At 37.4% G+C, this 60,948-nt stretch overlaps 1 protein-coding gene across 4 annotated transcripts; it reads right to left on the bottom strand.

Annotated features, from left to right (window-relative positions):
* Positions 1–1,636: 1,636 nt before the first annotated feature.
* On the bottom strand, positions 1,637–59,063 carry BLTP3B (bridge-like lipid transfer protein family member 3B). 4 transcript variants are annotated; one of them, XM_074902670.1, is made up of 22 exons: positions 58,860–59,063; positions 51,299–51,445; positions 40,540–40,702; positions 39,422–39,460; positions 37,379–37,470; positions 35,701–35,890; positions 33,676–33,816; positions 32,954–33,124; positions 31,460–31,640; positions 30,061–30,144; positions 23,354–23,536; positions 23,131–23,249; positions 21,185–21,326; positions 20,249–20,442; positions 16,820–18,315; positions 16,203–16,378; positions 14,629–14,765; positions 12,917–13,067; positions 8,320–8,576; positions 6,121–6,229; positions 3,379–3,548; positions 1,637–2,669 (listed from the first exon to the last, which is right to left on the bottom strand). In XM_074902670.1, exons 3-22 carry the CDS (start codon positions 40,600–40,602, stop codon positions 2,535–2,537), a joined length of 4,230 nt encoding a protein of 1,409 aa, XP_074758771.1. In that variant the 5' UTR covers positions 40,603–40,702; positions 51,299–51,445; positions 58,860–59,063; the 3' UTR covers positions 1,637–2,534. The 4 variants fall into 4 exon arrangements, with proteins under 4 accessions (XP_074758771.1, XP_074758772.1, XP_074758770.1 ...); XM_074902671.1 differs by lacking the exon at positions 58,860–59,063 and adding an exon at positions 58,156–58,176; XM_074902669.1 differs by lacking the exon at positions 51,299–51,445.
* Between the last annotated feature and the right edge of the window lie 1,885 nt (positions 59,064–60,948).

Below are 60,948 nucleotides of genomic sequence, written 5' to 3'. Positions count from 1 at the left end.
CTAATCTGTAGACTAGTCTAAATTTCCATAGAAAATGGAAAATAAAACTTGGTGACATTTTGCCTGCAAGACTTCTGGAGTAATTTTTCTGTGTACACTGAAGTTCTACAAACTGTACCATTTAGTTATTTGCAGAATAAAAGTGGTGATTCATTCAAGAGGCTCTACTGATGGTACACATCTTATAGGTGATTTAAGGAGGTTATGAAAACCAGCAGAACCCTGAGAATGAACTAAGCCTTTTTATTTAGTCTGAGGCCCTTAGCTGCTATTTTTAGTACAACCTATTAATGCTTAGAATAACTTTGTACTGTCGAACATTAACCTAACTCTCCCTCTGTATTTTTCCAGTAAAAAAAACCCTCATTGCAAAGTGACACAGTACTATCACTCTCAGTAATATCAAGTCCACAACCAAGCACATCCATCTCTTCTGAACTGTCCACAGATGATGCTCATTACTGCAAAGCTGCCAAGAAATAGAAATGTATTCCATTATAATGAAGTGCAAGAAAGTGATACCCTGAATTTCAACAGCTGTACTAAGAAAAGCTGGCTTCGGTGGTTGTTTTGGGTTTGGTTTGTGCTTGGTTTTTATCAAATGAACCAGGTACTAGCTTGTGCAGTAATAAGGACAGGCGTTTGATATTGCTGTTTATTTCTTTTTTAAAATTGGACAATTCTCAATGTATTATTCCAGCAACATGCTACTAAGCACTCTATACATTCCTTTCTTCAGAATAATTCTAACTAGGTCTTGGCAGGGATAAACCGAGTAGGAATTACTGACTTTAATAGTACCAATCAGAATTAAACCAGTTGAGGAGAACTCCCCTGAATGTGACATAATATTTTCGTGAAATTGGACTACTCATATTTTAATACTGTGTTGTCTTAAATACCATTTGAAATATATTTAGTTTCTCTATTAGAAACAGTTATGTGTCTATTTTTTCATCTTATTCAGAATAATAAGATAAAAATTTCCATGGGTATTAAAGGGAGTTTCAACGAGGGTTTCATAAGGCAGACTTTAGAATAGTGCCTAAACCAGTTCTTCCACAGAGTTCTTGATTGAAATCTACATACTTTCAATAACTATTTTCAGCAGTGTAAATTATGTGTCCTCCAAAAATTTTTAATGAAAACCATTTTAATTAAAACTAGTTTGACAGCCTGAATATGCAAAGTCAAACCACAGGATACTAAATACTTTGAGATTTGTCTGCAGATCTACAAACAAAATTTCCCTCAAACATCCCATGGAGCAGGAACAATTGTGGCAGCAATTGAAAGGTTTTCACTTGTCAGATTCAAGGTCACTATTTAATTATTCAGTCATTTTTACTTTTAGGAAAAACAATCTCTTACAGGCATGTATGGTTTTGTGTGTTGTTTCCTAAATTGTTTAGAAGCACACTCTTATATTCTGTATTTTACAGTGTTGTGCTTTTTTATTTATTCATCTGTACCGGTTTTTAGCTGAAAATTATTGTTCAATTTGTACAAATCACCCATGAATTAAACTGTATAATTACATTTCATGTAATCTCACAATTTCATTGGGTAATTAAATGACTCTCTACAGCTTTTTTTATCAAAAAAAGCAATATACAATTAATGAATCCCTGTAGGATTTCTCCTTCCCCCCCCCCCCCAGTATTGACATTACATATTTAAATACATTAGACCAAATCCTTGGGCATGTCTGATGAGCTGTGCAGAAATCAGACATGCATGCAAAATGGCTCAAAGCTCACCTTTCACAAAGGGGTGGATCCTTTTGCAGGGCTACATCCTCATTACAGAGAGAGGAAAAAAAAAAGCCTGAATGTCTAAATTACATCAGCTGTACAGATACAGCAGACCTTCACGCAGAAGGAAAGCCCAGTAGTATGCCCTCTAGAATTCTCCAGCATTTACTGTGGTATTTTAGGAGTGAATATGGAACAGGTATATGGAACAATATAGCACCAGAGGATTAATCTTAAAATCCTCTCTGGGCAAACTATACAGATTTGGGGCCAATTTAGGGCTGGTATTTTAATTTTCAGTAGCTATACTATTCTAGAGGATCTAGCCCATATCATCATAGTGCAAATGTAACCTCCTGTATAGATAACTTCTGGTAATAATAAAACAATATAACCTTAACAAACAGAGGTACAGTTTGTTAATGAGGCATGGTACATTTTACTCAATTATGCACCTAGGCACCTTCTTTCATTGCTGAGCCATCCACTTTTCAGAAAACATTTAAAAAACTCCTTTGATAATATTAAAAGTAGATGGTTTTTTCTTCAGTAAATTAATAAAGTATAAACTGATTTTTCCAAAGTCATTTCAGTTTAAAATGGGCTAAAAAAAGTTACAATGTTTAATGATCATTTCAGAATAGTAATTAGTTCATAAAGAGAAAACTGTCTGTGACAAAAAAACCCCACCACGTCTTCCAGCAATTTACACACAGTATTTTAGATACCACCATCACCTGAAGTTCTGCTGATGATGCCTTGCACCAACAGAACACTGTCCTACTGATGATCAATATTCATCTTCTTTATACGATGAAGCAGGGCATCTTTTTCCATTTGGACCTCAGCAAGAGCCATTTTAGCTTTGGCTAGTTCCTGTTTGAGACATTCATTTTCTTCAATAAGCTGAAATGACTAGGTTAGAAAAGAGCATTATTAGTATTCCTGCATACTGACAACTTTTTCCATTACAGTAACTTTTGAAACACCATATGCTCACATTCACTGCTGAGTGCAGGTTTGCTAGGGCTGAGTCAATTGTGACTGATTCCCAGTCAATGAGTATAGAAAATGGAAAGAGCTGATGCAGTTAGCTCAAAAAGCAAGATACCAGATGTTTCGGCTATGCTTCTTCCATTCTGGAGTGGAGCTGAAATGACACCAGGTTCTGAGCTTTATAGGAATGGATTTTTACCCAGTGGAAAAAAAACAGCCAAACTGATGTGTGGGTTCTGTCATCATCAGTTCAAAATCCAGGTATGATTTCTAGATTAGTAAGGGTCCAATTTAGCAGTCTAGTCCTTTGTCTTTGGTAGTTGTGTTGTTCAGGGATGAGGGAGATGGGGAAAAGAGACTTGCTCCCTTACAAAAATCCCTCTGATGTAAAGGAGAATTAGTCCTGCAGTGTATTAATACCCTATTTAGAAAGTAGTATTAAATTTATTTTGCATGCCTAAGTGCTGAACTACACTATAATATCCATAATTCATGTTTTCCATCTCAAACAGATTTCTAAGCAGAAGTAACCCCCAAGCCCACCCCCAGATAATATAACAATTATGATGATTAATGATTGTAACATAATTGAGGAGGGAGGGGAGGAGTCAAAAGGAATTCTTAATACCTCATTTTTAAGGAAGTCATCTGAATCCCCACTTGATTTAGAAGGTCTGGGAATTTCACAAGTGGTCTGCGTGGCTTGGTCCCGTGTTTTATGTCCAACAGGTCCTGCTGCTTGCTGCAGTGCACTAGCTGAATTCTTCATCTCTGACACATCATTTATTCTTTGATTGTCTATATCACAGAAAGGTACTTAAGAGTAGTGCTTAGGGGGTTTTGTTGATTTGGGTTTTTTTTAAAAGTTTGATTCTCATCAGCACAAAATTAAAACCACCTAAACAAAGATACTTGTAATATTAAGTACTTTTATATTTACCTCTCAAAATCAAGTTTAAGAATAAAAAAATTAGAAGTCATACCCTTTTGGAGGAAGACAGAAAGGAAAGGAAGGATAAGAACAAGCAGCTTGAAGAGAATTATCACATTTTTAGACTGACCAATATCATCACCACAGAATACACATTCTGAATAACTGGAAGTTTGAGAACTATTAATATTGCTATTAATACACTGTCTCCAGGTCCAAATCAGATCTGAAGACTGCAATTACATTTGAAGACAGTGAGATAAACCTTCAGGATCAGTTTTTTAAATAAGAAGATAGTTTAAACAACCTGGCATTAACAAAACTTTCTAGCATTTGTAACTGAAGTGCACGGTAACATCTATTAAAATACACTGCCATACACCAAGGGAAAAAATTAGGGTCGTGGTTCTTAGTAGTCTAAAAAATACTCTGGGTTGGGGTGTTTTTTCCTCTTTTAAACATCTCCTTCTAAACAAGAGTTTTCTGTTCATTACCCTCTCCTCCCACCATACAGACACATGAGGACTCAAAAATGTAGCACTGCAGATACATAAATCACTGCAGTATAGATAGCATTTGACCTGTGCCTTTGAAGTCACTATACTGGAGCAGTCCATTACAAGAATAAGGATCAAAACACTTCAGCAAAAAGGGGAAAAAATGAGCTGAAAGAAACCTTAGAACTATGTATTTTCTCACTAAATTACTATTTCTTCCAATATTTAGGAACATCTCTAAACACTCAAACAATGTATTAGATAATGTGGAGAAATTAATATACAAGCAAATCATGCCACAGCATACCCCTAAGAAGTGTGGTCCATCTTTGCTACACCTTCCCATTAGGTAGGCAAAGGGGGCATTAAGATCACCCTGCAGCCTCCTCTTCCTCAAGTTATACAATAGATTGCATATTGTTGGGTTAATATATTTAGGACCTGAAAGGGTGGTTGCACCCTCTGCAATGTCGTGAACAATAGCAAACTGAAGGGTGACTGACACACTGAGGGGCAAGGCTATTTTTCAGAGGAACCTGGACAGGATGGAGCCTCATGAAGTTCAGCTGGATCCAGTATGAAGTCCTGCAGCTGGGAGTAAATAACCTCTTGCTCCACTACAGTTTGGGACCAGCTGGACAGAAAGCAAGATTGCAGGAAATTACCTGTAGGCCCTGGTCAACAAGAAGATTTATCACAAGTCAGCAGTGAGCTCTGACAGCAGAGACCAGGCACAAACAGGATGTCCTAGCAAGGCCATAGCTAGCAAGATGAGGGAAATTATTATTCTCCTATATTTGGGACTAGTGAGACCACATCTGGAATATCAGATCCAGTTTTGGATTCCCAAGTGTGAGAAAGATAGCAACAGCAGAGAACCGCCAAGATAATCGTGGCCAGGAGCACATGATGTACAAATGAGGGGTTCAGAGAGATGCACTTGTCAAATCTGAAGATGAGAAGGCTATGGGGTGATCTTAATGCTGCCTTTGCCTACCTAGCAGAAGGGTATAGAGAAGATGGACCAGACTTCCCTGAGGTGCTCAAGCACCTCTGTCTTGAGATCAGGACAGGAGGCAACAGACACAAGCTGCAGCAAAGGAAATTCCTATTAACCATAAGGGTGGTCAAACACTGGGACAGATTATGGTATCGCCTTTTTAATGGTCAAAACTTGATTGGACAGGGAATTGAGCAACTTGACCTAATCTTCCCCTGCTTTGAGCAAGGAGTAGGACCAGATAACCTCTAGAGGCTTCTTCCAACCTAGATTACTCTAACATTCTTTGACGTATCCGTGAAAGACAACAGTAAAGTTCCAGCTCTAAATGTATTGCCTTGCTGTATTTAGTATTTGCCCATACATGTAGAAAAAAATTGTAAGTGTATACACGCTTCATGAAAAGTGTGAAGGTAAATCACTGTTCAAAACACAAGTCTTAGTGCAATCCCAGCCATGAGCTGCCAGGACACACCACTGTAATATATGGAATTGAAAACTGCTACTTGTACTTCTCAAACAGTCTTTTGTTTTACAATATTCTCTATTACTACCCATTACACAAAAACACAAAGACAACAGGTAACTACCTTGGTAATCTCTAAAGAAAGGCAATTTTTTTGTTTGGTTTGTAGTCAAAGGAACCTTAAGACTTATCATGATGAAGTGGTATGCACTGATGAAGCATAGCCTGATACAGTTATATGTGTATTTTTATTTCTCTCAGATTGATTCAGCTGTGATTTATCACAGCCAATACACTATTCAGAAGGGTAATTTTCCTCTGTGTGGCTACAGTTAAAGTATATAGCAATACAACTTACTCAAATTATCATTGGTTATCTTTTCATTATTAGCCACATCTCTGCATAAGGGAAAAAAACAGTATTAATAATAATTAGAGTATAATACTACACTATCAAGGTGCAGGAACATACAAACCTCTAATAAGAAAAGAGCCGTCATCATTTCTTTCTATCCAGAGTATGTCAATATGTAGTTTTATGGGTACCAGCTCAGATGCCTTGAGATTTTCACGTGGACTGTCATCCTAAAAAATGTAAGTATTAAAAAACGAGTTTACCCAGAACTCAAAGCAGTTAATTAAGATGTTCAATTAAACATAAGTGGATTTAATGAAACTTGAAAGGGAACATTTCAGAGTAGAATTTTCTAATGAGATCTCCACTACCGCTCCATTTTTTTCCAGGGGATCATATTAAAGGCCCAAATTTATCTCTGGAGCAAGTCTCCTGAACTCAATATATACAGTCTGACTAAAATACTTCAAAGTATTTTTACAGACATCTCAATAAGATTATATACTAACTCAAGACGTTCTTTAACTCAGGAGCTCTCAGAGCCAGAGATAAGAAGCCTGCACTATATACTATCTGATTTTCCCTTGAACTATTTAAAGATTGAATGGGTACAGCTATCGTTCTGGAGCAGATTTTATCTTTTAAGAATTTAGTTTGGGATGACACCAGCTGCAGTTCACTTATATTACTGTACTAGAGAAACTTCACAAATCAGTTCTTTTGGGGTCTCCCCAGGAAGTCTTCATAGTTCATTATCCCTGTCAAGCAGAATAATGCAGCCATATGATCAGAAACTATATGTATCAGCATTAAGCATGTAGCAAGAAAGTTGTTGAGATGTAAGTGCCAAAGTTTCTTGAAACAGCACTGAGACTGCAGTAGAAAATGCAAAAAATAAAATAGCCTTTCTTAAATTCTTCCCTGCCCAAAACACACTGCATCAGCATCAAGTCTCATGCAGAAAAATATAATATATTTCATTGAATAGGCAATGAAGCAAATTTGAACCATATCCTCTTGCTCTTTACTACCCAACAACTCTATAGAAATGAATCATTTGCATGTCAAATTTGCAGTTTGTCAACTACCAAAAGTAACTTCACTGTGACTTGTGTGCACTGCTGAGTTAGCACTTCAGTGTTTTCTCTCCCAAGCAGACTCTTATTTTAAGTTTATTAATGCATATTCCCCACTTCAAACAGCTGCTTTCTCAGTGACTACATGTTAAGACTTTCCTTTTTGCATTTGGGCATTCATGTTTGTGATACATTGAAATCTGAGGAAGATTCACAGTACTTACAGAAAGTGCTTGTGCTATCCCTGAAGTAGAAACAGCCCTAAAGGAGTGCCTAAGGATCCTCAGGGGATGGAAAAGCTGCATCACACACAAAGGAAGGGAATACTGATGCACTCTGAGATGAACACTGTAGAGATAATGCTTGCCCTTCCAGTCAAGAATGATCGTAACAGAATCAAGGCCTTACCCCAGATGCAGAACTGGAGCTGCTATTCCAGTCCTCACTCTGAATAAAGTTTATATGGGTGATTATTAATTTCCAAAGCAATGTTATAATAATTTTATCTCCACATTTATTTGCCTTTCTGTTGTTTCCGCCCCACCCCCCCCAAGAAAAGTGTCCTTATCTTTATATTCAATGGTTGTGCAGCACAGAACCCAGCATCTTCTTTAAATGTCTGAAAGACAATCCCTTAGGAGACTTGAGCAGGAGTGTCCTCTTATTGCTATTTTAAGCTATGGTGGTAAGAAAAGCTTGCACTATTTAATATCTGTTTCTAGGTAGGGCAGAACAGAAAATCTGGGTTCTAAGAAACAGTATTCAAGTGGTTTGAACTGGAATTCCCATTACCTTTTTCCTTCTTTTGTACTGAACTTTCATTGCAAGGACTATCCTCAAAGTAGGAGAGAGAATTAACCTCTAGAATCTGTGGTTTGTAATTAGAAAACAATTACTATGTTAAGCAAAAAAGTCTAACTAGAAAAACCCACATTGTGCCTCTAGGAACTTGATATACCTTACTTATAAAGCTCCCAGACACTGTCATTCTACAAAAGAGACTGTGAGAGGAGCAAAACTGTATAAAATTCATATAAATAGCTTGGCCATGCAGAGAATTCCCCTCTAGGCATACCACAAAGCTAACCAAATCTATAGATTTTTAAATTGTTTTAGTGTTATCTAAAGACCTTACAGAGTATGATAGCAGTTTCTTTGAAGTTAACTTTATCCAGATTAGTAGTTTATCATCAAAGAAACAAGAACACAATTTAGAGCAGCCAAATAGCTCACTGCCAACATACTTTTAAATTAATCCTTGAATTAGAAACTTTTATCTTCATAGGCATCACTTCTGCAACAGTTTCATCTTCTAGAAAATGCTGAATATTTGTGAGTGAAGATGTTAGAAAGTCAGCACTGAAGTTCTCTACATGACACTGAAGAAAACCATTTTTTACAGCCAGCAGAGAATGTATGACAGCACTAGGCCCACTTTCCCATCTCAAACTAATCTCAGGTGATGAATTAGCTGGTCCAGCCACAGATTTACAGTCAGAACCTGTTGCAAATGGAAAAAAAAATCAGCATTACAATTTTGCAATGTACAAAAAGGCAATTACAATGATATTACCTCTATTGTCCAAGTGATTTTCCAAAAGTACTTTAAATGTATTATTCACAAATTAGTGTTGCAAATACAGAACTTCAGAGCAAATTTCTAAGTATATCACTTCAAAGCACTAAAGAGAAATGAACAGTACATACAAGGACTAGTACCTCACTGTGACATGCAGAAAAAAAAAAATCTGTTTCTTCAATGTCTTGATAGAAAAACAATTTTGCATACTTTTCTGCTAACTCTTTCAATTTTAATTCAGAAAAACACTGAAGTCCATTAACTTGCTCGGGAGAGCGGGTACTGTCTTGGAGAGGCAGAATTTCCTGACTCGGGAACTTTACTCGCTAACATACAGGAACATAAACAGTAAGGCAGCAAGATGAAGAACATGACCATATGGTACTTCCACTATTTGGGTGGCAGTAGATTTGAACCTTGAAAAAAACCCCAGCAGTTTTTTGTTAGTGTCAGTATCTTTAACCAATAAGGACAACTGCAACATTCAACTAAACAGTTCTAAAAATAAAATAAAATAAAAGACTTAAGGTAAGGTGGGAGTGGAGTGGCAATGACCAGTATACATTTGTTGTACAAAAAAGAGGGTTCACCACCAGAAATAATTACTTCATGGTATTCTCAGGTCATTTCGTCACTATGATGGCTGACCTACAGAAATTATCTGTATGACAAAAAGCATACTCACAGTAATTATATTAAGAAGCAAACACTGAAACTTGAAAGATAGCTGAAATCAAAGTAACTCAAGAGAAATCAAACGCATTATGTCAATTTCTATTAGTAGAGCATCTAACTGAAACAAATTTGCGAGAATTAAAATTTTAAAAAATAATGCTTCTTTGTTTAAACTCTGGTTCCCTCAGTAAAGTCTAATGTTTACAAGCTCAGAAATTGGAAAAAAGAAGTGGATAAAGTTAAAGATGAAGAAAGACTTCATTTTTCTATTTTGTTTCTTTAATACTATTCCTTCTCCTCTCTCCATATTACTGACATGCGGTTTATTGTAATTTCCCCTTCCTGATTTCTGCTTCCGCATATATGAGCAATTACCAGAAAGCTGAAGAGAAGGTATATGGGAATTCTATCAGCAGCCTTCCAATACCTACAATGAGGTTACAAAGACAGAGTCAGGCTCTTCACACTGGTGCTCATCAGAAGGTTGAGAAACAACAGCTCAAATTGCAACAAGAGATGTTCAAACCGAATGTAAGGAATGAGGAAAATTAAGCAGTGGTGCAGGCTTCCCAGAGAGGTTGCGCAGTCTCTGCCCTTGGAGGTCCTTTCCAAGACCTGACGGGATAAAGTTCTAGATGAAGTACAGTCAGACATATAGCAAGAAGCAGTAACTTCATTCAAGTAATACTGCCCCAGCCTGAACATATTACAGCTCTGAAAACTGTAATTTCAAGTTTCAGTGCAGCATGCAACAGACACTGTCTGGAGCTACAGCAGCCTGGCAGAGTAATTATTTTGCTTTCCTATCTGTAGGTTCCTCTTTCTGTATGGTGCCCAGTTCTCACTGACAACCCGATGCAGCAGTAGAGTCAGGGCATATACGCACATATCTATTGGCACTAGAGTCAGGATAGATGAACATATCGTTGATCTGGGTTGACAAAGAGCAATGGGAAGACCTGTAAATGAACATAAGAACATTCAGCCTCTGCTGTGAACCAAACCTCTCCCTTTGCTACCTCTGTGCATAGAGGTTTCCACAGCAGCCATGACTCCAATCCTTCCAAGGTTTAACAAGCACAAGATCTCACATTTCTCTCAAAAAAAGAAAAAAAAAAAGGCAGCATACTGCAAGCGTCAGGTACCTTTTATGGCTCTAGTCCAGACAGAAGAGAATTAGCTACCAACAACCCATGAGAGGAATGGCAACTCTCCAGATGGGAGAATAATGACCACTCTGTCCAATGAGTCTGCAATTGGTTTAGGAAACTGTGTTTCCCTCAAGGATCTATATTATTCCAACAAATACAGAGAGAGAAATAAGTAGTATGTGCCATAAGTATTTCCAGACCAGAAAAGAGTGTCTGCATTATTGATGAAAGAATCCAAAGCAGAGCAAACTAGCAAAAGAAAAGACCACACATTCAGTCTCAGCCATGAAGTCAATCTTGGTTATCTTGCAGATATCGGAAAGGGGCACAGTCAAAAGAGGAAAATTGCATTAAACAATTCGGAAGCTGCTGTGAACTGCTGTTCCTGTCTCCTTCAAGCAGGACAAGGTCTCAGTAAAAGCACTTGTCCTTTCCAGAGTTACCTCTGCCATGCTCCATTCCCCCTTCTGTTATTTCTGCCAGACAAGATCTAGTAAAGACATCATCCTGCAGCCAGCCCAGCAGGCAAATGCACAGCTGCCACAGTGCCCTCAAACTTATTCTAGCTATTAGGCACACTTTTTCCTTTCTACACTTACTGCATAACAGTACAGTAGGTTTTAAATGGTTATTTTTACCTAGAACACCTTCATAGACTGTAATTATGACTGGATTATCCTTTGCTTTGCATGGTTCCTCAGTTTACTGGTTACAGTTGTTAATTCAGTGCTTGGGTAAGTTTTATTAAAGGTCTTGGAGGGTTTGCTTTTATTGGGATATTTTTATACACTTCTGTTCACTGGTTCTTTTAGTGGCATTTCATTACCATTAACTCATTTAAACTGCTTCTTTTGATTTAATTCCCAAGCTTTTTCCCAACCTTGATCCTCTGGAATTCTTTTTTTTTTTCCCCCCCCACTGTTTTCTCCCTTAGCTCTTATATTAGAATAATGGGAGATGGGGAGCAGCAGTGGCTGCAGAAGATTCCTGACTCAGTACAGAAAGCTCTACAGTGGAGAGAAAAGATCAGTGGAGACAAGAAAAGATGTACATTACAGAATGGGAGAGACCAGTGGTGTACAAAAAGAGTGTTGTTGACCCACCCATCCAGATAGCCACCCAAAGAGAAAGGAAGAGATATGAAGTGGAAGTATTTAGAGATTCCAACCAATTATAACCTTCTGTCCATAAAATAATCAGCCAGCATACAAGCCTCTCATAATCAGCTGCACCAGAGGAAGCAGGTTCTAGTTTTAGGTACACATGAGAGCAGGAGGGTGGCATGTTCTTACTAATTTACTCCCTCTTGCTTATACAGAGGCTATGACAGATAACCAGAAATCAGTTTGCTTGCTGTATGAACTGAAGGTCAGCCATGAGTCTTCCCTGCTGGACCTCCTTCTTACCTTCAGATGCCTGAATGTAACTGCAACATTATGCAACAGCTGCTCAGTCAGCAGCTGCTGGCAACCGCTCAGCTTATCAATAAATGGGTTCTTTAGCTAGGACATGAGAGGCTGTACAATCAAGCACAACTTCCTGAAGAAAGTCCATACTGCTGGAAGGCTGGAAATAAATGGCAGCTAACAGCTGCTATAGCTGTTTCCTGGGAAAGGAGATGAACCGGAAGCAGGGATCTGCCCCAAAAAACCTACAGCGCAACAGAGCTGGCATCCAGCAATCCATGTGGAAGGCTGGCAGAGGGGAGCAAAGCAAACTGTGACATGAAGTGGCATGCCAATATATCATGCCAAGAAAAAAATCTTCACAGTATGTGAACTAGGTTTTCTGGCAGGGAATGTATATATACTCAGGCCCAAGAACAGCTCTGACAATACAATGATTGATCTAGTTGTGCAAATATCTGGCATGAAACTACACCTTGTGTTCCTATCAAGCTTTGAAAAAAAAAAAAAAAAAAAAAAAAAGGCTGTACTTGCAGCTTACCTTTCCTGACACATAGTCAATTCTTAACTTTTCTTAAATCACAGATTATAAATCTGTTTAAACTCTGGATGTTAATTTAATCTAGAGAAATAAATCTTGAAGAAAAGAAACACCCCTTCAAACTGAGGTACATTTAAGCAAAGTATCATTAGAGCAATAAGGTAGTTCCGTCTTCATAAAACAACAACATAAAGCAATGCAATTTATTTGATTTTTAAAAAGCAAACTTATTACCAGAATTCAATGCAATGCATTTTTTTTTACCCACACTAATCAGAAATGGTTCCATTTTTATTTCCTTCCCTTTGAATGTATAACAAACAGGAAAGAAAACAGAGTAGATATTCTAAACCAGCATAAAAGAGAATGCTGTTGTACTAACATAAAAGTGGTTTTGTGCTTCAAGGCTAATACAGTGTTTTTATTTACTTAGAACAAATGTTTCCAACTTGAACTTCACAACACTGAGATCTCATTGTCAGTTCTTACCAACAGTTCTGTTGCAAAGATAGTGTCGAACACTGATATTTCCCAGTTGATTTGGTACCACTTGGTTGACCTGTAGGCATATTTCTGTGTCTTCACCTCTGATGTCAATTTCACCATTAACACCAAATATTTGAAAAACCACAACAGACATCTGTCAACAAAATCAAGATAAAACAATATGAGATTAAAAATTGAATCTACAATGGTTATTGTTTTCCCCCACATAAGCAAAAGAATCTTTGTATCCATAACCCTTGCTCTCAGAAAAGCATATAATTTTTCATTTCTTCTTACTGTACCCATTGGCTTGACAATGGGTTGCTCCATTGTCTGTCCAAAGACATACACTTGTATTTAAACCCAGTAATACTAATTCAGAATTGGCCAGAGAAGTCCTGAAAGTGAGACCGACTTTCTCCACTCTGACAAAGAAGCATGTGACCTATGTGACACCTGAAATCTTCTAAGGCTGCATTCAACTTTATGCACATAATAAGCACAACCAAACATTTGTGGCGCTGAATCAGATCAGGTTAAACAACCAGGATAGGCTACTAAAGTTTGGCTATCTGCATAATAGTCAGCCCTTTTTCTCTATTTATTGTAGTGTCTTTCAAACAAAAATAGCAGCCAATTTGAAAAGCCAGCTTTGATATTAGAAGATATATGTCCATCATCATCATGACTACTATTTTGGGCTCATTCTTCTACTGACTTTTTAGTTATAGTCTACAAATAGAAAAAATATGCTAATGTTCATTTGCATAACTATGTGAATGAATTCTGGATTTTCCACATTACCTATACACACACGACTGAAAATTTATTTTAAAGGAACCGATCATTTAAGTGAGCTGCTTTTTTTTTTTTTTTAAAAAAAAATGAAGGTGATCCACAAATAGTTTAAAGCAAACATAGGATTACATGACTAACATTACTAAAAAGGAAAATACATCAGCAAGCACACAACAGATTTCAGTAAATTCACTTTCTTTGAGCTCACAGACTCTTAGGTTTCCAGTTTATTACCTTAACTGATACAAGAATATAATTTAAAAAGCACTGATTAGGGCAAGGATCAGCAAGGAAGTAGGAGATAGGCAGACTGAAAAAGTTGGACCCCACACAGTGTGTCAAGGAGGGAATCTGTGTCTACGTGCATCATTATTATAACCTCCTCTAAGAACTGGGCATTGTCCTGACATAATCCTGGACAAGAGGCATCTCTGATCTGACCCACCAGGGCAGTTGTTAGGCTCCTATTTGCAAATACTACAGAATGCTACCAGGGCTAAGGAAACATCTCCATATAAGAGATGTCAGAAGTATGGTGCTTTCTTTTATCTAAACTTGATGATGTTAAAAAGCTCATTTAAAATATCATATTCAACAGAGCATAAGAGAACGTGATGATATTATAAAAATTGCTGTGTACTAAAGCAGAAATATTTTCTGACATTTTTAAGTGGCTACTGTCATTTATCAACAGCGGCTACAGAGAAGATAACAAGGACAGAGAATGCTCAGTGTAACTTGGATTATAATCTTCATTTGTACTTAATGCAAGCGCACTAAATCTACAGGTTTACATAATGCACTAACAAGAGCTCCCAAAACTACATGAAAAATCACCTCTAAAAGCATTCATTTTAGCTCTACTTTAAGCTTTAATTTACTGAAGCACATATTCTAATGGAATTCAGCAATATTACCATTTCTTCACTAGTCTCATGGGCATTCTCTGAAGCAGCGCTCATGGCATCTGGAGATGACCCATCACAATTTTCAATCACTGTGCCTCCTTCATGGGCATTTTCTGATGGGCTTTGATAGTTTGTGGCTGTAATACCTTCCGTATATACATCAGAAAAAACGCAAAGTTAGCATAGCATAACCTGAATCACTCCTGCGTAAAAATAAAGTCAGTGTCTGTTACTGTATGCATACATTAACTCATTTTTTAAGATGAGTTGAATGGCTTATTAAACAATTATTTATGACTGACCTGCCAAATCTGTTCCTCCTACAGTGAGTGCAAAATTCTAGATGCTATGCACGTAAGGCAGGATCACAGTGACAAAACCAAAATAGCATTCTACATGAATTGTTTAAAAAAATTGTAAAGGGCCTTTTTTTAGTCTTCCAAATCAAATATAAAACTGATCCTGCAGAAAAAAAGGTTGAAGATTCCAAGCCATGTACCTAAAACACTGCACAGTGCCTTTAGAAGAAATGTGTGAGGTTTTATGTTTAGAGAAATAAGCTGTATATATTTTCGTTTTTGTGATCATGGTAGCATTTCCTTGACAGCTAGAAAGCATGCAGACTTAACCTGCAGTTAAAATATAGTTTAACAAGCTAAAGAGACATATAAAGGTTATTTAAAATGGAAAATGTATTTTATAGCATACTCCCACATAAGCACATGCAGGAATACTCCTATAACCCAAATATATAACAGGTTTACAAGTGAAGCTTTCTTCTTTTCAGTCTAGAGCAATAATGAGAAATCCAACAGAAAAAATGTCATTCTTTATTCAAAGTAGAATTTATCAGAAAAGAGGTACCAATAGGGTCTTCTCATCATATTTCCTGACATTAGAAAGTTTTAAATAACTTTCTCAGCTTTCTCAGTTTTGCCAGAGAGCTAATACATCACGACAACTGCATATGTCCACAATACTACAGAATATATAAACATAATTACAATATGCCTGAATTCCTCCCTCAGATCAGGAGCAAATGCTCACGCACAAATAAGCAAAAATTGGGCAAATACCTAGTCAACAGCTAGGAACTGCTCCATAAGGAAAAAGATGGAGAGAGACTGCCAGATCCATCTGCCTGGCAATTAGTGAAAATCCATTTCTTTTTCATCTACTTCTAAAATTCAAGCTTCTTTACCACTTCAAGCATAACATTGATTCAGGGTACAAACCTGTAAACACTTACACCAAAGCAAGGGCTTTTAAGCAAAGCAAGAAACAGTTCTGCTTAATACAGAGTTGCAACACAGTACTGCAATGCTTTTACCCTCCTCAAGAGAGGAAAATTAAGTAGTGTTTAATTGAGTAGCACTACTTCAGTAGGACATCTTATTGCTTTCCCTTGAGATGATGTGCTGTGAATACACAATAATACTGACTGGAGAAGCTAACATAAATAGTGCTGTAAAGTATCCAGGATTTTCTGCGCTACAATCCTTCCAAGTATTATTTTAGTTTGTTGTTTTAGCAACAATCAATTTTCATGTGTTGCTTAAAAATATTTTGTTAAGCCTACTTACCTTTCTCCAGAAAGCTCTGGCTGTCACTTCCATCACTCTCTACCAAATGATCCTCTAGCATCATGCTGTCAATAGAGATGGTATCCAGAGAGACTTGTGATGGACTTCTCTTCATATTCTTGTAAGAAACAGAGAATGCAGGAAGGTTGGACGGGCAGCGTTCCTTAGGCTTTGCACTTTTAAAATATAAAGATATCAGGAAATTATTATTTCAAATTAAATGAATTACACAGAAGTTACTTGAAAAATTCCTCTAAACCGAGCAAGATATAAAGGAAAAAATATGATCATTCAATAATGCTTTGGGAAAAAAAAAAAAAAATTAAAAATAGGTAAGCACAGAAACAGCATGCATTCCTGCAGATATTTGTGTCAATATTGTTCTCAACATGTTTTACAGTGTTTAAACTGAAAGTAAATAGTTTAAATCAATTAACTAACAGTTCATTGTAACTTTCATTGAATGCTGGATACTGCATATCTTATATCTTTATATACTTCAAAAATTTTCTTCTACTAGATGTTAAATTCTGTTGACCATTACTAAAAATATGTGGCCAGACAGGTAAATATTTTCAAACGGTAGGAATAGTGATTTAGTATAAAATCTTCTATACCTTAATGAAGACTGAGATGCAAACATTCTAACTGAAGTCACTTTGTCTTTGTTGATTTCAAGCTCTTCAGATTCTAAGGCAGTTTCTGTTTCCAAGTCAATGACTTGGTTAGGACAGCCTTCAGTTGTGTCGTCCTGTTCATTTAACTTATTTGAGAATATGTTTTTGTCATCCTCTTTATCAATGAAAAATTCAGTAGAATCTTCTCTTTTATTTAAAATGGACACTGAATCCCTAGGATGCAAGCTACTTTTCTCACTTTGGGGTCCACAGACCTCCTCTGAATCACTTCTACTAAAAAGTCCACTGCTTCCTCCTTCACTTGTATCTCCCAAACCTTTATCTGATGCATCATCTGAAAATGACGTTCCTTTCTGAAAATCCATATTACTGTGTGATTTAAACAGAAGAGGATCTATTAAAATTCCTTTATTAACTTCAGCGTTCAGAGGCTTGCAGTCATTTACATCAAAATCAGTAATACCAGCTTGCACTATCTTATTGTTAGCTAATTTACCCTCTGAAGTAGGAGCTTCCCCATTTCCCAAAGGGGAGAGTTCTGATGCCATGGGACTTCCTTCTTCCACAACTGGAGACTTACAAGGGTTTCCCTGAGTCACTGGATGGAGTAGTAAGGCTAGTTCTGCACTTTTCAGCAGGATCCCAATGCAGACATCTGTTTGCTTTGCAGGTTTTCCTGTCACTGCTTCTACATCATTCCTTAAGTTTTCCAGGAGCGATACAAGAGATTCATGGAGAAACAGCAAAAAAAGATACTGGTAATGATTGATCTGCATGCTTACATGTTTCTGAACATGGACAAGAACATGTACATCTGCATCAGAGGAAGAGTTTTCAGAAAGCACTCCTGAAGTGTCTGACATTTGAATGCCATTGGTCAAGGGCTCTGTCTCACTGCTGTAATATTCCTTTAGAAGTTTTTTACGTTGCAGCCTATGAGCAAGATCACTAGATTCACTTTTTGGAATGTTAAAAGCTGTCTGCTTATGCAAGAAAAGCTCTTTTTGTGACTTTGCAAACCTTACTGGCTGACAAATCCAAAGTGAAAGTGGGAATGAGTCCACAAAGCTTATCGGTCGACCTTTCCCACTTTTCGTTCCTTCATAATCTATCCAAAACTGGGAAAAATGCAAGGACCAAACATCAGTAGCTGCAGATGTCTTTAAAGCATATTTATTCAATTTTGGGATGATATAACCTTTATAAACATCATGCATTTTAGTATCTTGTTCATGAGCATGCCTCTGGAAGATTGGATGCAAAAGATGAAAATTATTCTGGGACTTAGGAAAAGTGGTGAAAGTTCTACTGAAAAAATCACAGTCTTTGAAGTTCTGAAACAAAGCTTCTAGATCAGAGTGTCTGCAGTTTGGTGAGTATCTTGTATTCGTAGCAATCATCTCTGAACTTTGAATGGAAAGTGCACGAGGTTGATCTTTATGAATTTCAGGTTTGTTTTCAGATGGGATGATGAACTGCAAGAGAGAAATATATTTTGTCTAGTTAGAAATATATAGATTAAGAAGGTATACAATTAAAGAAACAATAACAGCCATGACAGCTAAAAATAAAGGAATATAATTATAATTTTATGAGAACTCTGGTATACTAATACAAAACAGGGGTAAGTCAGGCTCACAGATCATCATTTGTGTTTCCTCTCATCTTTAAGTGGAATGCTGTAGCATCTAAAACCAATGTTTGTACAAAAATGTAAGGGTCTCAGGCTTTTCTTATAATGAAGGATTTAGATTTAGGTCAGCTATATTAGGCTGAAATGTCTCATTTCTTCAACTCAAACAGCTTGGCAGAAAATTTCTTCAAGTGTTCCAAGTACTTACAACGTTGAAGTCCAAATTATAATTTTCTGGGTTTCAATCTGATTTCTCAAACATATTTTTTCACTACCCTGAGTACTACAGTATTTATTTCTGTTAAGATACAAGGAAACAATTAAATGTGCTAACGCAGCTAATATTCTTAACATTGCAAAATATCTCATAATAATAAATTTTTTCGTCACAAAAAAATATACTCCAACTCCTAAAAAAACCCCCAAACAGTTCAGTATACTGGATTTAATTTAAATAGCATATCTTGAGTGTTAAGTTTTAAAGGAAATATATTTTTGATGCCAAATTCTGTATCTGATGTTGTTAACATGGACCTTGGCCACACTAGTTTTGCTAGTATCAGTGACACTAACTTCTGTCACATCATCTCTATGATGAATCTAAAAAGACCACAGTAAAAAGTCATCTTAAAGACACTTAAAAGACGGGATTGATGAAGTTTCTTCATGTAAAAAAAAAGGACTCAGAACAAAATAATCAAACATGTAACTATATGATATATAAACAAACACACCATTAATAAAACTTGCATAATTTGCCAGAATAAAAATAATACAGTTAATATAGGGATGAAATAATTAATATGAATCAAGGTTTGAGGGATTTAAGAATACTTTCATCTTCTATTAGTTTAGTGGGCTATTTACATATAGTAATTCAGTATTAGATCAGCCTGTGTTTGTAGTTGCCTGGTTGCCTGTCTCAATAATTCTTTTCATTCAGGACAAACCACATCCTTTTAAACTTCCATTAAATATGCAGCACGAGCCTTAGGAAGATAACCATCTCTCCATATGCTGACTTTTTAGAACGCTTGAAACTGTGGGCACGATTGAAAAGACTCATTATTTTGTTCACCTCCAAACCTTGGAAACCAATGCCCCATGCAAATCAAGGTGTGGGGGGGAAGGAATGAAATTTGTCTGCTTGATAATCCTTCCCCTCCAAAGAAGGAGAAAACAACGGAAGTAAAAATCAGATGTTCAGCAACGTTAACAAGTGCCACTCCTCTGGAATAAACATATAGAGAACCTGTGCTGGCCAAGGCCCAGCATGAAACAGAAAACAGTGAGAATGGGTTTTGGAGAAAGATACAAACCTTCAGAAGAACTGCCTTCTTTACTCCAGCCATTCACTAACAAGACGAAAGAGTTCTGATGTACTACAACCAGAGGAACAAGGGAGGGCCCCTGCATTAATGTAGAATGCAAATATGAATTTTTTGCTAGTTGTTTTTACTTCAGTGCTCAGGGTTTTTTTCTGCTATGTCAGCTTCATTGAAGACGATGTAATAATTTAATACTCCCATTCAGGTCTTCAATACAAAACCAAAATACCCCTAGGACATAAATGAAGTAGGATGGAAGACAAATGTCTGTCTTCAAACTATCATATTATGAATAGTTTTCCAGAGCAGTGTTGCTTATTGTGTGGGTTGTTTGTTCATTTATTTGTTCATTTATTCCTTAAGCTGCTTTGCTAACAGCTTTTCAGAATAAGAGAATAAGTATTTTCTTCCAAGGAACCACAAAACTCCTTCTCAATGACAGCTTACCTTTAGCATTAGTCCATCAACTCTAACATCAACGTGTTCATCTGATTTTGAGTTGTCATTTAACTTGTACATGGCCATGAACTGAATAAGACTCTGTTTCAAATCCAAGACGAATTGATTTAGCCAAAGAATACTTCTCTCATCCAGGGTGAACTGTAAAGCATTCAGTTGGCCATATACATTTGGACATGGAACTAAAAGAGAAAACAAAGCAACATCGTGAGAATAAGTAAGATGTTTAGGGGTTGTTATGTTATTTGTTTAAAATGAGTGCAGTATTACATTTCCACCAGTATTTTACATCAGAGAAAGAACGGAAGCCCACTCCTTAAGTCCCAAGGAAGAAAAAATTAAGGAATACTTATAAAGTGATGGCTTCTTTCTTTCACTCCAAGCAAGTAACTGAATTTTTGAATGTAAAAGCTAATATCATAATAGAATGAAGTCTAAAGAGAGAGGGAAAATGTCCTCATTATAGAGGACAGGCAGGACCAAAGAGATCTGCTGTCCTCAAGTCCCATCCCCAACAAATCCACCGAGATTTCTGTAGATAAAACAGGGCCAAACCCATAATTCATTAATAAAAGTAACTCCAGCAGATCTTCATTGCATCTTAGATACTACTGCAATAGTTTGAGGTCTTTTATGTAGCCAGATAGTGGAACTACAGAAACAACACATTTATGTTGGAGAATGAACAATTTATGTGTCAGTAAAAATTTTGTGTTTTCAGACTTAAACCTCGTGTTTATAAAAAAATGGTATTTATAGGACATTGCCAGGAGCAAGCACTGTGGAAATGGAGCAGTGTTGTGTTCCTTCCATTTTAGAAAGCCATTACCTACTTTCAACTGTCAACCTGGAATCAGTATTAAGTTTCATAAAGGTGAAAGCAACACTCAAAATTTATAGTTCAGAATAAAAAAAGAGAATTACTAGGGAAGTCCTTTCCATCTGGGTAGTAATATTCAGTGAATTCAATATGAATAGCTGGCATTTCTGGTGGAAGATAAAGTGACTTTTTATTGCAAGAGATCAGAGCTTTAGGGGAAGAACGACACTGGTCTGCTGTTGAAACCTGTAAAAGAAAAGATTTTATTAATACATTACATCTTTACGAATCATTAGGCATTTGTAGTTGCAAGAAGCTACGCCCCTAGTAGCGTAACATTCCACTGCTCTCAGATGTGGATCCCCTACTACACAAAGTGCTGATGAGAAACACCTAGTTGCCTTGTAGCAGAAGCAATTCACATAGAACAGTTTCACAAGAAAACTATATAGTATTAATGGTACTAGATCCCCTTCCTTCATGCAAGGCAGGAGTCAGCAGATCACTTTCAAAGGCATTCAGTAGAAGCCTGGAATTACCTGGTATCTTTACTGCAAATACTACAGCTCCTGAAGAAGCAATTATACTAGGACATATATTTGCATACTGTCTGTCCAAAAGGATCCCATATCTAGCTGATAAGGGATAGATAAGCTAGATAAATTTATTATGCATGTGTCAAAATGTCCTTGTACTGTCCTAAGGACAGATTCCAGTATGTGGGCCAACTCTCAACTGTCTACTGCTAAGCAAGGTGTTCAGAATGCACCTGGCTGAGATATGTATGCTTGGCTGTGCCCCTGAAGGTTTAACTTCACAGGGGAATCAAAACACTACAGAATGCTAATCCTCCATTTCTGTTTCCTCCCAGTATAAATTACAAAACAATAAAGAGATTGCCTTTTGATACATATTTGACCTTAAATTTCTTAGAATGTAACTTTGTTTAAAAAGGATGAAAGAGGTTTTTTTTGACAACATACAACACCTAGCAGGTCAGACTGCTAGTTTGAAACTAGCCAACGTATTAGTATCAAATATATGATTATGACTACTTGTATTAGTTTCACTGAAAATAAGGAATATAAAACCTTTATAGGCCTGCTTCACTCTATGTAGCTGTTTTCAAGCTGCAAACATCTCTGTATAAACATACACAAATATTCAAGTAATAACAGACTTATTTAGAAAAATAGCTTTTTGTAAATTATATAAAAATAATGACAATTAAAAAATTGAAAATATATTTGTATGGGGAGGACAAGGAGACAAGCATCTGAAGAGCAGAAGGCAAATGAAAACACCAACAGCACAAAATGGTATTATAAAACCCCTTCAAACCCAGATGAAGGCTTCTGGCAACCTCCCACTCCAACAGAAGCAATATGGCAAAAAAGCATTGAAAAACGGAACAAGAGCAAGTAGCATTTGCAGTGACTAAGGGCATACACTAAGCATTTCTGTTCGGACCTGAAATTTAGAGTAGATCCTCCTATATTACTACTATACACTTCCTTCTCTATTCCAGTTGCCTCCAAAGAGTGGATCTGAACCATAACCAGCAACTAAAACTACTCATTCAAACAAAAGAGGGGGTGAGGAGAGGAAAAAAAAAAAAAGGTTGAAGCGTCTACTCAAAGTATCACTGGGGAAGGGAGAGGGGGAGAAAAATGTTAAAAGCTCTCAATTTAACATTTAAAAAACAAATCTATGTACTTTGAAAAAGATAAGAATAAGAAAAGCATGAAATATAAAACCACATATTAAAATATTAGGTACCTAATATAGTACAATGAAAAGATGAAATTCCAAATGCCAAGATTTGGGGAACAGTAGAACCTGGATCCAACACATAATTATGATAGGGTATCATCTAACATAAAGTTGATATCCACCAACAAAACAGATGCAGTTCCATAAGCATCTAATCCAATAACAAATGGAAAGACTTCTATTAATTTCATTGGGCTTCAGAATTGTCCCTTAAAAAACAGTTACATAACAGTCAAGGGCAAAGTAGCCCCAGTTTTACTAACTTGAAGAAACATACCTGGTATATATTGAAATCTGCAAGTCTAACCACAATAGGACTAGACATTAGTTTGCCCTTTGGTTGTTGGGAAGATACAGAAGAAGCCCTAGATGTTCCTTTCGGTATCTGTTCCTTGCCTGTAGGAAAGAACAGTAATGGAATCTTTGAAAAGAACAGTCTTTTTTTTAGAATAGTTTTAACATTTCATAGAATTAGAGCATTAGTGATGCAAACAAAGTACCTGTTTGTAGGTTCTGAGGAGATACAGAAGGTGGTGATTTGGGAGGACAATCTATGACCTGGTCCTTCACAGCCTGCTTAAGCAATTCGACATTGCTTTTGAATTCATTTAATAATTCTTTGGCCCATCCACTTCTGGTTTTAGTGGCATCACTATAATGCATCCAGTGGTTGCAGCTGTCTCCTGCAAATAAGAGGAAGGGTGGAAATATTAACCTATTTTAAAGTTTGCTTTGAAGTAAATAATAAATTTCCAGTATTTCACAATTCTTCAAACTATAATCTTATTGCATGCTGTAATTATAGAACAACAGAAGTTATAGCAGATGTTAAAACAGAAGTTATATACTACATAAAAACAAATCTCACTGCTTCTCAAAATCACTCAGAAAACAATATTGCCACCTGCCTTTTAACATCACTAAGCTCAAAACATCACTGAATATTTCCAGTTCAGAGAAATTTGAGGACACATTAATGTCATATGTGAGAACATGCAAAAAAATGTTTCATTAAAAAAAAAAGTGAGAGCAAGTAACAGAACAGTGTTCTTATGCTCACTTTTTCCAAGCTTATCTTTCCTGCCAGAACTGTGTCCTAAGTTGTTCCTGGTCCCTTTCCAGAAATGTATTCTTTTTGGCTTGGCTTTCTAACACCTTTATGGCACACAAACAAGAAGATAAGTTCAATCAGTGTGGCAGTACACACAGCCTTAAAAATCAAGTCCAGTAGAAATTCTTTTATTCCTAACATGTTTCTGTTGGTCAAGCACTTGAACCTCTGAAAGAAACTGAGATCTTTTCAAACAGTCCCTGTAAAGACAATCTACTAACCTGTTCAAATAATAAAGATGCAATACAAATAACTTCTATCGAGTGGTACATCACTCTTTAAATACCAGCATCTGAAAACTTACTTTATTTGGGCCTTAATGTGGTTTCGGATTACTTACACTGAAGATGAGTAGATACAGTTGCTGTTAAATTAGGAAAATGCTTCAGGGAAAACAATTGTGATTGCAAGTCTTAATGCAAAGATTTCAGCATGGAAGAAGCTTTAAGAGAGAGGCCTGTCAAAAGAGACAACATTTTTCCCCACCCTCCCACCTCACAGTCTTTTGACAGTTATTCACATTGTTCTAGCTAAGTAAGAAGACAAAGGAACAGGGAAGAAAACAGAAAGAGAGCAAGAGGGCAAAGATACATTAAATGCAAATCTATGAGGCTCTAATTCTCCAAAACAGGGCTGAAGTGAGGTCACCCCAAGCAAATGCAGATAACCTCTGAAGTACCTACAGGACAGAATTATTATAGGGAAAGCTCTCATATACCTTCTGGGAAGTCGGTATGGGCAGTTGCCTTTCATAAGTGTTTGCACACTAACACACACAGCATGAGGAACATGTGGGAGCAGGAGGAATCAGAGATCTGCATGCAGTTGCAGGACTATGATCTCACTGGGATCACAAAGACACAGTGAGATACCACACACAACTGAAATGCTACAAAGGACAGACACAGACTCTTTGGGAAGCACAAGCCAAGAAAGCAAGGAGGGCGAGTTGCTCCTTCAGTGAGAACACATAGAGCTCTGCCTTGGGATGGATGATCAGCCAGCTAAACACTTACAGGTCAGTATTAGAGACCAACACGGATGATGATATGGTGGATGTCTGCTACAGACCATCTGATTAGGAAGATGATGAGGTCCTCTTCAGACAACTGGAAGAAGTATCATGTTCACATATCCTGGTCCTCATTAGGAACTTTAGCCACCCCAGTATCTACTGGAGGGACAATACAGCAAGACACAACCAATCCTTGTGGTTTCTTAAAGTACATTGATGACTACCTTCTCACACAGGTAACTGAGGAGCCAAGGAGAGCACATGCTCTGCTAGACCTGCTTCTTACAAAAAAAGGAAGAACTGGTCAGGGATGTGAAGGTGAGGGGCAGCCTTGGCTGCAGTAACCATGACACGGTGGAGTTCAGGATTCCAAGGAGAAGGAACAAGGCAAAAAGCTGAATGACAACCCAGGACTTCAGGAGAACAGCCTTTGTCCTGCTTGAAACAATCTACTGGGATATAACCCTGCCAGGAGAAGGGTACAGGAGAGCTGGTTGATGTTCAAGAATCACCTCCAAGCCCAAAAATGGTCCTTCCCAAAAAGCAGGAAATCTAGAAAATGTGGAAGGAGGCCTGTGTGGATGAACCAGGAACTCCTGACTAAATTCAAAGATAAAAAGGAAGCATATAAGGTGTGAAAACAGCATCAGGTTACCCAAAAAAAAGAATATGGATGATGGTGTTAGGAATGCCAAAACCTATTTGGAGTTAAATCTAATGAGAAGCATTAAGGACAAGAAGAAAGGTTTCTACAGGTGTATCATCAGCAAAAGGAAGAGTAGGGAAAGCTTAGGCTTGCTGCTGAATGCAATAGGGGACCTGATGACAAACAACATGGAGAATGCTAAGGTACTCAATGCATTCTTTGCCTCAGTCTTCACTGATAACACTTACCTTCAGAGTTCCCAGGTCCTTGAGACCTTTGGGAAAGTCTGGAGCAAGGAAACCTTCCTCTCAACAGAGAAGCATTAACTTAGAAAACATTTAAACAGATCAGACATGTACCAGTCCATGGTATCCTGATGAGATGCCAAGAAGTGCTGAGAAAGCTGACCAATGTCATGGGGAGGCCATTCTTAATTATCTTTGAAAGGTTATCACTGAATAGTGATTAGGAGAGGTTCCTAAGGACTGGAATAATTTTAACGTCATTCCTATCTTCAAGGAAGAAGATGAAAAGAACAACAGTCTCACCTAACCCTAAAGAAGGTAATGGAAGCAGGTAACAGAGAGCAACAAAGCAAATAATCCTGGACACCATTTCAAAATACATTAAGGACAGGAAGATGAAGGTAACTGGGAATATACATGCATGGATTTATGATGGAGAAGTCATGCCTGCTGAACTTTACAGCCTTCTACTATGAGATGACTGACTTGATGGATGAGGGGAGAGAAGTGCATGTTGTTTACCTCAAATTTAGCAAGGCTTTCAACACTGTCTGTAGCATGCTTAGTGACAAAATGATTAAGCACTGACTAGGTAAATACACAGTGAGGTAGACTGGAAACTGGCTAAACTGTTAGTCTTCAAGGTTGTGATAAGCAGCATTAAGTCCAGCTGGAGACAATCATCTGTGGTATACACCCACAGACAATACTGGGGCCAATATATCTTCATTAATAACCTGGATGAAGGGACAGAGCACACCCTCAACAGTTTTGCAGACAGTACAAAACCAGGAGGAATGGTTGATACATCAGGTGGTTGTGCTACCATTCAGAGGGACCTCAGAAGGCTGGAAGAGTGACCCAACAGTAATCTCATGAACTTCAAAAGGAAATCCAAGTCTAGCACCTAGAGTACAGGCTAGAGGCTGACCAGCTGGGAAGCAGCTTTGCAGAAAAAAACCAAAGCCTGAGACAGTAAGTTCAATATGAACCAGCAATGTGTCCTTGATGCAAAGGAAGCCAACAGCACCTTGGGCTGCTTAGGAAAAGCAGGTCAAGGAAGGTGATCCATGTCCTTTACTCAACTCTGGTGAGACTACATCTGGAGTGCTGGGTCCAGTTCTGGGCTCCTTAGTACAAGGTGGCCATGGACTTACTGGAGTCAGTCCAGCAAATGGTCACAAAAACACTTAAGGGACTGGAATACCTTTCAGGGAAAGGCTGAGTTAGCTGGGATCATTTAGCCTGGAGAAGAGAAGGCTCAGAGGGATCTTATCAATGTGTATAAATGCCTGATGAGGGGAGTGAAGATAAGGGAGTTAGACTCTTCTTAGTGGTGCCCAGTGACAGGACAAGAGGCAAAAAGCACAAAGTAAAATACAAGAAATTCCACTTAAACTTTAAAAAAAAATGCTTCTACTGTGAGGGTGGTTAAACACTGGACTAGGTTGCCCAGGGAGGCTGTAGAGTCTCTACCCTTGGAGCTATTCAAAACTTAAGTGGACACAATCCTAGGAAGCTAACTTTAATTGACACCACTTTTAATCAGAGGGCTTGGACTACACAATCTTCAGAGGTGCCTTTCATGCTCAACTGTTCTACAATTCTATATATGGAGATGCCATTGCCACATTTATCTGTGAAAAGTGAAGAGCAGGCCAGATTGTAACAAGAAAACAATATCTTAGTGGAGCTGGCACTGATGTTGTTATCATCTGAATTTATTGCTGGTTGCCCAGGAAGAAAATGCTTTGTGATTTCTCATACTGTCTCAATGTATCAGCATGATCAAGAATTTCCTGTGCTGCAAAGCATCCTGCATGATGGCAAAGCAGCAACTTTCTCTGATCAACATCCAGCAACACAGGTAATGGATCTGGATAAAGGCTTTGTGAAAGCAGGTCTGGGAGAACTAGTAAAGCGATGGATTGCTGCACAGACAGGTTTACAACATCCAATAAGCCTGGCTTACATTAGGGTTATCAGAATCAATGGATGCACAACCTGCTTAATTTTTCTTAAGTAATATGAAGGGCTATTGTTGGAAGGCTTGATTTTCAATGAGTTAGAAATTTACCCTACAGCAATTATGCCTCAGATTCCCTTTAGAGTCTTTCTGGGTGTAGTCTGTTACAAAAACTGTCAGTGCTAGGTTAACGGTTGGACTAGATGATCTTCAAGGTCCTTTCCAACCTAGCTGATTCTCTGATTCTGTGAAAAACAAACCAACCCCCCACAAGAAGCCAATCTGCAAAATAACTGTTGAGGGCTTTTTTCCTGAAGGATTAATCAAAGTTTCCAGGAAGACTATACCAGAAGAGCTATTTCTAAATACTCCATAGCTAGAGAGGTACAAAACCAGAACACATGTGGTAACACTCACAGAAGTATACAGCTGTTTCCTCTTTGCCCACTGTTATAGATTATTAATACAGTGTTGTCCTTCAGTATTTCAGATCCTTGACTTCAGGGTAGGAATGCTCTGCATACAGGGAACAGCCTGATACAGCAATATATAGAGACAAGATATCCACATGGCTAGAGGATTCCCTTTGAACTTTCAAGGTTAATATGTGCTCCTTTTACTTTGAGTAAAGGGACTCTCCCCTCTGTGACAGCAGTCTGACCACAGAATTGCCACACTCTTCTACAATGGTGAGAAGATGATGATTGCTTAAAGTGGAGGAAAAAAATTCTGGCATGTTTCCTCCCTCTCCACACACACGCGCACACACACACCCTATTGAATCAACCACCACTACCTTTCACAGCTTTTAATCATAGATTATTAGTGACAACTAGATTTCTGTTACTTAAACATGTGTGTACAGAACACCATTTAAGACTGCAGGAGAACACTACTTTTAGAGGAACCACCACTGTTCTGCAGATGATCTTTTCCATCTCTGGTTTCATGTCGTGGGAGTTATGGTCCATGTATCCATTACCTAAAAGCATGCTCAGTGAGCTTCTAACATGCCCATCCAAGCGCCTACAGTGCATAGTTCAATCTGGCTAAGAATCCTTCCAAAAAAAACAATTTATTTATTTCTCTGGTTCTCTACATTTTCTCTGAGGAGAGCTCACAGAAATCATAGATAGATCAGACCCTCAGACACGGTAGGAATCAAAGTGACAGTAAATGAAAAACATAGCTGGGTCACAAGACAGGCATGCATTAAACCTCTGGAACTTTCATAGGACAGGAAATGAATAGCACAAATTTCAAACCATATTAGGCCAATCTATACAAAGAAAGAATAGTGTTTTTCTTAAGCATATTCTTCTCTGTGCCTGTGCATGTTTATTCAACCTATGCTAAATTACATTTTTTAAGGTGCAAAAAATATACTTGCTACTTATGAATGAAATAGATTGACATTACAGGACTCCATCTGCAACCATGAGTGACAAAAAGGACATCAGGCAAGCTACAGCTATTTCACATCTTTAATGTACATGAACAGTCACTCCAAAATGACTGGTCTGTGCTAGCAAAAAGCAAAACAAAGCACAACCAACACACACACATGCGCCTCCTTCAGCCCTGCCACTGAGTCACCTTTGATCTCAAATTCAACAGCAAACTTATTTTGTCTCTTCCAAATTTTTCTGATTTCTGAAAAACATATTTACCAAAAATTATTTGTAAGAAACACTTCTTTGGAAATTGCTAACACCTGTTTAATAACAACTCCTTAACAAAAGGCTATACAATTAAACCTCTACACACTGGGATTCTTGTTTAACAAAATAAAGAACCAATACATTGCTTGGAAATGGACATATAATGATAGACTTCTACATGGAAGAAGAAAAATCTAGCAGATAGACTCAAAAATATCCAATTAGTGAATGCACAGTCTGCCATACTGCCTTTCTCTGTCAATACACAATTCTTTTCATGTCAAAAATGTGTAAACATCATTTTGTTGACCAAACAGAACCGTGAAATGGAGAAGTATTTGGCCTAAAATAGCTCATTCACAGAAATTAAATTGGTTCCCAGGTTGTTCCTTTTGTTGTTTGCTTTTGCATGCAGAAGGAAATAAAAAGGTGTGTATTTCAAATGCTTAGAACATTATTATCCAAGCTATATACACACACAAACATATACACACACAAATTTTTTAGTATCCAAGCAAGATATTTCCATTCCCAAGTAATTCACAAAATGCTCACTTTCATACCTGCTTTGTGAAATGGATAATAATCCACCGTTAAATAGCTGAAGGAAAGCTGCATGGCCCCTCCTGTAACACGCCTATTTGAGTCTGTAAAATAAAACAAATGCTCAGCTCTGTAGACATTGTATTTAGCATGTTAGTTCTCATGTTGCTGAATTCTTTTAAACATCGAACAGATACTTCTTCCTCCTCTTTACTGGATCTTCTTACAACCTCATTATCTTCCCTCAGGATTTTCATTCAGGTAATCTTCACTGGTTTCTAAAGATCAGATTGTAGAACTCCATGTTTTGTACTCTCATTACTCACAAATTGCATATTGTTTCACATGCTATTAAAAAGTAAAGACAACTCTTAACACATATTTGCAGTTTTTCTGAAACAAAACTGTTCACACTGAATATACGGCTGTGATCAGTCATTCCAAGTCAACATACACTTTCAAGAATATTGTAAATATCATTTATTGTATATTATTTGACAGATATTATTGCAGTGAAGTGGTCTTCTGAAAGGCCTCTGTTCTGATTCTTCCACTCATAAATTTAAACTTCATGGCCAAAAATAAAGGGCCAATAAAGAGATCTCACTAAGAATGATAAATCCTAGCTGTAATAAATATAGTACATGTAAGGAAATACATCTCTAGCTAGTGAGCCTTATGCTCTGCTGCTCTTCAACTGTCTTCCCTAATCAAGGAAATACACTCGCTAAAACTTAAGTTTTTCATACTCTTTTCTTAAGCAGACCTTGTATGACTATAAATTTTTCAGTGACTAGCCAGTTCCTTGGGTATATACTGATGTATTCTGATCATTTTTAAAATGCATGAAGGAAGTGTCATTTGTCTTTTTTTCCCAATTCTAAATATGGCTATATACAATTTTTTAACAAAGCATCACACAAAGTTTTAAAGCCACAGAACACTTGCTCCATTCTTTCTATGTGCTGCAGGGCATACCAAATTCTCTGAATCAGTAACACAAAGAGAACTACTCTTCTATAAGTCTATATTTTATAAGAGTATTACAGAAACAGATTGTACAATGACCCTTTCAAGCCACAGCAATGTTGCCACTGCATTCTTATAAGTTAACTGTGTTATGAAAAGAAAAAAACAGCTCTAACAATGAGACTGGACAGAATCAGCTTCTAGAAGATAGGAAAGCACTGAAGCTACTAGTGCTCTTAGCAATTTTTATTGCATTTATTCTAAAATACATCTAATAATGAAACGTTGTCCTGATAGAGGCACCTAGATAATTTTAAATGTGTCTACAGACACTGAAGACAATTCTGAGTATTACTCTAAAATAAAGATTCCTGATTAAGATTATCATATTCCTCAAAATGTCTCCTAAATATGGTTCACATGTGTGTTATTTTAAAAATAAAAAGTTACCTTTTTCTTTAGAATGGATATCATCACATATATGCAAGTCCAAATGGGAAATTACTAAGTGATGAGAAGTTTCCTTAACATCAAAATCATTAAACAATTTTACTATGGCATCGTTTTGATCAGGTGCTGCTGTTGACTGGTGCGCTTTCACCTGCTGAGAGCTGGGTGCAGGGGCAGAGCTCTGAAAAATATATAGTTATATCAATTTATAAAGTTTATCCTTCCTTTCAAGCTTAAGTATCCTTTTACTTACTCAAAATAGGCCTTTGAAATAAGGAAAAATGCACCATATGTATTCACCTTGGATCATTACTGAGAATAAAGTGTGTTGTTTTAGAATAATTCTAAACTGAGCTAATGGCTAGGCGTCACAAAGAAGCAATGCCAGTGCATGCCCCATTCTCCCCTTCCCGTACACCTCTTTACAGCCTTGTCACTTGCAGCACTGGTAATTTTCTCTCTCTTGTTGCAAGCTCTTCAGGAAACTAAACCAACAGAAAATCAGCAATTTTTTGCTGGGCCCATTTCTGCTAGTTTAAGTACCCCAAGCTACATCATAATAGGGTCAAACGTGAGCTGCTGCCAGTACCAGGGAATTGGTGAGACGCAAGTACAGGGAACTGAAGAACCAGAACCTCCCTGCTCAGTAACAGCTAACCATTAGATGGCTGCAGCTAAACGATCAGATCACATTGTAAGCCATCAGGACCAGCACAAGAACTCATTTCTCCATTACAGTACGCTAGCTTTATTGTAAGATATTCTATGCAAATTACTTTACTCAGTCTTAATACTATATTATGGTTTATTTTTATAGGACTATCTTTTATCAGCGTATTTGTGTGGCTTCTTCACAGACGAGAAGACGTCCCTCCCCTCAACACTCATGAAGCTCAGCTGGTCTAGCCCACTGTATGTGCAGAAAGATGACCAAGATTTACTTAAGACTATCTTAAAGGTAGCATCAATATCACATCTATGACAGCAGAAATATGTTAAAAATAGAATTATATTTCATTATATATTCCAACAAGAGAGCTGTGAAGGGAAGCTCTTACTGAAAGCTAACTTTTCAGTACCATGAAAACAAACCAGACAAGCACTTTAAATCATTATAGTAAGCATATCTACCCACACATTAAGGTTACATTACTGTGTCTTAATTATTTTTGGTTTTAACTCATAACCAGAAAATATTTGGAGAGCAAATTTAGTAAACAGTTAATCAACTGTTAAGTAAATACAGAAGTCTAAATAATCTGTACATGGATAAATACAACTTTTTTTCTCCTACAATTAACATCAATACACAAAATTTTGTAACATAAAGTTTATTTTATACTACTGTGATTCATTCCCAGTGTAATTTAAGATATACAGCTGAATGAACTTGAGTAACTGAACACTTGCTAAAACAGATTAACACAACTAACCACACTGTGTTGCATTTTAGAACACCTGATAATGATATAGTGAGACAATCAATTATCATACCTGTGCTGTTTCAGAAGCCAAGCTTTTTCTCTGTTCTGTTGATTTCTCTATGGCTTCACTAAGGGATTTGGCATACTGCACCATGGCTTTCAACTGGGAATCAGTCAAAACCCATAGCAAATCATCCAGAATCAGAACCAGTTTTGATGCCACTACATTACAATCCTTTAACTGTAGAATGAAACAAGTCAAATGGGTCCATTAAATACTTAATATTTCTTATATTAAATACAAGGAAAAAAAGTTGAATGCAAAACAACACTTCCCAAATTCGTTCCATATAAATAACAAAAATTTTTTATTTTAAATTGTATTACATAATTAACCAAAAAGTATCTAAGATATACTATATTTATGCCTCACTTTTTATTTGTTTGGCATGCATTGGATATTAAACTGATCCATTTCTCTAAACGTAAGTAATGTAAATATTGCCTGAACCTAGAGAGGTAAGACAACATGCATCATAAACAAAAGGTCTGCAGATCAAATGATTTCATTAGTAGGAGCTATACAAGGTCTTCATCTTCAAATACTGCCTGCAATATTTCCTGTAAATTCAACAGTCTTACCGATTGCACGTTACTAAAAATTTAGTTTGGGGAATTCTACATTTTATAAGGCTTAAATTTAAAACCTTTCCTATGCACATGTATGCATTAAGCACATGAGTTAAAATGAATACATAAAATAATAAAATATTCCAAACTTTTCAAATTTACCCTTCTTTTAAGCGTGACCCTAATTTTTGATTGGTTAGTAATCAGTCGAACTGGAGCACTCATGATTTCATGCTTAGAGCTCTGGATTGCATCTGCTTCTATTCTGATCATCTGCCAGTTGATTTCTTTAAAAGTCAAAACCTTTAAAGAGAGAGAAAGAGAGAAAAAACACCTTCATGCAATATGACAGTTTACTTGAGCCTAAGCATGTGCATGTATATATCCATACATATATACACACACACATACACACACATTCACATGTATCCTTCATGCAGAGGCATATGAACAGAACAAATACAAGTCACTTACAGGTGTCCGGAAGTAAAGCCCTGATCCTTCTCTCTACCTCCAGAAATATTAAGCTAGTTCCAAGCAGGCAGAGGTAACAAGCAGCATTTAAAATATTCAGAAGAAAATAAAGGTCACAATTATTGCGTACTAGGTTGCTTTTGGTAGAGGGAAAAACAAGATTGCGTAGTTTAGTTTCAAAATACTAAATCCTAGTACATAGTAAAAGAACAGGAAGGGAAGAAACGCTACAGGACAGGAGAGGGTTTTGGAGTGTTTTATTTCAACTAAAAGAGAAAGTTAAACATCAAGCACACTGTATGCCTTACAGACCCCACAAGCTTTAAAGCCATTACATGGATTTCTAGAAGACACAGCAAGCAAATGTTAGAATAATGATACAAGAGGAGCAAGTACAGCTGGATAGTGAAAATCAAGTATGGGAAAATGAGTGATTGTCCAGCAGCAACAACATGAAGAACATCAAACAGACAGGACATCAAGAATTAAAAATAATGTAGTTCTAGCTTCCCTAAAACTCCTTCCTGCATTACTCTCTAAAGAAAAAAGATCAGCCATGGGGTAGGTAGAAGAGGGAAAAGTGTTTGTTATGTGTCTTATTTTTCAGCTGTCATTCTCCTCTTGCCAATTTAAAAACTTTACAGCCTATGTCCTGTGAATATAAGCAGAGGCTTAAGTAAAACATACTCAATATATTTTGGAAGGAGGCACACACAGTGAAGTGAGCAAGATGGAATGGCACAGTACAAAGTAGCCTGAAAAATGCTCATTAACACATGAGCATTACCATACAGATAAGCTGCAGGAAAGCCAAACTGTCAGTTTTCAACCTTTTTTTTTTGGTGGTATTTTTAATTAACATACTCTTGGTCTTTCTCCCTACATAAAAATAAACTACCAGACTTCTTAACTCTGAGTAAACTCCATTTGTTTTAGAATAAACATCTCTATTCTCTATGGGCAAACATGGGCAAAATTTGAAACGCCTATTTATCCAAGGCCAGATGCATGCTAAAATAAGTCTCTCTCAATATAACATACAATATTTAGAATCAACCTTGCACTCCATATATATTTTACTTTGGTTACACAGGAGAAAGCAAAAGAAATGTGTACACCAATCTAGGCCTTCCATGTTAAATTCTCCCAGACAGTAGAAAAGTATGCACTTTACTGCTATTAACTTTTTATATACAAAAACTTCCAAGAAAAAATTTAATTCTTCCATAGGATCTTTATTGAAATTCAGATAAAACTGCTTAAAGAAAAAAAAAAAGTCCTGATTAAGAAAACCTTCACAAGCAAATACATAACCAGTTAAACCTTTAAAAATAATAAAAAAACAGCACAATGCCTTATCCTTCCACATTTAGTATTCCATTCTTTTTTCTTTCAGTACTCTTCAATTTTGGCCTAGTCTACATTTTTAAATGGTCACAAGCTTGAAGAACAGTACATATGCTTGCCCTGGTCTTCGCTCTTCCCTAAATATCTGCTTTGGCCACTAGCTGCTAGAGACATGCCTTTTGATCTGACTCAAACCCACCATTTTTGCATCCTTGTGGTTCCTAGAGGACAGCTGAAATTACTGAGCCCAGAATGCCTCCGTTCCCAGTAATGGCATGTTTCCTAGACTGTATAAGGTTGCAATTCAACTTCCTCCTTCTTCACCACAGAAACAAGGAAAAAAAGTTAGCAAAAGATAGTATTTACCTCTCCACGTTGAGCTTCTTGTATTCTGGTAAATCTGAGGTCAGCATGTTCCCAGTTTGCATTTACACTATATATTCTCAGCTGGGAAAGTTCAAATGAGGCATTAAAGGCTTTTGCACCAATCCTTATTATAATGGAGTTCACAGAAACCGAAATGCCTTCTACCACTTTTTCAGCAAAGCCATATTCACTAAAAAGTGAAATGCCAACATATTAAACACACATGTAATGAAAGAGCACAAAATTAAACTTACTACACTGCTGAAATAAAACATGTAACAAACCATAAAGTAACTTCCTAATATATTCTCCTGTTCTGAATTTTTGTTAAATATAATTAATCTAGTTTACAATAATTTCCACCCTATAATCCTAATCTCAAAATAGTCTTTAAAGAACATATTTTGGACCAAGATCAATCTCCAGAAGTTTAACAATTAATGCAATTTTTGCATGACGTATTTTACACACATATATAAATGTATAAAAAAATAACACATATATTATACATACAAAAGACTAACAATCCACAGCATTATGTAGAAATATACATGAGTAATTCATGTCAAATGAATTATTTGACAATTCCAATCTGGTTAGTCTTTACCTCTATAAACTAAGTTATTCCACCCATTAAAAATAGTATCTTTTATGTATGCAAAATAAAGTATTTGCTTTGTTTCATTCCATAAAAGAAAGGCATTCTAAGTGGTGGTTACAACTACACACCAAATGAACATGCATTCCAGTATTTTAAAAAAAGCAGGATTTTTATTAAAAAATTAATTGCAACTATGTGTCCTAAATGTTTTACATAACTGAATGGAAAACTGTGTTTTAAAATCTAAAATTTTTTGCCTTTGGGTTTTTTTTCCCTGCTTGTTTTAAAATTACAGTTTATATGGTTTGTCATTCCTTTTGCTTTTTATAAATTTCATCCTACACAGAATCTCTATGGCAATGATTTTCAAGCTGTACCCTAGGAGATGTAAAGGCCCATGTAGACTTCTACATATTACACAGAAGTTAAAATAAGATTAATTGTATCATCAAATGTATTTCTCCATATATGGGTCCCTATGCCCACTCAAAAAATGTTTTGGAACTATAAACAGGAAATGACTGGGGGGATGTAAATCACTGATGTAATGCTGTATTGTCCCACTAAATTAGTTTTGAGCTATATAGTGTGAATGAAATCTTTCAGCAAGATTGGCATGATAAAAATAAAGGAAATAGAACTTTAAAACACCACACTAACAGCCCTTAATACTGTTTTTTAGGCCAAAGAAAAAATAAAAATTTTTGAAAACCCACCCCATCGTTATATATATTTTCAAAATAGCTTGAAGGCAAGGTATGTTTAATTTTCAAAAAATTTAGTATCAAATAAACTTGGTAAATTTTTGATGCAGTAGTTGCACCCATATGAAACATGACTCGGAAGCTCCATACATAGTTCAGACATTCTTTCCAGGTTTGGGTCTGGACAGTTCCCTTATCTCTATACATACATAACTCTCCCTGTAAGTAATAAAATAAAATTTCGGAGAGAAGGAAATGGCAAGCTGCAACCCTATACACTTCTTGAAATCTGCATGGGATCTAACTGTTTGATAGTAATTTGAAACAAGTAATTTAAACTTTTTTGGATCCATTACATCTAAGTATCACTGACCTCTGTCCAGATGCAGTTGCTATAGGAGATGGTCCATTAGGAGCACGTGGCTCTTCACATGTGCTCATTTCCATTACGACTTTATCCAAGGACTTGAAAAATAAAACAAAACAAAAAAATTGGAGACCTAAGAGGTAACAAACTAAATAGATGACATATTAAGATAAAAAAAAATTAAAATCAATTGAGAACTTTTTCTGAAATGTTAATTTTCCCATAAACTTTTGTAACGCACCAGAAATTTATTTTTTTTTTGTTCCTATAAATTTTTAATTTTTGTGAATTCTAACAGACCTTCCCAGTCAAATATTGGATTACTGGAATTCTGGATCCCTGAGTATTATTTATCCATCACATATATTTGAAAAAATCGCATTTTGAAAAGGGCATGATTTAATGTGTACTCATCTGGGTTTTCTTCCTATGTGGTTGTTCTTCCAGTGAAATACTTAATACCTCCTAAGTTTTCTAAATGGTTCAAAAATGGTTAGAAAATTTTAATGAAAAATATTTGAAACTAGTCCACTAAAATTTGTGATAGTAGATGGAGTTTTGTTCTGCATCTTTAAAACAAAATCTGAATATATTTAGTATATACACATATGGGTGTGCATACACTCTGTGTGTATACGAATCTTCAGTACTTTGATAGAGAAAAAACTGCTGCATAGCGTCCTCAAAATTGTATTATCATATAGAAACAGAAATTGATTATAAGCAAAGATAACTTAGTATTTGCCAGTATACTAACAGACAGATTTTCACAAAGGTCAGCTCAGCTCAGTGAAAGTACCTTTGGCTAGACAAGCAAAGAGAGGATGCTATTCCAATTTAATCAAACTCTCAGTAGCAAAAATATCCCCACCAAAATAGTTTCCACTATTATTTCCACTATATTTCCACTATTATTACATCAGTGATGTAATAAAGGGCTGAAGTTGGACATTTAGGTCACTGAATTCACTTTCCTTTAGAAGTCAAAAAAGCTGTTGTACAATCTACTATTGAAGAGTGAACTTTTGTTATTAATTTAATGCACTTGTTCAAGGAAAGCTTTATGTAAAAAAGGTGACCTTGAAAGTTATCTTAGCCTCAAAGTTTGCTAATGTAAGTTCAGTAGGAGCAAAGCAAACAATCAGGCCTTGCTACCGAAGGTCGAAGTATGCAGTCTTTAAGAATAGCACAGCTTAAACTGATTCCTAATTTGGCAGTTGTATTTTACAGTTAAGAGGTTGAATCATCACACTTCAGCATTACCACACTAAGCTCTGTGTGTCAGGAAGAAGCACCACAGACACTAGTACATTACAACTGGGTCACTAGCAAATGCACCACATATTTAAAACAACATGTCTTTTCCAAATCTGACTCAGAACTAAGGAATTACAAACACATTCAGGAAATCACTGCAAGACTGGGAAGCATGACAGTTAAAGGAATATTAATTCCTAAGTAAACACAATGAAGAAAGTTTACCCTTCATCAAGTAAATCACTTCTGGTGCTACCACATTTCTTAGTATACGTAAAGAACAAAATTAAACAAATGCAAGAATTGGCATTACTTCTAATTTAGTCTTATTTTAAATCCTATTTAAAACCAGGCTGAATCTTATGCTGTTACAAAAACCCTGTATGTTACGTGCATCAAACCTGCTATAACTGAGATAACTGAGTACAGACATAGAATAGCAAAGTCTTTAGAAAGGATAGCTCTGCAAGAGAGGCAGGAACTTGTAAAAAGGTTCGTTGGACAAATAACTACCCTTCAAGTGAAGCCAAATTAAGATGTAATGATTGAAGAACTTGACAGGAATTAGCTAACAGTCAAGCATTATAGTGATGACACCCAAACCAAAGATTAAGAAAAACCTACCAAGAAAAACATCAAGGCATTTTGTCTCAATCCGCTGCTACCTAGAGGACACTTAGTAAAGGCCTGTTAATATGTCAGTTATTTCTAGTCAAGTCAAGAGAACTATATAAATATTTGAGATAAATTCTGCTACACAGAGTATATTTAGGAGTTGATCTTGGAACTCACCAAAGAGATGGGATGTGTTTTCAATTTTGTCCATGGTATCTGCAAGGGAAAACATTACTCTAAAGCAAAATAAAGATTAAAATACAGTAAAATAGAGCATTTGTTTAGAATGGTTTTTTATGCATACAAATTATATTTGTAACTCCTGAACTCAGAATAATATTACTTTCAAAATATCAAGTTTATCTGAAAATACGGTATAGTAAATTTACGGGCACGAATTTATTTTAGGTGTTAAAAACAGAACTTTAAAATCTACTTATGACTGAGAAGGATACAAAGGAACAAAACAATCTGTCTATCTAACATTGAGTTGTCAAGCATCAGAAAAAGCAACACTGTCTTCCACATTCTTTCCTTTAAAAGGAAAGAAAATCTACATTTGCTGTGTTGGCCTACAAGTAATTGGATGCCTGCAACAAAGCATTAAATTCACTGCATTCATTAAAATCAGGACTATCTCCCATTAAGGAAAAAAAAGGGAAAAATAAACAAAGGACTGAAGAGGTGCCAAAGTTTAACCAGATCATAACTTCTATCAAAACCAAGCCGTAGCTTAATTTATTAATCTCATATTAGTATAAAGTAGGAGAGATGATACACATTGCTTCAACTGTTAGCAGCCGCAAAGACCAAAAAAAGCAACGTCTAACAGATTTAGAGTGTTTCCACATTTCCCACAGAGACCAGAATCCTTTAGAAAGGTATTTTTGGAAACAGGAAAGGAAGAAGAAGGAAAGCAATAGAAAGAGAGGGGTAAAGAAAAAAAAATAATACATAAATAATAAATAATTACAGTAGACTAATTACCATAGGCAAATACAAGCTTTTATCTCTGCCTCTATTTCAGAACATGCAGGAATAAATTACACCCAGAAAGAAAAAAAAAATATTTTAAAAGTCACAGCTTATTTTCATTGTTTCCAAACACATTTCATGTCATCACATGAAAAAAAAAGTTAAGAAATTATTGCTGGCAACATCTTCATTTTTCTCTAAAATTTTATTATGGACTCATCACAATTTTCTATTAATACAAAGCTGCTTGAAAGTTTAGAGACAGAAGGAAAACAAGAAATATTTGGCTAATTACCATTCCAGTACAGTAAAATACTCACCCTAATGGATGCTTTATTGCAAAAGACCTTGTTTATAGCAAGCCATGTTGGAAGATCTAGCATGTTCTGAAGCACCTCTTGATCCAGCTCTAAATTGGTCAGCTGTCCCTCCCCCTTTAATGTGCTCAGGTTTATCTTGTCAGGTGACAGATTTTTGGTGAACCTAAAAACAAACATGCACTTTAAGTAAACACATATAAATCACAAGCTGTCCCACATATAGCTGACAACTTATAGCACTGGTCTGGGGGTGAGGAAATAATCTTATGTTCTTAGGTACAATTTCACCCTGACAATAAATGGTACAATGGAATTGCTTTGTTGCTCAATTTCTGCATCTCATTAACTCTATTTACAAATACATAAAATATATTATGAGGTATCTTCCAATTTATTGATCACCAAGAATAACAAATCCTTGATTCAAAGTATTTAACTATTTTTAACTATATAAGGTAGAAGTAAATCTCTTTCACTGTTCATTAGTTTTTTAAAAGGAGAAAAAAAATGCAAAACCTTTACAACTTATACTGTCATTCTCAGAGCAAGCAGGAATGGCTTAGAATTCACTCAGGAGGAGTAACAAAATGCTACTCCTTACAAATAGTACCTTTCTATATATATTTACAGTTAAAACCTTGAAATGAAAAGCTTTCTTTACAATATCCATTAGTTTAATCATAGATTTTAATAGCATGTATTAGAAATATACAAACACACATATTTTTACATACATAGCAGCATGGTGTATATAAAATATTGGATGAAAACTTGAAAGGTCAATCTGATATACAAGGGTTAAAAAATGTAACCATTTATAAGAGTACATAAGCAATAAATTTCATTACACTTCAAAAGCAGCATAATTTGCTCATACAATAAAGCAATTTATGTGACTGCATCAAGTGGTTCCCATCCCTGCAAGATAACATGACAATATCATGGGTACTCTACCCTCAAATCAACTGCTGCAGCATTTTATCTACCACAAGCTGAAGAAATGGCTATACTTAACCACATTTGCATTCTGCCCTGGAAAATTGTTTCTGTTGATGAATCAGGTCTAATTTTACAAGATTAGCCAGTAGAAAAATACTAGTCTATTACACTTGTGACTTTTCCCACTAAAATCTCCCCGTGCTGATATTGTGCAGGCAGAGGCAACGGGGGTTCTCCACAATGATGGAACATCATCCTGAAGCAACATCTCAGGAGATGAACTTCGATATCTCCTTCCCATTCAAGAGACCAATTTCTAAGTGAACTATGAAGCCCTTATTAAGTCAGATACTCAGGGGTAGAAGGAAGAAGGTGAAGGTGGCTAGCAAGCTTTTCCTCATTTCCAAGGGTGGCTTGAAACATGTCAGGCATTTTCTCAGTCCAACTACTTTACTGCATTCTTGTGATGGTGAGCTTTGGAAATACATTACCTATACCTGACAAAATGCAAACATCCATTTTACCACTTCTGTGAATCATTCAGCCAGACATTATAAACTTACAGTTTCATCACCTGCCAGTTTAAGCACAAAGAGGAACTCCAAAGATCAAGACATCTGGGGACTGAAGGTGTCCAAAGGAAGAAGCTTGTTCAGAAAAGTTCAGTTAAATTTTTAGTTTTCTTTTACTACACCAAGTCTGAAAATAGTCAGGATGTATTTTCAAATAATACTAGACATATTTCTTATGATAGAAGTGTTGCAATTGTTTCTGTATTGCTTACAAGGCATAAATTATACAGAAGGAATGAGCTTTGATACGTGTATAATACAGTCTAATATTTTCAGTACAAAAAAATGTATTAAGGCTACTGACAAATATATTTTTCTTGACAACTAAAGTACTTCTAAATGCTCCATTTAGAAACATTGTGAGGGGAATAAAGAACTTGAAATAATTTTATTTTCTGGATACCCTTCTTTCTTCATTTTAACAATAAAGAGTAATGAGAAAGGCTCAATAACCTGACTCAGTAAAACATCACATCAGTAACTGCAAAATATAGTCTCCTATCTCAGAAATCATATTGCCAAGTCTCATCTGACTTGGCTAATTCAAATTCCTAGAAGAAAAAGCAGCAGAAGTCACATCATAGTATCTCTCACTCTTGACTTTCTAGATGAGGGTCAACATAAGAACCATAAATTGGTGTTAAAGTAATATTGATACAGCAAATGCCAAAACATTCTGCCATTACACACACACACACACACACAGAGTCTCCAGAAACTCATGCTCTGTGAAAGAAGTCTCCTTCAGAGTTCCCTGTTACTATGCGACACCAGAAATGCCGCTCAAACTGGAGACAGATCTAACCGTCATCTTGGTCTCAACTGCAGACACATCACAGTGAAACCCAGAGGATCTACAGCAACAGGTTTCCAAGCTTCACAGCAAGACAGACACCAAAATACCACTGAGGAGAATGGAGAGAGCAACGCCAATCTTGAGTTACTTCTGACACCCTTCAAAAAGACAAAATAGGAACCAGTCCCTCCCAACATAGAGCAGAAGGACAGAGAAAGCAATCTCAGCAAGGAGTATCATTTTCCCCCCATTTCTTCATATTTAATTCTTCTGAGAGTGTTGCTTTGAATTTGTTACCTCTCCTGAAATCAGTGAAAGGAAAAATACTCTGAGTGCTCCCTCATTCAGCACAGACCAAAGAGGATCTCCACTTGTAAGACTACATCTGCATTTCAAGAGTCAGTCACAGAAAGAAACTCTTCTTAACAGGTGAATTGTGAGAAGGCACCTCTTGGTGCCTTCTAGATCTAGGCACCTGTAGCAGCAAATCTCTTCATCCCACTTCCACAGCTTGAATGTGATTGATGAGTTAATGCTGAGGAGACTGGTTTTTTCCCCTGAACCCATACTAACTTCATAATACACAATAACGACATCTGCTTTGTCTATCTGCTTTGTCCAGAGCCAATTTTCCACGAGGATGCCAATATTTTATGTTTCTGTGCCAGTTCCCTGGCTCCTAAACTCAGTTGTTCCATAGAATACACTTTCGTTTGTCTGTTGGATATTTTCAGCACTTTAGGACTATTTCATACTACTTGATATAACGGGAAAACCTTTTAGTTTTATACAGTGGCCTCTAACAAAAAAATAAAAAAAAATTAGAAGTTGGCCTCTTTGCAGCTAGCCCTTCAAAACACAATGTGATCATACCCATTAGTTAGAATTTATAAGAATCCAAATCTTCATGCATAAAATTAAAAGAGCCAAGTAACAAAAAGAACATCATTTTGAATTAAAAAAAATAAGCAGCCTTAGGGCAATCACAACTCTCCAAATGGTATTGTCCTAGGATGCCACAGTACATCAAACCAGGACATGCCCCTGTGAGCTACAGCGCTTTAACTTTTCCTTCTGGTGTGCTTCACATTCAGTCAATAGATGATCAGGGAGAAGACGTACCACAGACACACTAATGTGTGTCTAATACAAGTTCTAGTGAACTAGTCATGAGTTGGTAAAATCATACCTGACAAAACTCTTACCCAAATAAAATCTGCAATTTAATATACTATTAGCTTTAAATTTTATTAAATTTTAATATTATTCTAAATATTCTGGTGTTGGAGATGTGTTCTAATATATATTTCCAGGCAAAATCTAAAGAGGAGGCAGCACGGTTTTAGAGGTTGGCAAGTTATCTCTATATTTAAAGAACTATTGTATCTCTAGACACAGAAATGTTTAATTGCATTTATAAATATTCTAAAGCATAAATATTCTAAAATATAGAATGCTTAATTGCTTGAACTTTGAGAACTTATTAGGCTAGCATATTTATGATATAATTTTTATATAAAGCAGAGAGGTACTTCCCATAGTTAGGGTAGAGTCATGTAATTCTGCATATGTAGTAATTAGAAGTCTTCGATTGTGTCATGATGTTTCATGACTCTTTCCTGATCTTTGATCAGGAAAAAACATTCAAAAATTCTCTGAGCTTTTCATATAACTACTTAGAACTAAGTGTCACCAACTTCATGATATGCCCACATTCTTTCTGATTTGGCACAAAGAAGCTTCTTCCCCCCAGCTTCCCATTTGTTTTTCACCCTGGTGTTAATTCCTTAGAACAAGTTAATTACTTCTTAAAAACTGGGTCAAACTGGCAGCAGAGGCCTTGACAGCAGGGCCATTTCCCTGCACAACATCCCATGAACTCCTGCCTCATGTTCCTTTTCTAGGGAACAGAGTGTTAATACCCACTACTTGGTACAGGAACTGAACAAAGCAGAACAGAGAAATGTAAAAGGGAAGGGCAAGAGAAATGGAAATAAAGGACATGGCTGAGTTCACCAAAGCCTTCTCTTACACTGTTTTGCTGTGGCAGTAAGACATCACTGTTTACTGAGGCAATACATACTTGGTTTGTTATTACCACAAGATATTCTTGGCAAAACTGTTTCCACAGATTTAGTTTCAATTTCACAAACTACCCTTCCTTTCTCAAAACATAGGATTTGAAATTTGAATTATTATCTCTGATAACATGAATTTCAATTCAGTTTTAATATTAAATTCTATAAGGTAGATTAATGCTATAAAATATTTTACACTTTAAATACAAGAATACAGATGTAGAAACTTATCAGTATCACAAGCAGCCTGCCATAGCTCCCTTGGGTACATATATATACACACACACACACACAATATATTACTATGCAGTTAGATAGATGGTTCAACTTTAATTTACAGAGTACAGACTAAGAGTTTAGGGAAAAGTGTAAAAGACTGCACAATAACAGCATAGTAGTAAGAATCATATGTAGAATATAGATACAATCATTGTCTTTTTTCAGGACCACAACAGTTCTGTTCTTTTCTGACTAAAAATCTTCACAGAAGACGCATCTTTTTTCCTTGCCTGAAATATTTATTTTCTAAAGTTTTGTTTGCAACAACACAGGCTTTGATCTCCAAATGGAGCACTCCACCATGCTTGAAGAGAAGATGGCCAAGAAGTGAAACCAGAAACAAAGAACAACCAAAAAACAGTAGAGAAGATGGGGAAAACACTTCTCTGAAAGCACAAGCTTATGGTTTGTGTAACGAAGGCCACAGACCACATGAAGCTTTGAGCAGCACTCCACAAAGGTTTGGAGAGAATACCAGATGCCTTGTCAAGTTCATCAACAGAAACTCCAACCTCTGGATTTAATAGAGAAATAACTGAAGTCTGGATTGCATCTGGACACAGGATTCTCAGATGTTTTGCATATTTACTGAATACACAATCTCTTTCACCTGGCTCTACCATATGCCTCTGTTGCCTTTTAAATTAAATTCCTTCAGCAATTTGATTCTACAGGAATGCTCCAATCATGACAGACTACTTAATCATAATATGTGCCACATGTTTTGTTTATCTCCTTGTTACAAACTAGAACATGGTTCAAAAGAACAAGCTCTAAAAAAGGAAAGCACGGCCTACCAAGCACTGGTCACTGTATCAATAATAGAACAGCAGAAATGGAACAGAAAGATAACTGGTTTTTTTCCTGTTTCACCTGGCTGAACCATGTTGTCAGATTACTAAGGAATGCTATGTGATTTCTGAAGCAAGAAAAACAGTCTTTTTTCAGTTGAATTTCTGAGGAAGATATTGGCTTCCCATGACTCTAGGTAACAGAGAGAAGGAGATCTACTATCATTCTGCTCACTGCACCACTTCAAATTTTAAGATTTTTGTATTTAAATAGAAGAGGAACAGAACTAACTCTTTGTCAAATCTGCCACAGAAACAAAGCATTGGGATCACCAGAATGTGTACTGTTATAAGTGAGTTCTCATCTGGTGTAACACCACAAATCAAAGTTGATTTGCAATGAGTGGTTTGATCTGGAGGAAAAAAAAAAATCTAAATCCCTCCCACTTTTAAATAAGGAAAAAAAGAAATCACAGCAAATAAAGTGCTGCAGGCAACATAACATTGCTATTTTTCTTCTTTCCTGTGGCCAGAAAAAATATCAGTGTCTCAGGAACAAAACACCACCTGCAAATACTGAGTTCAGGAGCACTGCTGTACTTTTCTCTGTGACAGCACATCATAGTTAAGTCAAAAGTACCAAGATGCTTAGATCTATTCAGCTGACAGCAAGTCCTAGGTAAGAAAAAGACAGACTCCCTAGATTAAAAAACAACTCTACATTGCAGTAACATTAAGCACAGTGACATTCAGAAGAGTTCTTAGTAGCATTCCCTTCTTGATCCAGATATGACAAGAGAGAAGAGAAAAAGGTGAGACAGACTACAGTCATACAGGATTAAAGATTTAGCTGCTGTTAAGTGAATGGCAAAAGACTAAAGACAGACTACAGGCGCAACAAGTGATTGACCTGCATTGAAACAGTAAGGCACTGATGAAAATTTTGCATGGATATAATACACCAGGAAAAAAATACAAAAACCATTCTTTTGTAAAAGATGTCTGTGTTAATCCTTCAGACCTATGAAACAAGATTAGAATCAAGCAACTAGTATCTTCTCTTGGTACTTTAAAAAACTTCAATGAAAAAGCATCACAAAAGCTGCTACAAAAATTAATTATACAGTAAAGGCTTAAGGTTAGTAGAAATTAGTCAAAAGACTGCAAGAACAACAAAATCCAATATGCAAGGGAAACACAGAAATCCAAAGGCACTGAATATATTCAGCAATGTCCTAGAAAAAGTTGGTGAACTGTGAAGTAACAGAAACCTTTGAATGAATCCTGGCTGTCCTAGGGATGGTCTAATTCTAATGCAGTGTATTAAAGCAGTATTTCACCCAGGAAGAAACCGTTAACTATGGTTTATGTAAGATTTGGAGTAAATTACTTTAGCTCCACAGGCTGAGTTGAAATGTGTAGAAGTTGACAGGTAACAGTAAAGTCACATTCATCAAGTTCACAGAAAACTGACCTGATGAACCCAAGAGCTGACTCACTGATGATACAAGGTACCAAACACCCGAAGATATAATTCATGGAAACTACTGGGTTCTAAGTGAAAGATACATTTTTAGGAAATAAAGCTGGAAGATAAAGAGACAATTGATGAAAAACTGCTTGGGATACATGAAGGCTAAAATACTCCTATGTATAAAAAAATGAATGGTAAGTAGTACTAAGTATCATCACAAAATATGATGGCATGCCCTCATCTGGGATGCTATATCCATTTCCAAAAATATTAAAACTAATTTAGAGAAAATAAACAAAAATATTAAAGACAAAGTAATGAACAATCAATGCACAAAAAGTTAACTGGATGCCCATTTATCTTAACATAAGAACAAAAACACTCATAATACTAAAAGAGAACACATTTAGAGCCAGTAAAGGGAAACAGTCATTGAATAACATTTTAATGCCCACGAAAACATCAGAACAGAATACAGTACCAAATTCAAAAGCTTAAAATAATATAAAAAAAAAAAGGCACTTGTGGTAGGGTTTGTAGGAGGAGGTAATACCTTTCATACCTACAGCATAGTAGGATTAGATAGATTCTTTACTTAAGAATACTCACAGTACATTAGGCTGAAAATAAACACCTGTCAGGATAAATTTCAATATTTCTGGACAAAAAATCTTCCACAAAGAATGGCACTCTCACACTCTGCACCAGGAAGGGAGCACTCTAAAATCTCACCACCACTGTCAGCAGCCAGTGGGTAACCAGTAGGCAAGACTACAGCAGACATAACTTTGGTGGTCTGAGAGGCTCTCCTCCAGCCTTTATGCAGAAGTCATCTGTATCAGTATGTCACGTCCCGCTCAGACAAGGGGACAAGTGACTCAGATTCGCAAATCCCCAATGGAGCAGACAAGTCTCCAAGTCCAAGCGTTTATTAACTACCCATAATGTACTAACTGAACACACAATAATTGGCTAAGTATATAGCAAGTTGTGGCAAGCAATACAATATGCCTTGCATTTCTTAATGGAAAAAGGAAAAGAGGTAAATAGAGGGAATGGGGAAATACAGATCACCAGTCTGGGTTCCTGCACTGATCCCGCCGGTGAGGGTTCTAAGAGGCGGCCGTCTTTTTTGCTTGCATCTGTCTTCTTCGCTTCACTGTTCTCTCCAGTGCCTCCCCCTCTCTTTCACCTCCCTTGATTTATACCCACTTTCCTTGGGTCCATCCCCTAGGTCGACCCACACACCTACATATCCCATGTACAGGGAGGGGTAAGGTGTTTCATGGGATGATGTAATTAGCATGATCATGTTAGCCTTCATTAGCATATTGAGGGGTGTTAACTTTAATATGCATTTTGTGGATAATGAAGCAAAGGTCATTCACCGGACAGATGGCCCTTGAAATGTGCCCAGGTGCACCAGAGCAGAGCCATCCTCTCTCCACAGGACTCCCTCCTTCAGATGCATCTTGTGTTATTCGGGCAGCCTTATCAGCTTCGACCTCCACACTATCAATCCTGTGACTCATAACTTTGTCTTGCAAGCGTTTGAGGCATTTATTCGATCAGCCTCAACTTTTGCTTTCTCGGGCTGTTTTTCTAAGTTTCACGCAGGCTTGGTTTCTCTCACACAGCAACACTGTGTCTGTCCTTCGTGGATTCCCAGATACCATTCAGTTTCCTCCCAAGAAGCCCCTATTAGTAGATGAACTGCAAGGGCTACCATCCCCTCAATTCTGCAAGCTATAGGGAATCACAGGGGACTCCTAAATGGTAATACCAACTGCAGCAGCTAGACCTGTCACCAGACTTTTCAAGTACACAGCTGACTGGCACCTTCTTACACCCTCCAACATCAATTTGTACAGGAGAAGGGTATCACAGCTTCTTTACCCATGGGTAATGTGACCACCCCACACAAATGCCTTGCATGCTCTATTTAATCACACCTTAAACTCCTGTGTATTTGGTGGCTGAGTGCAAGATTGAGAACCCTGTGTGGCCTGCTGGATGTCCAGCATGGAGAGGACCTGCATGACCTGTTGTGCAGCATCTTGTGAAGAGGCACATGGGCCAACCCCCTGGAGCAGGACAGGGCATTCCCCTGTTCGCACCCCCAGCCTGCACCTAGTGCTCTCAGCTGGCCACAAGTTACAGCATACCAGGCAAGTCCAAAACACTGCCTACAACCCTACAGCTTCAGGTGGGAATTTTCAGGCCACTATACTGGACCTAAACCACCCAATACTCAGCAGGCCTTTTGACTTATTGTACGCTAAAGACAGATCTTCTTTTTCAGGCAAATCACTAATTAGGACCCTATTTCAACAACCAGTCCATATTTGCATAACGCGTCTGGTGCAGTGTCACACCATTCCCCTTTTCTCTCACATCCTAGGAGGTGGAGCACTGAACAGTACATCTGTTTTGTTAATGCCTTTCAAATAATTGCTTCCATTTCATCACAAGGACTTCAGTGTGGAATTCTACTCCGGCTTAAAGACAGCGTAGTTCACTCATCCATTCACTCTAAGACCCATTCCACACCTTCTCAAATACTGACATCCTCACCAACTCTCTTGGCAGAATATAAAGCTTCCCCTAGTTAATTCTGTAATAATACATACAGAAAATTATTTTCTTTCTACTTGGAAAAACTCTATACGTTGTTCTTTGGGTACAGGCAGAACTGAAACAGCGGCTGTCATCAATGGCTATTACCTAATTATGTGTCATGCAGCAGTTCTGCTCAGACATAGCCAAGCACTGTGCATAAATGAGGAGCTTACACTGCATGGATGATAAATCACCTTGTAAGTAAAATATTGCTTTAAGTAATTTCTCCTGCATTTATGGTAAGTCCTCACACAGACCAATATTAGCTTTTCTGTTCCACGAGTCTTTTCACGTATCGCTTACACAAGCATAGAAATGGTCAGTATTATGAAACGCAAAAAACTTGTGTATAGGACTGTCATGTTGGAAACAACAGACCTTAACTGAGTAGAAGATAACAAAGTCCTTAATATACTAAACCATATGTGGCAAGGTATATGCAACTTCCACATTGCAGGCAGCAAAAATAACACCTCATTTTGAGAATTTGCTTATACTTTATAACTACTACATTCCACTCAAAATACAACATTCAGAACCTAATGCAAAGACAAGCCACTTGATGCAAAATAATTTTATAAATTTCAAAACAAGAAATAACGTGCAGGGTAAAAAAGCATGACATCTGCCTTTTCAAAACTTCATCATTTATGTCACATTAGCAAATATCTTTTTAATGCCAGCTGATCAAATTTCATGACAAATAAGTTTTTTTGATAGGACATTAACTGTAAGGACTAACTAAAAAATTTTTTTAAAAAAATCAGCATTGTCTTATGTAAACTAGGTGAAAAGCTAACCGATCCTTCATATGTCTATCAATACAGAGTAATAAACATCAAGTTATGAAAAGGAATTAAATAGATGTAAATTATGCAATTATCAAATAGCCTAAAGACATTGAGAAACACCTGGAAGATTATTAGAAAACACACATAAAGGTACATTTATAACGGGATTGCTGATTTAATTCACAAACCAGTTTTGCAAATTTAGTTTAGGACTTAAACCAAAAAAAACAAGAACAACCCCCAAAAAACCAAAACACACAGCTGCATAGCAAACAATTGTTTTGCAGAAATGTAAGTTACAAAAACAAACAGGAGAGAAAAGCCAATTAACATTTTACAGAGCTCATTTCACTTGCAAATTTATATAAATACATACCACCTCTTACATTTACTCTATAAAGGTGGGAGAGGGGAAGTTACCTGAGGGCAAGGTATTCAGACAAAAGGCCCCTATTCCTGGTGAAAACAAGTGGTCAGTTGCCACGGCTTCTGAGAAGCTTCTGGTGCTCATTTTGGTAGCAAGGATATTCACAGCAAACCAATCTCCACCAGAGCCAGCTGGGATCGCTGCAGGGAACGGGACACAGGGGACACACAAGGGATCAAGTTCAAAGGGAAAAAGGAGTGATACAATAACATAAGAGAGTTTCAGCTAAAGATAACTGCAGTTACAACAGTTTGTTACACATCATGATATTATAGAACTAAAAAGGAAAAAGATCTGTGTAAAATGCTAGATTTCCATCAGAATATCTCTTGCTGTCTGATACTACAATACTGCAGCCATGTTTAAATGAACACCTTATAGACCTTTTCTGCATGATTAAAATTTTCTCCATATAATATAGCCAAATGGTTTCAGAGATATTCAGTAAGTATATTTGGAATGTGAGAAGGAAAATAACGAGATGCAGCATGAGAGGTTATTTTATTTTGAAATGGGAGACAAGTTTTCAGTTTTGTTTTGCCTAGCCTGAGTTTTCTCAGCCCACATTATTTGTTCCTATTCACAGTGTCTCAACTTAACCTATTCAAAATTCACACTAAAGAAACATGAAAAGGACTTCTTGAACTTGTTTTTGCATTTGGGGCAGTGCTACAAAGACCTGCACACTTTTGACATTCTGATTTTGCAGGCTACGAAATTTTAGTACACTATGCTTCTTAAAAATTAAAAATCAGAATATTTAATTTGGCAAGTCATGTGGTAATTCAAAATGAGAAATTTTTTGTTAACTGTCTTCACTCTGAAAAGATGCCTCAGCCTAAATACAATTAATTCCTACACTTTTACGCTTTTGGGTACAATAAAATCCAAACATTTGGACAGTGCCTCTGGTAGGCAGTTTGTTGGGATATCTGAACAATGTTAAAGAGCTCTATCACTAAAATTAATTAGATACCTAGTTACTAATTATTAATTTTCTCAAGTCTCCAGATCACCAGCAATGGGAGCAACTACAACATGGCAATTGTTTCAGAAGTAAGCAACCACTTCACTTCCAGCTTCCTGGGTAGCTGGATCCCAACATTGCTTCTTTGGGAGTCAGGAAACAGAAGCAGACAACTTCCCTGAGAAAATAAAAGTTCTGGTATTCTCAAGCTATATGGTAAACTGCATGGCAGAGCTGCCAAAATCTGTGCTGAGGGCATTCTTCACATAGCAAAGCTTGCACATCCAGGTAGGGGAGCCTGGAAGTACTAAAAGCCACAGCCTGAGCTGCAGCTCTTTTCTTACTTGCCTCTTCTGTTTCTTCTCATGAAAAGAAAGAATGAAGACATCTGAACCCTGGTTAGCACCAGCTCCACAAAGGTGTACAGAACAACTTCTGAGGGAGCCACTGGATTGAGAAACCTGGGTTCTCCCACAAGCAGTCAAAACCTAGAGATGCTGTGTAATTACCTGTTAGCAATTATTCTCATGATTTACAAAAAATCTGTGAAACGAATACTTTGTGCAAACCTTTAATTCCATTCATGTTTCATCAGAGATTATCTAATCTCCTTTGTCCAATCTGCTTGTAGAAGAAAGCAGCAAATAATACAAAATACACTTTCAAAGGCACCTCTCACTCTGTAAATTACTTAGTACACACTTTTATACCCCTTTGACATAAAAAAGCCTACCAAGGCCTCGGCAGGAGAAATACAAAATTTCAAAAAAATATAACTGTGGGCTTTGTTTTGATTCTTACATACTATATAATTATTTGAACAAAACACAATTTTATTCCTGACAGGCTTTATTTAAATACCCTTTTTCCTGAGAATGCTTCCCACTAGCGCATCAGCTATTTGAACATGGTTTCATTCTGAAACTTGTTTCCCAGTAAAACTATTCTGAGAATTGTTTAAAGAAAATTATCACATACTGTACTAGTAAAATGCTGATTTATTCCTGACAATTCTGCAAATGCATTAATTTTTATTATGTACACATAAGAGTTGTCTGACTGCAAGAAGCTTCAGCAGAACTTTAATTGTACAAATAAAATGACTGCAGAATCAGCATCCAGATTTATAATACATTTGCAAAAACAGTGTAAACACATAGAAAACCAGAAGTCAAATTCTGTGGATTTAACCTAAACGCTACTGAAATCTTAAGAGATCTTTGAGAATGTAACACAAAATTTAGTATTAAATCTTAATAAATGTAATGATTAAGAATTCTACCAGCAAATACATTATTGCTGGTTTATTTAAAATACCATTATAAGTTCATAAAGCACCACATCAATTTCAGTTTCACCTTTTAGAAGATGTTCTGTTACAGAAGCTTAAAATGCAATATGACGCATGAAGCTACTAACAAAATCAGAAGAAAGTGAATTTGTTGTTGTTGTTGTTGAAAAAAGCATTTCTTGAATCCTTTATGCTCATGAGAACACTACCAGCATGTTCACACTGACAAAACCGTTGGCATGAAGTCTCCATTTAAATGCAAAAAGTACTGAATTTCAAACATAAGAGAATTTAATAAATATAAGATTGTAATGAAACTTAAAACTGATCTTTCTCCTCGTTCTCTTCTGCTGTCTCAAGCAGTTCTGCTTTACTACCTGTCCTTTTTCAGACTCTAGGTATAGTATTTAAGAAAGACATTATGCTAACGCTTTCCATAAGCATTCAAATCTAACATATATTCATTCCAAACAATGGAGATCATTACGTCTACATTGTGTTTTGCAATTTTCCCCACATATTACACAAGCCAATAGTCAGTCACATAGAATACACTCTAAAATCTTCAGTATGAGCAAAGAGAGAAGCTGTTTTACATTACTCTATGAAAGGTAGACACTTTGTGTTCTTCGGCTGCCTAAAAGAATTGAGTAACTTTCACAAACTTGAAGTGACATAGAAGGGGAATTCACAAAACTGAAAATAAGCTGAAAATAATACTTTTTTTCTACTAGCAGAAGTTTCAAAGTTCATCCAAACAATTTTGGTAGTCACAGGAAGGAATGAGCCCATTCTGGCCAAAGGTGTTACATCGGTAGATTCTAAAAGGAGTCACCTCAGATCTCTCGAAATTGCAACATCCCTCACCAAACAGGCATGTCTTATTGGTATAAAAGCAGGGTGATATGCAGGTCAAATATTTAGGTTGGACATGTATCAGTGAAGTTGTACCAGATGATGTAGGATAACACTGTTTATAGCAGGATCAGCTGATTCCTGATATCCATACAATTAGCATGCTATTCTTTGTAAAATCAATCTTCATATAGATTTTAGCATGATTTCCCAACTATGAGGTGAAAAATATTGTCACAAAATTTACTGCAGTTTTCTTCTGTTGAAATCTTAGTATTTTTACATCTATTGCTTCAGGTGAGCAAAATCTAAGAAGGTCTAAATTCACACAGTACATTAACTAATGACACAAACTGAAAACAATTCAGATTTCTGCCACATCAAAGACTTTTAAACCTCTGTTTTCTTTGTGAAAACAGCAAATAAGATTCAGACAAAGAATGTAATTTATTAGGTTGAAGTATGTGTTATCATTGCTAAACTTAAGTGTTAATATCTAATTGAGATGAAGAATGTCATATTCAGTGGGACTACTTAACATAGAACTTAAACATATTTTGATAAACAAAACTGTTTTTCACAAAAAGAAAAGGCCTGGGTGTTGCAGATACTTATACAGAAGACTCAGACCGCTCATGAACTAGAAGGGAATTTCAGTTAAAGATACTAAAAACCAAAACAAAAAAAAAAAAAAAACTGAAAAAAACCCTTATATAAGTCTGTGTCAGTAATGCCCAATCTCTGTCAATATCTTGGATCCAAACACCTCTAGTTTCAAACCTCTGTGGTGGAGATGATCCACTTGTAACACAGATAGTACAAAATGAACGCTATTGTGAACTTGTGTAGTGCATTCTAGACTCGTACTGTAAGTATTTAACACCGTTGGTTTATACATTTGTCTAAAAAGTCTAACTTTGGAAAAAGAAGTAACACTGATAATATTATCATAGCAGAGCAGCCCACAGAAAATCTTGCAATAAAAAGTGCTGTTCAACAAGAAATCTCTCACCTGTGAAAACATGTAACACTGCATAGGAAGATTCAACACAAGTTTCAGTTCACTGGGGAAGACCTTGACAGTAAGTGAACCCAACACTACACAGAAGACTCCTCCTAAACACACTGTCTCACTCCTACCTTTGTAAAGGATAATGCCATTATGCAGATACTTGTTTCATTTTAGTGTATGTATATTATAAAAGAAAGACACTCCACCATTTGCATTCACAAAAGGCACACCTAACACAATATGGAGCTGACAAAAATTCAATCCAAATGACAAACTCATCCCCTCAGCTTAGTAGACAGCATTTAGTTTCATATCCCATGCCAAGCACCACATAATCTGGAACAACAAAAAAAAGTATTGTTCTCTTCCCTCCTTATTTTCTTCCACAGTCTTGGAGAAGAGCAACGCATGTTGAAGGCAGAGGACACAGCTTGTATTTCAAGTTTTCAACATACTGTAAGAAAGCTAAAAACTTATCAGATCCTGACATAAGATACAGGTTCGTTACAAGCTGAGTAAATAAGCTCTACTATCTTCACTGTTCTTAAACTGTAACACAGCAATAAGAAGAACCTTTTACAAAGATAAAAAGTCATTTAGATACCAAAACTTCCAAAATGCAGATTGGGTCTTCCTCTTCTTGTTCTCAGACCTTAAAGATTTATGCCTATGTTAAAATTTTTCCCTAGTTAACAAATGCAAAATGATAAGACTCCTTCACCACACCAGCGTCCATATCAGTGAACTGCTAAATGGAAACTATACTGCTGAATGACACACTTTTAAATTTGCATATGCAGTATCCAGATAATAAGAAAGCTGAAAATTGCTAACACATGAGTTTCAGATATTGCAGCAATCTTCATGGCAAATATTGCTAAATCAATGATGATTTTGGGGAGCTGGGCAAGATGACCTCCAGAGATCCCTTCCAACCTCAACCATTCCAAGATTCTGTGATTTGTGGCAAAAAAGAGAAGAGTACTTCTCTGTAACTGAAGGTACAGGTTTATATCTTCTATTTGTTCCTTGAAGTATGTATTAGATTTGGCTTTGTACAAACATAAAGATAAATGCAATCATCAAAAATGAAAGTAAATCAAGATAACAGGATAATTCTTTCCACTCTTCCCTTATCAACATTTTCTAGTACATTTAAACCTGCCACTAATACCTGCTTTGTTGAAGATGGCAAACAAGCATCACTTTTGAGCAACTATGACAACTGCAGAACAGGAACCAATACAGTAATAGAGTACAAAGTGAAAGTGCCCTTTGGCACCCTCTGTATTACAGGAAATTCCTTGTGTATTTGGCTCCAGACTGAAATAAAACAGCGTGTGAAGCCTACTTTAATCATGTTCTTATAAAACATCTTAAGGAAAATGCTGAAATAAATAATATTATCACATCTGTTGAAAAAACAAGTTCCTGAAATTTAAAAAGCCACCCAGATTTACAGGTGCTTGTGTCACTTGAATTCTGTTTTCTTATGTAACCAACTTCTGCAATCACTGAAGCACCCAGTTCTGCAGGGAGAAAGGTATTACCTGCTCATGTGATTAAGAACACCCATAATAAGGGGCGTAATAGGTAGCAAACACACTTTTTAATCTCAACATAGTGTGGATCATGAGCTTCAACTTGCAAACCTCAGGTTGTTAGATATATTGCATAAGCTTTTTACAAAAGATGAAATGTCACAATCATTTGACACTGTCTTGTTGATTAAGCATTATGACATTATACAAGAAAGCAAACACAAATTTATTAACATTTAAAAGTACTTAATTCTAACCTATTCAGCTGTTATTTGAAAGACTTGACAAAAAAACAGTTCACATTACTCATGCCCAGTTCCCAGACACATTTTAGACTTTAACCTGTAGTACAAAGACTAGAGTTCACTTCTCTTTCCATACAGCTTGCTAAATAGCACTGTAAGGAACTGAGCTATATCAGTCAATTAAGTCCAGTGATCTCAGGCAGATTTCTGAAAACTGACCCAAGGCTGATGACATCGCCGTATTGCATTTCCATTTGCACAGTGCTCAGTTATTCTCATGTGAGGGAAGACAAAGATTTCTTTACCAGCATTCCCAGTTACAAATGAGTAGAGTGGAAGAGAAAAATTATTCTACTACTGCTTCATACATCATCTTTAGTGGATAGATATCAAAGGATTTGGAATGTGATTTGTGTTTTCCCCAAGCATGATCAACACATTAGTCAAATGACAATCTGTCATTTCGTTTTGATTTTCCCTATTTATTAGCACTGATAAAAATAAACATTCAGAAACATGATGAAAATAAATATTTAGAAATACCACGCAAAAATGAAATAAAACATATAGGGGAAAAAAAAGCAAATAAGGGACGAATATTTCAGCTTATATTTTTTAATTTATAAAAGCTCTAAACAATAACAACACTGTGATATCGTGACAGTTCAAGTACCTAATGGGTTTTTACCTCTCTTTAGAAAATGGGAGAAATATAACGCGGCTTTTTAAAACTATCAATCAAACTGTGTACTTCCTGCAGTTTTTCCATCTTTCAAGCACACGGCATTGACAGCTACAAAATTTTACAGCAGGGATTTTTTTTGTTTGCTTTTGTTTTAACCCACGAGGCACGCTAGATATTACTTCAGTTACCCAGAAAACGTCGAACTTATTTCATCCCTTTGCTTGCACCGAAACTCTTCTGTTACGCGGCCTCACCTGCCTGTGCGAGAGCTCGGATGTCGCGACCAGACCTGCAGGGCCACACGCCGAGCTCGCACAGCGCCGGCCGGGCAGCCAACCAGGACGGCTTGTGTAAACCTCCCCGAACTACGACGGCGTTGGGGGCTTTCCCCCCCTTTTCTCTTCCACGCTCCCCCGCACACCCCCCGCCGCCACGGGTGTTCTGGGCGCGCCCCCCCGCCGAGGGGCTGCGCCGCCCCGGCAGCCGCCGCCCGCCGCCAGGGCTGCCCCCGCCCGGCTCGGCGCGGCGCCGTGAGGCGGGCTGCGGGGGCGGGCACCGTCTGCCCGGCGGGGAGGCGACCGGGGCCCAGCGGTGACTCACTCGCTCGGTGACTCCGTTCTGCGCTAAGGCAGAGCGAGACCCCCCCCTCGCCCCGGGCGGGCGCCTGCAGGCCCGCCCCGCGCCGCCGGGCACCGAGCGAGGGGGCCGGGGGCCACTGATGCGGCTGTCGCCGCCGGACAGCCCCACGCAGGCGGCCGGCCACCCCTCCGCCTCCAACAGTCACCCCGAGCGGACGGCTCCAGCTCCACCCTCCGCGGGCAGAATGGAGCCCGGCGCCTGTGTGCCCCCTCCCGCGCCAGACCCCGGGGCCGCTCCCCGCCCGGAGCCGCGGGACCGGGAGCTGCCACCGCCCCCACGCACACCCCTCAGGCTCCCCGGGGCACGGCGCCCCACTGACCTGGAGAGATGCTTCAGGATCTGCTTCTTGATAATCCCCGCCATGGCGTCTGCCGGCCCGTACCCCTCACGATGACCAGCGGGATCCGGGGACGCGCCTCATCCTTCCGCCTCCCCCTGCCCGAGGCGGGGAGACCGCGGGGAGCGGAGCCGCTGCCTCCGCCGGCGCTCACTCGGCACCCGCCGCCATCTTGGCTGCAGCATCGCCTAGTGACGGGGGGCGGGGGCGGCGGCGGGCGGCAGCGGGGGGGCCGGGCCCGGCCCGGAGCCACCGCCCCGCGCGGGGGGCAGCGGTAGCTCGGCCGGCGGAGGCGGGGCAGGGGCGCCTCGCACTCCCTCTTGCTCGCTGACCCCCTGCTCGCCACGGCCAGGGTACCCCTCTGCGCCCTCAGCCTTTGCCCGCCCCGGGCCGCACCGCCCGCGCTTTTTCCGCTCTTCTCCGCCAGCTGCTTCTGTCCTCCCTCTTCAGCTTTCCCCTCTCCAGAACTCTGAGTCTCTCTGCGTCCCCGCCTGTGTCTCCATCCTTTCTCCCGCCTGTGGAGCGTGTCCCCCGTGGGCCCAGCCCGCTCTCCCCCTGCACCCCGAGTGATCGATACCGGTTGTTACTTTTGTTGAGCATCTGTTATAAAGTGCTACTAGAAAGTGTTAGGTGTAACAACAAGAAAGAGAAAACCCGGTCCTAGTATGTAGCAAGAACTCCTCTTGATAAAATGCTTAATGACCTACAGGCATTAATACTTGTCATTAATTCCTGCACATCGTGCTCTCCCCAAGTGATCTGCAAAGTTCATTCACAGAATATTTACTTTCTTCCAGATAAACTCCGTTACTCTAGCTCTTTTGTTATACATACACCTTGATTAGCCAAGTGAGTTTATCTTTTTTATACCTGTTTTATAAGCAGTATTCATTTCCAGCTACAAAAAACAATCCTCAAATTTGTTTTCATTTAGGTTCCCCAAAACCATTCCAAAATGGTATGCTGAGCATGCAAACAACAGCACAAGTGACAAATTCGACCCTCCCATCTAATTCTTCCAGAGGCAGGTGGAAGAGTTTTTCAGGCAGAGAGCCCTGTCCAAACAGCTGCACTCCTTCTCCTGGGGCTGATCTTGGCTCAGCTGAAAGCCAGGATGGCTACTGCCCCTAAAGCACCACACAAAAGGAACAAGGCCAAAGAAAAAAGAATAAAAGCTTCCTGACAGAAACTTAAAATGATACGGCAATAAATCATATGTGTATATGCATATATATTATTTCCCTCCACACAAATTTCTCAGTGATTACTCAAACCCACAGACTTGCAAAGTCCAGTTGTTCCCCAGGTGCTTACATTTCACTGGGTATAGGTGGCAAATATAAAACCTACAAGTTATTTTAATTTGAGAAAATAGCTTCTCATGATGTAGCAAAATTTCCAAGACAGTTAAAAAATAAATGTCTTGTATTAGTTTTGGTCATCCAGTAACCCTCTTCTCTGTGGGTCCCTCATTACAAAAAAGGTATTTTACAGAATTTCAGTGGTGGGCAACCAAGTACCCTAAATAGTGGTATTAACTGGAAAAAATAAAAAAAAAAAATGACAATTGTAAAACTAACAAGCTTTTCAGATGGGATCTCTGTATGAAGGATGGCTTGCTGCCTCTACAATATAGTCTAGAGCTGCAGAGCAAAGACATCAGATACTATTTTCTTTCCTTCTCATATACATAACAGATTAATAATTTATATGCAATGAACCAAAAGCCCAAGGACCTTAAAGTCAGAAATATGAAGCAGCAACAGAAAAATAGGTCAGGAGATGAGTGTTTCCAATTGATTTTTCCAGGCATTTAAAAATCAGTCAGTTGTGTAATACTGACCTCATATTCTTTAAAGAGATTTATAAAGTGGGAAAGAGCTGTGTATGAAACTATCACTTTTATTCCTGTTTTAAGTTCATTTTTCTCAACTAGAAAAAAATCACCGGTAGAGAAACAGTGTTCATCATTGTGATGGATCAGCTTCTCATCAAGAAAGAAAATATGAGGGGCAAGGAAAGCAGGACTCATGTTGCGTGTTCCCTTTCAAGTGTCCTGCAAGCATAGCTC

The sequence above is a fragment of the Athene noctua genome, chromosome 3 (assembly GCF_965140245.1).
Source record: "Athene noctua chromosome 3, bAthNoc1.hap1.1, whole genome shotgun sequence".
Classification (NCBI taxonomy): domain Eukaryota; kingdom Metazoa; phylum Chordata; class Aves; order Strigiformes; family Strigidae; genus Athene; species Athene noctua.
Note: the sequence above shows the minus strand (reverse complement) of the source record. Positions and strands in the feature narration are given on the sequence as shown.

Coding starts and splice junctions, on each gene's coding strand:
- BLTP3B (XM_074902669.1), bottom strand. CDS start 58,903: ATGGCGGGGATTATCAAGAAGCAGATCCTGAAGCATCTCTCCAG. Junction 23,250..23,353: donor TCCTCAGAACCTACAAACAG/GTACTTTGTTTG, acceptor TCTTTCCTACAG/GCAAGGAACAGATACCGAAA. Junction 3,549..6,120: donor CGGCTCTTTTCTTATTAGAG/GTTTGTATGTTC, acceptor TCTGTGATATAG/ACAATCAAAGAATAAATGAT.